The sequence below is a fragment of the Peromyscus leucopus genome, chromosome 5, assembly GCF_004664715.2.
Source record: "Peromyscus leucopus breed LL Stock chromosome 5, UCI_PerLeu_2.1, whole genome shotgun sequence".
NCBI lineage: Eukaryota > Metazoa > Chordata > Mammalia > Rodentia > Cricetidae > Peromyscus > Peromyscus leucopus.
Window position 1 is genome coordinate 145585602 of NC_051067.1, and position 72089 is coordinate 145657690.

General features: G+C 42.6%; 1 pseudogene; it reads right to left on the bottom strand.

Annotated features, from left to right (window-relative positions):
- Window positions 1–5236: 5236 nt before the first annotated feature.
- LOC114690131 lies at window positions 5237–54321 on the bottom strand (annotated as a pseudogene).
- Between the last annotated feature and the right edge of the window lie 17768 nt (window positions 54322–72089).

Sequence of the window (72089 nt, forward strand, 5' to 3'; positions counted from 1 at the left end):
GTTTCAAGGGTCTAAGTCAGGCCCAGATGGTCTCTCTTTTTCTGCTGGCTATGGATGCTGATGTAGAACTCTCAGCTCCTTCTCTAGCATCATGTCTGCCTCCATGCTCCCTGTATGATGATAATGGACTAAACCTCTGCAACTGTAAGCAAGCCCCAATTAAATGTTTTCCTTTATAAGAGTTGCCATGCTCATGGTATCTCTTCACAGAAATAGAACACTGACTAAGGCCTGGTGTTATATTATAGTAATAGAAAAATAATTAAGATAACTATTACAGTCATTTATCATTTCTTTGTGATATAAACATTGAAAATGGTCTCTTTTGAAATATATAAATTTGATCCTGATTTTAGTAAAAATATTCTGAGTTTCTCCCCATTTAAGTTGACAGGCTTGATGTAAACTGCCTTTATTATGTTGAGGTATGTCCATGTATGCCTAATCTCTCCAGGACATTTATCATGAAAGAGTGTTGCATCTTGTCAAAAGCCTTTTCTGTATCAAATGACATGATCATGTGGTTTTTTTGACTGTTTGTTTATATGGTTAATTGCATTTATTGATTTATGTATGTTGAACCATCCCTGCATCTCTGAGATTAAAGCCTTCTTGATCATGGTGGATGATCTTTTTGATGTGTTGTTGGATTCAGTTTGCAAGTATTTTATTGAGTATTTTTGTATCTATGTTCATAAGGGAAATTAATAATTGTCTTTCTTTGTTGGGTGTTTATGTGGTTTGGGTATCAGGGTAACTGTGGCTTTATAAAATGTATTAGGCAATATTCCTTCTCTTATCACCAAATGAAGCATTCGGTACCAGGACTGGGTTACATCTAATTGAGTTTTGGCCAAAGGGGCCCCACAGGGATCCCCAAACAACCAAGGCTGTTGTTTTCCACAAATAGACAGCAAGGCCTCATTGCTAAAGACACACCTACACAACTCATTGAACATGGAGAAGTCAAGCTGGTGCCTACGTAGAGTCTTCACCCTTACATTCCAGCATCTTTGGTACAGGAAGACACTATTTGCACCACAAAAAGAAACATAAACACCAAGATAGCCACAAAACCTTAATCTACAATGGTGTACTATCTGCATAATATACTAGGGCAATGGTGGCACAAAGCTTTGGGAGTAACCAACCAATAACTGATTTGGCTTACGGCCCACTCCATTAGATGGAACCCATACCCAGTACTGTGTGGGTGACCAAAAACCAGAGACTAGATAGCCCAGAGAACTAGGGTAAAACCAAATACCTCTGGTCTTAAAAAATATAGCAATAACATGACTCCTAATGACATTCTGCTATAACTATGAATCAATGCCTTGTTTACCAAGCTTCAGAGAATCTTCCTCCTGCTGCAGATGGGAATAAATATGGAGGCCTATAGCCAGACATTCCACAGAGAGTGAAAGGTCCTGGAACACTCAGCCCTAAATGGGATGTCTCCACCAAATCCCTCCCCTCAGAGTTCAGGGAACACTGAGCAAGAGGAAGCAGAAAGAGTGTAAGAGCTAGAGAAAACGAGGCCCTCTAAATCAACCGACCAAAGCTCATATGAACTCACAGAGACTGAAGCAGCATGGACAGGGCCTGCATGGGTCTGCACCAGGTACTCTGAGTATACATTGTGGCTTCCAGTTTAGTGTTTGTATGGGATTTCTGGGTGTGTGAACAAGTGGGTCTCTGATTCTTGTGCCTGCTCTTGGGCTCCTTTTCCTTCTGTTGGTTTGTCTTCTCCAACTTTGATGTTAATTTTTTTTTTTTGGTTTTTCAAGGCAGGGTTTCTCTGTGTAGCTTTGAGCCTTTCCTGGGACTCACTTGGTAGCCCAGGCTGGCCTCGAACTCACAGAGATCCACCTGCCTCTGCCTCCCGAGTGCTGGGATTAAAGGCGTGCACCACTATCGCCCAGCTGATGTGATAGTTTTTGTTTTATCTTATTATATTTTATTTTGTTATATTTAAAAAGCATGAATGAAAACCTAGCCACTAGGGTGAAGGTTAACAACTGAACTGTCCTTTATACCTGCTGGAAGATGGAAAATCAGTTTTCTTCAACAGAGTGACACTGAGTATATCAACCACTCCAGCACAGGCCTCATGTTCAGGAGCAGTTGACCAACATATAATGGACTCCACTTTTTTATGTACTTTAATTTGGTTACAGTTTGGTGGGGGTTTTTTTTGTTGTTTGTTTTTCTTTTTTGAGTATTGTTTTATTTTATTTTCTTTCCTTTATTTGTGTAACTGTGAATTATACATCTGTCTCTCAACATTCAGCAAACTATAAGTGTAATAGTATCATTATCTGGATTCATGATCTAACGTTCAAATCAGGTAAATCTCCCTGTAATAGGGAATTTCTATGATAAATTCAGATAATTTAGTTATGCATACTTTCTAATATTAGTCATAAAAGTTAAGATTTTAATTGAAAGACACAGAGAAACTTCCAAAATAAACAGCACTGTGACCCCTTGTACTGGTATAGTTCATACCCTAATGGAATCCAAGTCTTGGGGGAAAAATAGCAAACCATGACTTGAGGTTGCATTGACAATACTTTGGGCTAGATGACAGCTGGGTAGATAAGGGTTTGAATCTCTAGAACCCAAGGGCATGCAGTAGCACATGCCCATGATCCCAGCACTCTACAGAGATGGGAGGTCAAGACAGGAGAGGACCTAGAAGCTCATAAGGCAGCTAGCCTGGTGCACACAGAAGTGAACAAGAGAGACCCTGTCCCAAACAAAGTGGAGGCTGAAGATCCACACCTGAAGTTGTCCTATGACAAACCTGCTGTGGTCAATTGTTCTCTGTCTCTCTCTCTTTTTGTTGCTCTGTCTCTGTGTCTCTATGTTCCTCTCATTGTATATCTGTGTCTGTCTGCCTGTCTGTCTCTATCTTTCTCTGTCTCTGTCTCCTCTCTCTTTCTGTTTCTCTGCCTCTGTCTTTCTGCCTGTCTTTCTCAAATACACACACACACACACACACACACACACACACACACACACACACACACACAAACTCTCTCTCTCTCCCTCCCTCCCTCTCTCTCTCTGGGCCAACCTTTGTCAAGAGAGAGGGGTGGATCCCACTGGTGAGAGACACTGTCTCATTCTTCTAGGAGTCCCAGGCTGAGGCGCAGGCAGCGATCATTTCCCTTGTGGGCTCTTGTCGTCCTGGAATGGACATGTGGCAAGGGGCCAGCATGCTGGGTAGAGGGTGGTATGTAACTGTCTAGAAAAAAGTACCAGTGGCTTCTCTGGTTTCTAGTCTCACCCCCCACTGCCCCCAAAAAGACCATCAATAACTATGGAAAGATAGAGAGCCTAGAAATTGCTATTAATGTGGCATGGCTAATGAGTGATTAAAGGGACTTTGAAAGGACAAAGTGTTCTGTAACAAGATGACGTTTACATTAAAAATGACCCTGAGCTGGAGAAATTTACTAGACATGCATTTATAGAAGGAAAGAACATCCCTGCACCCGTGATACAGTCTCCACTGCTTTTTTGAAAGTAGCTCAGGTCTCTTTGATAGTACACAAATTTGATAGTGCATAAATCATCTGTCTGTCTGTATGCAGTTATTCAAAACTAAGCCTCTCTCTCTGGGCTGAGAATGAATAGATTTGTTATGTGGTGACCTGGTTGTCTTTTCCATAGCCATTCCTCAAAAATTATTTTCTTTGTCTCTGAGTTTAAAACTGCCCCCTGCTTAGATATGTCAGAGGCCATACTAAAGTTTTATAAATTATATAGCTAAAAGAGTCTTTCAGGTTAATATACATTTCTTCTAGGAAATCCTTATATAATAATTATAAAATAATATTTTATTCAAGGAGAGGCAAACTGATACAGTCTTTGTATTGTATTTTATGATATATCCTTTTTAATAAAAATATATTTTTGATTTTTATACATTTAAAGTGATTATATGTGCATGTAATATAAAATTCCTAAGACAATGAAAAACAACCATTTAGTCTTCTCTACAGTTATATAGAATTATCTCATCACTAATCCATTGTTCCAGAGCTGTTCAGTGTACATCAAGAATATAAGGTATATGTAATATACACATTTTAATGATTTATTTATTGTGTGCATGAGTATGTATGCACAGGTGCCTGGAGATGGCAGAAGAGGACATTGGATCCCTTGGTGTTGGAGTTACAGATGGTTATGAACTGCTCCATGTGAGTGCTGGGAACCAAGCCCAGGTCCTCTGAAAGAGCAACAAGTGGTCTCAACTGCTGAGCCAGCTGTCTCCCCAGACCTGTAATATAGTTTGATTATGAAGACTGACTATGCTCTTTCCCTTGACTTCATGGAATCCTTGGTGATGGTGTTAATCATCATAATCCACTAACACCTTTGCATCTCCCTTTGGCTAGGGCAGGAGGACTTCTGCAGCCCTGGCACTTCTGTGACCACATAAGTTCCTTCAACTAATGAAATGTGGTAAGAAACAACCTGTGTTATTTCTGGGTTAAAGAATCAAAGCATCCTAAAGTCTCCTTTCACTTTTCTAGCTGTGCTGGGGTTCTGAACTCTGGATGAGCCTAGGCCCCTGAATGAGGACAATATGATGTGGGGTGTATCCTGTTCCATTAATACTTGTATACTAGCAAAACAAAGTTTTACTGACTTGAGCTACTAAGGCATTGGGATTTTTTGTTATTGGAGAATAATTTGAATTATTCTGATTGAGTATAACGATGGCTCTGTGTTAATATATATATATATAGAACTACCTTGTTCTTTTTGTCAGATGCATGGAGATCTGTTATTTAGATGTCCTAGGATTTATTTATGCCCATTTTCAACTACTCAGGGATACATAGTATGTGGTTTGAATGAGATGCCCCCATAGTCTTGGCCCCTAGTTGGTAGTACTGTTTGGGAGACTTAGGAGGTGTGACTTTATGGAGTAAGTATGTTCCTGGGGAAAGATCTGAAGTTTGAAAAACCATGAACCATTCCCAGTGTGCCCCCTCTGTTTCCTGCTTATGGTGGTTCAAGATGTAAGCTCTGAGCTGTTGACATACAGTTCTGCCATGATGGTGGTGGACTCCTTTAAAAAACCAAACCAAACCAAAACTAGAACCGTAGACCCAATTATTAAGATGCAAATACTCATTTTTAAGAGGTACTTTCAAAATCCCACTCATGATTATCCACTACACATAAGCAAACTAGTAAATGGTGTAAACTATGATCAGTGGAGGAACAGCCAAAGATCCATGTGAGTCAAGACTATCCCCAGTGTATCCCATGCCTCAATCACAACCTTTTCAGTAGCAGATCCAGATGGAGTGATCATGTAGACCACACCAGTCCTCTTAGCTCTGGCTACATTATTCCCGAAAGGAAAAAGGCATTGGAGCCAATAGAAACACTACTCATCTTGTTGGCTCCTTCTTCTCTGCCTCAGTGAGTAACTCAGGGACTTCCTTGAACAAAGCTTTCCACTTCACCAGGGCTTCATGCTCACCAACAGTGCTGGTCACATGATCAATGGCATTGGAGAATTCTACTCTCTCACCCTGGTTTTAAACTTCATGGTAAGCACTCGTGGATGGTGCCAAAGTCACCAAGAGTTTGTCTTGTACAATATACAGTGTACCCAAGACTGCTGTCCTGCTCCCATGCCAATAACCTGCCCACCCTTGGCATAGCACATGGAGTTAGACTAGTGACTTGGCAGTGATAGTGGCTACAATGAGGTCTCTGAGGGCAGACTCTGACAGATCTTTATTCTTGGTGACAATATTGCTAAATAAGGACCTCGCATTCACACCATTATTTCTCTTCTGGCTCAAACCAAGGTCAAAGGGTATTTGAACTTCATTTTCATCTGGTTTATAGGACTGGTCCACCCAATTTTCTTTTTAGAAAGTGTTTTCAAGGCTGCTTCTTCATATCCTAGGGCAACAATACCATCCAACATTTCTCTAGAGATAATTTTTGCAGTAGGGATATAACAAACATCAGATAATGTAACAAAATCTCCAACTGAAGACATCCTATTGGACTCCTTTGCTCTTGTGTATGCAGTAGGTATAGGCATGAGGGTTGAATAGAAATCATAGACCTTGCAGACTCTGGTCTTGTCTTCACTGAGTGGACTCACAATAGCAGCATTTGCTGAGATGATATGCTTAAAAGAAGCCACAGCTAGAAGGCTAATTCTTCTCTGAGTTGCTTCACCAGCTGCCAGGCATTCAAAGCAACACACAGGTTTATGAATCCAGGGGTTCTGTTGAGAACTGTGATGGGAAGCTTGGACTTCAGCTTATATAGCTGGGCAGGAGTCTGATGGTGGTTCACCTCATATCTCAATGGCATCTGGGAAATTTCTGCTTCCTGAAGTAATCTGAAGTTGCTCCATCATATTGTGCACTATGAGTAAATGCCTTCAAAGCCAGCTGGTGCCTAGTCTCCAGGGAATTGTCTTTATTATCAGAGCTCTACATCTCGGCAGCTACCCTCACATAGTCCTCAGGTTTTATATGACTGTCACTCAAGCATGATTTTTTGGCTGCAGCTCTCAGTAAGGTCACCCCACAAATATCCATTTGTTCAACAGCTGCCTCAACAGTTACATCTGGAGAAGCCACAGTCTTCACAATTGGGGGCAGGTTATAGGCAATAACTCATAAGGTTGAAATCAATGGCCATGTCAGCATTATCTTCTGGAATATTGTGTGCCAAGACTGAAGCATGGATGTCAGGATGCAAAGTTTTCACATGTGCCCCCTCCCCCCAATATTCCAAGAAACCCTGTTAGCTCAGGCACATCTCTGACTGCCAGGCTAACATTGCTGAGCACTTTTCCATGCCTCTAGAAGCCACAGGACTCAGACCAAGAGACATAAGGTTTCTGGCAAATTCCATGAGGCAGGTTTTGTAAGACACTGGACAGGGCAAGCTGGCTGAGAGACAAGGCTGCTGTGCCAGATCACAGAGTAAGGAGATAGACAAGCCACATGTGTATGCAAACAGGTTGGACTGGTGGTGGACTCTAATCCTTCTAAAACCATAAGTCAAAATGAACCCCTCCTTCTATAAGTTGTCTTAGATGTGGTGTTTTATGACAATAATAGTAATTAATTTACTTAACTGTATTTCAAGCATTCTTCCATTACTAACAATGTTTGTTATCTTCTATGGAATGATCCTTTTAATTATTAATCTTTTCAAAGAGATGGGATTTTCTCAGACTAGCTCTCTGTGGGAGTTTTCTCTGTGTGTAGGCTACTGCATACCCTTAGTTACTTTATAAAAATAATTTTATAGACTTTCTTATAAAAATCTTCCAGTATAAGAAAATCACTTTTAGTCAACCTGAACGGGCTTTTTGAGAAGTGACACATTGTAGCAGGGTCCTGTGCTGTTGTTCCCTTTGGGGAAGGGGGCCAAGTAGGCACAGAGTCAACGGCACAGACTCCGGGAGAATGTCAAAACAACAAGCTCAGTTTATTCAGGAAGAGGCAAGCCTTATATACCCTCTACTCCACCTGGGGAGAGGTCTGATGAATATGCATCTGCTGGTATGACATGGCTGCCTCTCATTGGTCCAGCTCATCTCCAGATCATGTCTCAACTGCTGTTACTAAGGCCCTTAGGCAGACCCAGGTTGGCTCTCAGAAAGTATCTTTTTTACTTGTTTGTGCTGGCTGGCCCTCAAGCCTGTTAGGGATGAGTCATCCCACAACACATGCCATAGATTTCAGATCAAGCACGTGGAGTATCTTTTTCCCTTTGCTTGCTGTGCTCTGGCTATGATGTTCTGGGTAATGAGCCTTGCTTCACAGACTGGTTGCTCCTGCATGTGCAATAAGACAAGGGACTTATTGCTCATTTCACCTACTCTGTCCACCTTTGATTTTGTCTTAGTTTCTTGTCCAATTCCTGTGATAAAACACCCAAAAAAGCAACTTTGAAGAGAAAGAGTTTATTTTAGCTTGTAGTTCCAGGTTCCAGTCCTTTGCAGCAGTGAAGTAATAGCAGCAAGAGCTGGAGGGAGTCGTGTATATCACATCCAACATCAGGAGCAGAGAGTAATGGCTGTGTGCATGCCAGAGGTCAGTTTGCTGTCTTCTTTTTACCCAGTTCAAAACCCAGCTCATGAAATGGTACAACCCACACTCAGGCCACTCCATTAACTCAACTGAGAGAAAACCTTCACAGGAATGGTCCAAAGACCAACCTAACCAAGAAAATTCCCTCTCGAGACTCCCTTTCTAGTCAATTCAGTATTACACCAAGTGGATAATCAACCATCCCAGTTCTGTTGCTCTTAATCAGCAGTTACTGGTGTTTCTCTTCTGTAGGTGTTGTCTACATTGCAGGGCTTCTGACATCTGTAGTCATAAGCACTTCTTTTCAGCAACCCCCCATGCCCGTTTATCAGTTCATTCTCATAGTTTGCATTTGGGAACTGATACATGAGTTCTCATTCCATCAATGATGTAGTTTGATTTCCATGACCTACTGCCTTTTCTTTGGGGGTGGTTTTTCAACAACAAAAAAGAAAGGGATGATGCCAGCTTTATGATACTGTAAAACTACAAGTTTCTCGAAAGTCTTTAAAGATTGTTTCTTGCAGTTTTCACTAATTATTTTTAATGTGTGTACTGAATCTAAGGAAGTTCACAAAATCCCACTTGAGTTTTACTTTAGACAACATGGAATTTGCAACTTTGTAGTAAAAGATATTATATAGCTCAACCCTCTGTCCTAAGAGCCCGTTCACTGTTGAAAGAATTGGCGTCCTGTTGTACATACGGAAGGAATGGTGGCCACAGCCCTCTGTGCTTTATCTAGGTCACACCTTTGCACTGCATTTTAACTGCTAGTCTCTTATTTGATGGCTCAGGCCTGCTTCTATTTAGTGTGTCTGATGTGAAATGGGCAAATGCTTTGTATTGCAGTCACCTGAAGAGGTCTGTGGTACTGTTTCTGTATCCACAGGGGGATTCTTGACCCATGCACAAGCTACCAGAAGTAGTAGGAAGCTCATATACCTAGGAACAGCTCTCTTGTAGTCACAGAAGGGGAGCTGGTAGCTAATTTCACAGCTTCTTTAGCCCTTGATAGAAATATCCTGGGGTGAGTCTGTGAACTCTCCTGGACTTTCTTGTATTTTTGGTTGTGAGCCTAGTTTTTAACAGCTGAGTCATCTCTCTAGCCCCTCACAGACTTTCTTCTTTTTGTTTTGTTTTTATATTAGTCTTGATTATTTTATTATTTAAAACAATTTGAAATTTAAATATATTTTGATCATATTCCTCCCCTCCCCCAAGTCCTTCCAGATCCTCCCTCTCAGGGTTTTAAAACAGAGGTACCCATGGAAGAAATCAGCTCCTGGACAAAACAGAAGTACCCATGGAAGAAATCAGCTCCTGGACAAAACAGAAGTACCAATCGAAGAAATCAGCTCCTGGACAAAACAGAAGTACCCATGGAAGAAATCAGCTCCTGGACAAAACAGAAGTACCAATCGAAGAAATCAGCTCCTGGACAAAACAGAAGCACCCATGGAAGAAATCAGCTCATAGACACACTGACTTAGGCTTCTCTTCACTGCTTCCTTCCATCACTTCCTGTGATTGCTTCCCATAAATGCCTTGTGTTCATTCAGTCTGTGTCTCAGGCCCATCTTCCTGGAGATTCCAGCCTAACACTTGGTGTCAGGAATGGTTGAGGGCAACAAGTCCTTTGGATGGGATCCTGAAGTCTGGCAGAGGGCAATACGTGTGCTATTGCTGTGGTTAGTGGGCGTTGATAACACATTTGCCAGAACTGTCACCAGGGGTGACAGAGGAAGGGGAGACACTAGCCTGCGTGGCAGTCATAGTGTGGAAAGATGTGGGAAATGGCGATTAACAGGCTGTAGAAGTGGTTGACTGCTGTTAACGGCCACAGAAATCTTAAATGAAGATGACTTATTCTGACCAGCCAACTATCAGCCCCAGGCACAGTGTGAGAACAAAAGGCTTTGATGAGGCCTCGGGCCTCGCTTTCTTCAGCAGTCAGGCAGCCTCTGCTGAGCTGAGTCAGGGGGAAGCTCTCACTGAGTGACAGTGACAGAGGAGGTGAACCCGTCAAGTCTAGGAAGCCAACAAGTTCTAGACAAAGGGGAAGGGGTGGCCCCTGAGGTCTGGAGTGTGCAGGTTTGGATGTGAAACCCGAGATGCCCCCGACGGAGAGACAGGGATGAAGTGACTAGTGTGTCCAATTCCAGAGCTGCACTGACATGTTTCCACAAACTGTGTGACTTAAAACAGCTGAGAAGGTAGAAGCCGGGGACTCAGGTGTCAGCAATATGTTTCGTTCCAGAGGCCTCAGAGAAGGGGTTCTTTCTTCCTGTCCCTCCCACAGCCTCCGGTGGGTGCTGGTGCTCCTTGGCTTGGTATAGGAGTCACTCTATTCTTTGCTTCTCTTATCACGTGGCAGCATTCTGTCCTCTGTCCTGTGTATCTTCTTTTCTTATAAAAACACATGTCATATTAGGTTAGCGCCCATTCCACTCCAGAATGACCTCATATCTGTCAAGAGGCTCTTTCCAAATAAAGTCATATACAACATTTTTCTTATCTTTAACTGGTATTACTTTAATGGTATAAATTCATGGGCACAAGGGACAACATTGAATACATATGCATGGGATATAATGGTCAAATATAATGAAATATAATGATCAAATCAGAATAGTTAGCATGCCTATCTTCTTAAATATCGAAAATATTTTCTATTAAGATATAAGAATTACACATATTTATGGGGCACAGGGTACTATTTCAATAAATGTAAATAATGTGTGCTGATCAAATCAAAGTAATTGGCATTTTTACCTTATCATGACATTGTGTTTGGAGCCTTCGAGAGCCTCTAATTCACAAAATGTGGTTTATTGTGAACTGTTGTCACCCTCATGTGATACCTGTGATAGTCTGATGTATTTTGAGGAGACACAGTTCCATGTACCGTATCTGGAGACCATCAATGGGTAAGTCACAGAACGACACCTTTCTCAAAGTCTTCTGCCACTCACTGCATCTAGACCCATAGCTGGGACTGTGTTTCAGCATGGCTGAAGTGGGGACGTACCCTCCCTCCTACAAGGAGAAAAGCATAATTTATCAAAAAATGATATACAGTGACAAGGACAGAAGACTGTGTCTAGGAGTTGGTCTTGAGAGTCTGAGGAGAGGGCAGAATGTGAGACTGACATGAGACAGTGTATGGAGTGGGGGAGGATCTTCTACACTGGTGAAAGCATTTAGAGCCTGGCTTCACTTGCTTGGTGGACAGTTCCTGAAGCACTGAGATAGCACTGCCATGCAGTGTCTGAGGGAGAAGTGACAGAATCAGAAAGGAGACTGAGGACACAGCTCCGTTGGCAGAGTGCTTGCTTAGAATTCCCAAAGCTCCGGGTTCAACCCCAGCATTGCATAAAAAGTGTGTGCTGGTGTATGACTGAAATCTCCACTTAGGAGTGGAGGTAGGGGGATCATAAGTTCAAGGTCGTGTATAGCCTGGGCAACTTGAGATTCTGTCTTAGAGCTTAGAAAGCTGAGCCTATTAGAATGAGGACTGTGATGTGTTCATAGAACCTAATGGATGAAGAACAAAACAGCCTGTGACTGGACTGATGGCTCAGTGGTTAGGTGTGTTTGTGCACAGGCCTTAAAACACAAGCTTCATCCCTGGGTCTGTAGTGCCTATGTATGCATGAACGTACGTATGCATACACACATGTACACACACACACACACACACACACACACACACACACACACAAACACACACACATGCACTAACTAAATTAAGTGATTAAAAATTTAAAAATAAGACTTAAGATATAGGAAACCACTCAGAGATATATTTCTCTATATTTCATTCAAGTTTTCCTGACACCATTACCATGAAAGATTGGAGTTAATACCTAGGCCAAGTTACACTTAGAGCTGTATTTTACTTAAAGATATTTTTATGGAAGTGGCATTCTGTGCCCTGCACTCCTGCTAGGGTTCGGCTAGGGATCCATGTCCTGGGCCTGAGATCTTCAGGCCTTGTAGGTTTCAAGTCCAGGGAGAGGGTAGCCAAGTTCTTTAGCTGCCTGTCACCTTGCAGTCAGGAGAGCCATGTCTGCTTGTGCGCCATGGATTCCCAGTAAAGACTCTGCTGTGGATGATCGACTGATAAATAAAACACTGATTGGCCAGTAGCCAGGCAGGAAGTATAGGCAGGGCAAGCAGAGAGGAAAACCGAGAGAACAGGAGGGTAGAGGGAGGAGACTCCAGCCTGCCATCCAGGGAGCATCATGTAAAGGCAACAGGTAAAGCCACGGAACACGTGGCGACATATAGATTAACAGAAATGGGCTGAGTAAAACAGTAAGAGCTAGACAATGGTAGGCCTGAGCTAATGGCTGAGCAATTTAAATAATATGTTTATTTTATAAGTGGGCTATGGAACTGGTGGGGCTTGGCGGGACCCCGAGAAAAAAACTCTAGCTACAACTCTCGTCAAGAGATACCTGGTCAATCAAGCATTCAGTTGGTTGGAATGTAGGCACAAAACTCACTTTCCATGCACACGCTTCTCTGCATTGTCAAATGCCTTCCAGCTTCTTCCAACCCTGACTTGAAAGCAGCTGCTTAGCTTTTCATCACATATGCAGATGCATTTATCAAAAACTTAATTATATCCTGATCTCTATTAAGTGGTGTATTTGTAATTCACTGCAGAGAATCCTACTCTGCAGAAGTAAATGAATCCAACATAATTTTCTTCCTTTCGACTGTGACATGGAATCTTCAGTCACAGCATGGGAGGCAATTGTCCTGGCAGCAAAAACAAGCCCTGACTGTGAGAGCAAGAGGGATGCTGTGGTGACACAGCTGAGCCACCCAGATGGGAAACTCGGGGACAGCTTAACTGAACAATTGCTTCAGCAACTGGAGTTTTACATTTTCTTAACAAGACCATCAATTACCATAAAAACAGAACATACTGTGTTTCTTGCACTTGAAGCAATGCATAGCAATTAGGGGATGGGATCTATTGTGTTTGGAGCTGGGGAAACACACACACACACACACACACACACACACACACACACACACACACACACACACACACACAAATCCTGACTGCAAGTTCAGTCTACTTTCTTCCAAGGATCTTCCTTGTGAAACCAACCAATGGGTGCTCCCACCTTGCCGATTTTCTGTGATACTTAGAGAATTTGGGGTGATGCTTCTAGCTCTGACACCTCCTTGCTTAGCTCTTCTCTGTTCTAGGTGTCACATCTGTTTTGACTGTTCTTTGGGGATGTACTCCCAGAGGCTTCTAACAAAAGCTGCAGGGAGGTGTTATCTGAAGACCTCTTAGGGGCCATGCCTGAGAGGGTGTGGAGCAGGTGATGCTCCAAAAAACCATAGCAACTGATTCCTGCAGTGTTTCTCAGTCATGGGTACATAAGAATACATTCACGGGCACACATATGGTTGGTAGCTCAATTAGCACTTAGCACAAATTCTGTCAACCAGCTTTGGCTTATGTTAGCTGTACATGATTGGAGTTTATGTTAGTTGTATATGGTTGGAGTTTCTGTTAGCTGTACAGGATTGGAGTTTCTGTTAGCTGTACAGAATTGGAGTTTCTGTTAGCTGTACAGGATTGGAGTTTCTGTTAGCTGTACAGCATTGGATTAGGAAGATGCAGGCTAAACAAGTTGTCTCAAAAAGTGTCCTGTTGAACTTGAGGATGTGACATTAGGCTGTGAGTAAGAAAATGCCACCTTGCTATCATTGTTATGACAATAATGGGATCTGACCCACTTGTGTTTGAGGGCATCATCACATTCAGACAGAAACAGAAATAGTCAACAGTTGTTGAATGTTTATTGTACACTTGGTACTACATTTAATTTGATTCAGTTATACATTGCTTAATGATGGGTATATGTTCTAAGAAACACATCATTAAGTCATTTTGCCATTGTTCCCATATCACAGAACACACTTATGTTACTGGGAAAATGAAGGGTTCCCTATTTAGGCTTACTAAAAACCTTATTCTCATTAATAAAAGAATTTAGAAATATGCTCAAAAGAAAACTTGAGAATGATTTTATTGGAACTTAAGAGAAAAACAACAGGGTAGGCTAGCTGTCAGTCTGGTAGTAGCTGGGAGGAAAAAGATGGAGCAGAAGACAGCAAGTCATGCCTGTAGAATTAGGGTCCAAGAAAGCAGGGAGGCTCGGTAGTGGGAGAAATTCCAGAGTATCAGGAAAAACATGCTGAGGATTTTGGCCTTTATTCAAAAGGAAAAGAAAAGCGAAAAGTTAAGCCATATTAGAAGTTATGGCAATAGATGAGAATGTACAGTAGTTGAAAATGATTGGTTTATCAGAACAAAGTGTTTATAGTAATCTTCCTAATCTTGCTTTATTTTCCAAGATTAAGAAGATGCATGCGTCAGGTGCAATGAGATGTTTTGAAATTCATATGATCTTTATTATAACATGTTACTTAAGCAATAATTATTGCCAGATGGACTCTATGTTGCCTGTGCTGACCTCCAGCTTGAGGGCTCCAATGATCTTCCTCAGTCTCTTGAGTAGCTGGACTATGTGTGTGTACTCTCATCCATGACTTAAAATTGTTCTATTTCATTATTGTTATTGTTTAGCTATGTAATATACTATGCTTAATTTGTAAATTAAACTTCATCATGGGTATGTTTGTATTGGAAAAGAATAATACAGCCATGTTCCACTTAATGACATTTTAGCCAATTACAGACCATGTATACAATGGTAGTCCTATAAAATATTCTGGTGTTACCAGAGCAATTTCTTGAACTTATTATTGTTATTATGTATGTGTGCATGCACATGTGCTCACATGCATACTATAGTGCACATAGCACATGGTGGAGGTCAGAAAACAATTTTGTAGAGTTATTTTCCTATATCTACCTTTACGTAGGTTCTGAGAACCAAACTCAGGTCACCAGGTTTGCATAAGGCATCTCACTGACCCCATTGTTGCCATCTTAATTTGCGCTAAGTATCTATAATGTTCACATGACAGTGAAGACTACCTAATGATGAATTTCTCAGGACATGTCCCTGTCATTAAATGACACAGGGTTTGGTGCTATACTGTGTATGGTTTCTGCCATCGATTGGGGTCTTGGAACTTATTACCTATGTTATATTATCACATTTCATTCTCATTTCCAATTGTTAGGAACTATATAGATACAAGTAGATTTTAAAATAAGATAGTAAAACAGAGTGGAGGACAAGCCACTATGGGCCCTAGATGAACTTGGGTTGATAGTTCCTCTTAGAGCCTGAGGAAGATCCTTGCTAAGGTTTGGCTATGAAGTGTCCTCCAAAGGTTTAGTTCCTATTCCCTGGTACTATTGGAAGGTGGTAGACAGAAATGAGGCTGCTGGAGTAATGGTCTTAAAGGGGATCTGACTCTGGCTTCATTTTTTGCTTCCTGGTCCCATGAGTTACCTTTCACCATGCACTTCTGTCAAGATGTCCTATGCTACCGTGAGGCCCAAAGCAACAGAACCAAGTGACCACCAATATAAATCTCTGAAGCCCAGATAATTCTCTGAGCCCAAATAATTTCTCTCTTAGGGTTGTTTTTCTTATTAGTCCTTTGAGAATTTTATACAATGTGTTTTGATCACATTCACAGCTCTCAAGCTCCTTTGAGATCTACCCACTCTCCATACCTAGCCAACTTTGTCCTCTTTCGTTTTTCTAAACCCATCAGGTGCAACTTATGCTGCTCAAATGTTCTTTAGCATATGGCCTACCACTGATGGACTCAGTGGGGTTAGGGATGAGGAGAGACACTCCTAAAGAAAAGTGACTTTCATTCTTCTAGCAGCTATCAAATGCCATTAGCTCTTGGGCTAGGGAGAAGTACTTCATGCTCACCTCCCTTCTCCATATTGAGATTTGGTCTGTTCAAGTGGCCATGTCAGAGGAGCAGCAGGTGGCAATTGAAGTTTAAGGTCTCATCCCACCAGGAGGCAACTGTCTGATGGGTGAATCTCATTTAGGTAAGGCCCTGAGACCGTAGACCCTAGAATGTCTTTTGCTTCTCCGGTGCTTTTACATGTTAGCTACAGCCATCTTTCTCCAGTACCTGTAATGTAGTGTGTTTGTCTCATGGAAACATCCTGTTCTACTGGGCCTTTTCTCCTGTGGGTTATTATGAAGATGATTCCTTCCTAAGATGTACTGTCTTATTGATAATTATAATAATAATGTTAGTGTATACAGAGATTTGGTGAATAAAAATAAATACAAGGAAATGTTTCATCGCAAAGACTTATGGGTTCCACCTAAGGAGCTGCTTTAAATCATAGCTCAGGTTAATGGTTAAGGAAAACAATTGAATCCCCAGGAGCCAGGATGGCTCTAATTCTCTTAATGCTGAAAGATGGAGTCACAGGTTTCAGTGTGCACTATTAGCTGAAACAAAGCTTCAAAATAACTTCAGGTTAGACCAGATGCTTTGTTAATAGTTTTAAGATAAATAACTCCCCCAAACAACCTAAAGTTCACAAGGACACATAGCTGAGCTGTCTGTTTGTTAGGCTAATGTTGAAAATGCCAACAGCCCATTTGTTGCTAGCTGACGTACTTTCCTTGCTAGAGCTGGTTAATGATAAAAGGTGATGATTAATCCCTTATACCCATTCCTGATCTCAGTTTACAGATGTAAGAAACTATTGATGAATGGGTATGTACTCTGAAGATTCAAAGTTCAGCTGACTGACTGTTTTTTGTGTATGAAATTTTAGGTTTGCGACTCCCTTAAAATTCCTTATAAGGTTACTGTTCAAGGCAAATAATTAAGTAAAGGCAATTTGCAGCCTGTCAACAAAAAAGTTGGCTGAGAAAAAAAATGTCCATTGCCCACTCATGTTCAATTAATCTGTGACAAATTACTTTGGTGTATTGTATATGGGTTATGGAGATGACTATGTTTTTAATCATGTAAGGGAGATGAAAAACATTTTTTACCCATATTCATCATAATCATTTACTTGGAAAATGGAATGTAACCTCATTTTGACCCCTGTGTTACCTGAAAGATTTTATTGGGGTATGTAAGCTATAGATGGAGAAAGGAGGACAGAAGATCACAGGAGAACGAAGAAGGAAACCATCAAGAGTGTGTGTGTGTGTGTGTGTGTGTGTGTGTGTGCGTGTGTGTGTCTTTTTCCCTAACCCCCTGAGATTGAAAAGTCTCAGTATGTGCTGATGCTGTGGATTTCCCTTCGAGCCCTGTGCTCCTGGAGGCTGGTCCCCCAGGCTACAATCAGTCTGGTTTGAGCTTTTGCAGGCTTTGTGCAAGTTGTCATAACCTGTAATAACCACTGTGAGTTCATAGGTGCAGCTGGCCTGCTTTGTCTAGAAGATGCTGCTATTTCTTTGTAGTTATGTACCACGTCTGGCTCTTACAATCTTTCTATCTCCTTTTCTGAAATGATCCATGAGCCTTGGCAGGTGTGTGTGTGTGTGTGTGTGTGTGTGTGTGTGTGTGTGTGTGTTAAAGATGTCCCATTTAGAGATGAGCACCCCACAGTCTCTTATCCTCTGCACCTGGGGAAATTATAGGTCTCTGTTTTAATCACTAATACTACAAATAGAAGTGTCTTTGATGAGGGTTGAGAAACACCTTAATTTATGGGTATAATAAACCATTAGGAGTTGATTAATTGTATACCTATTTATAAAATGATATTAGTAGATTGTTCCTTAGGGCTGTTAAGCTACATGTTCTTGGCCTGATAATATTGCTGGGTATAGATTTCATCTTATGGAGCAGTATTTAAATCCAATCATAAAATGGTTGGTTACTTCCATGACATTTGTATCACTATTATATCAATGGGTAGATCTTGCCAGTCATTATTATAGCCTCACAGGGTTCATAGCTGGGTAAGACTGATGGTTGCTTTTCTTCTCTGGTAGCATGCATAGCACCTTCCAGCACTATGAAAACTAGCCAGTAGGGATAAAACTTATGTGTTAGTACCAGTACTTGATTTTTTTAATGTTCTATGACTCAAGTTTGTGGTATGTTCAGCAATAGGGCTTTACCATCAGATCTCATTGGTTAACAACTCCAAAAGAGGTAAACCATTCCTGGTACTTTTTTTTTTTTTTTTGGTTAGCCTGTATTATCTAGTAGGGGCATTGATGCACTGTTATAGGGTAACTACATTTTAATTCCTTTTATGGGTGTGTAAGTATATATTTTTGGAAGCTTCTATGGTAATGTTTCTTTTTTTTTCTCTCCTTTTATTTATTCTTTGTGTCTTTTACATCATGAATCTCCATCCTATTCATTTCTCCACCCCTTCATATCTACCCTCTGCCCTTGCATCCTCCCCACCAAAATAAAATAAAATTTAAGAGAAAAGGAAAGAAAAGAGAAGGAAAAAATCAGTCTCACCATGGAAGCTGTAGTGCGACATGGTGAGTCATGCAGTAAACCCTTTTATCCATACAGCTTAATTTGCAGGTGTTCATCGGGGAGAGCCATCAGTCTGGTTTGAGGCCTCTGGTTTCTGCTACACTATTGATGCTGGGCCCTCACTGGGACTCCTCTTTGTTATCCTGCTGTTGCCCTGTGTTGTGGAAACCCTGCAGCTTTGGATCTGTAGGCCTGGTCCCTTCATGTACTCCAGCAGATTACAGATAGGATGGATGTTGGAGTGGGTCATCACATAACCCTGGTTCTGGGCCTGGGTAGTTGCAGGGTTGGTCAGCCTGTTCGCTTTCCCTTGTCCTCACCACCCTGGTGAGCTCTCCTACATTGTCCTGGCAAGTTCACCCTTTGCAGTGATGAGCAAGGGGTGAGGCCAGTTCTCCTGCTTTCGTGTCCTCAGGGTCGGATCTCCCACACCTACACCTTCAGGGTTAGCTCTACTGTGTTGCCCAGGTGTAGCATAGGGGCCACTCTCCCGAGTGCTGCAGCTGATGAGGGGCAGGGCCAGCTCTCCCATCTACCTCAAGGCATTGATGGGGGGCGGAGGGTACTCTTCCCTGCCCATGCTGACACATGACAGATGAATAATGGGGACAGCTATTACATGCTCACAATTTTGGGGGTGGCTCACCCACACTTCTGCCAATTGAGTTGCTTTATTGTTCTGTCCATGCAAGATGCAGGGCCTGCTCTCCTGAGTGTTGCAGCTGGTAGCAAGCAGGAGCAGATCACCTGTCCTTGTGACCTCAAGGCCAGTTCTCCCACTTGCCTCAGGCACTGATGGGTAATGGTGGAGTGCATCTCTCCCCCACTCCTGCTGCCACACAGAAATGGTTCTATATGTCTTTTTCAAAAGAACTTTAGTATAATTCATCACTCCTAGTATTCTCTCCTCTACCTAGTCCATCTACCCTAAGCCCAATTTAAGCATTCCTGTTGGTGTTATTCCCCTGTTTTCCTTTATACCACTGCGTTCTATCTTCCCTTGAAAGCCCTGCCCCTCCATGGCCCCTTACTTGCAGGGGTTTATGCGACCCACTATGGCCAGTAGAGTAATGATCTGCATAAGGCAAGAAGGTAGTTTGATTCAACACTACTCAGTTGCCAGTGTTGGTTAAAACTTTGGGAATCTGACACTAAGTAGTTTATTTTAAGCATATTTAAGCACAGCACAATTTGGTGAAAATTTTCCTGATGATAATTAACTCAATTCCATGTGCACAATAAAGCTTAAGATATCACTACACAGAAACTTTTTGTAAAGAACCAGTGACATCTTCCATAAAGATAGGTTCCATAGATTGACTTCATGTGACACCTTCCATAAAGAGAGTTTATATAGATTGACAAGCTCATGATAAGTGTCTGGGGGAGGATCCAATGTGATATTGGCCACACAAGCCACTAGACTATTAACCACATCCCTTGCAGCCTTTTGGATGGATAACAGGTTATGCACCCATCCCTTTGAAGGGGCAATCCTGTGTGTTTAACATTTCTCCTTCCTCTAGTGCTTTTCTGTGAGCACAAGGACCTCTGTGTCTCCCACACTTACTACTTTCCTGACCTTTATGGGTATTCAAGACAAAGCACATGTCTCTGAACTTTCAATTCACAAATGATAGAAAATATGCACCATTTGAAGTTTTGGGTATGGTTACCTCATTCAGAACGATAGTTTCTAGCTCCATTCACTTATCTGGAAATTTTATAATTTTGTTTTTCATAATAGCTGAATAACATTCCATTGTGTTAATGTACCATGTTTTCATTATCCACTCATCAGTTCTTGAACATATAAGCTGTTTCCATATCCTGACCATTGTAAATAGAGAAATAATGCTGACGGATGAGCAGGTATCTCCATAGCAGGATGTGGCCCCTTCTGGGTATATACCAAGGAATGATATATTTGGATCTTATGGTAGATCTATGTGTTGGCTAGTTTTATGCCAACTTGACACAAGCTAGAGTCACTAGAGAGGAAAGAGTTTCAAATGAGAAAATGCCTCTATAAAATCAGGCTGTAGACAAGCCGGTAGGGCATTTTCTTAATTAATGATTGATGTGGGAGGGCCCAGTCCATTGTGGGTGGGGTCATCTCTGGGCTGGTGGTCCTGGGTTCTATATATAAGAAAGAAGGCTGATGATCTATGTGGCCTGCACTGCCACCAGGGGTTATGGTGTCATCTGGGCCAGGGCTCACGCCAAGGGCCATGTCTGGGTTTGTGGCCCTGCTTCATCTAGGGTCTGTGTCCATATCCATGGCTCCTGTTAACCACCAAAGGCTATGCAGATGCCAGGGGTCTTGGATTACATCTGAGGTCATTTTGGTGTCTGGGGGTCATGCTGTCACCAGGGCCATACACATGTGGGTGGCTTATGCTGCCACCCAGGACTTTGGTGATATCTGGGCCCAAGCTGCAGGTAGGGGAACCATGTCTGCCTCCGTGGCCCTGCTACAGCAAAAGTCTGTGTTGATGTCTGTTGGCTCCTGTTACTATGGAAGGCTATGTGGATGATCAGGGTCTGGACTGCCATCTGGGACCATGTTGGAGTTGGGATCATATGACACTGGGCTGAGATAAAGATCTCTGTGGCCTGTGCTGCTACATGGGGCCATGGTGTCATCTGGGCCCGAGCTTCTGCTAAGGATATATCTGGGGTCTGTGTAGATGTCAGTTGCCTGTGTTAACACAGGGAACCACGCTAACTATGTGTGTTGAAGTCTGAGGGCTGTGCTGAGCTGGTCCTGCCCCTCACTGGCCCTGGAAGAGCAGGCTCTGCCCCTCACAGAGAGAGGCCTTTAGGTGTATCATTAAATTATTCACTTACCATCTCCCCAATTTTTGATATATGCACATGGTGCTTGTCCTATTTTTTTTTTTTCAATTGGACCAAAGCTAGAGTTATCTGAGAAGAAGGAACCACACTTGAGGAAATGCCTCCATTAAACTGTAGGCAAGCCTATAGATTTTTTTCTTGATTAGTTATTAATGCAGAGGGTTCATTCCTTAGTGGGCAGTGCCACCTCTGGGCAGCTGGTCCTGGGGTTTAGAGGAAATTTGATGAGCCAGCCATGGAAAAGCAATCCAGGAAGCAGCTCTCCTCCATGTCTTCTGCCTCAATTCCTACCCCCAGTTTCCTGCCCTGCCTGAGTTTCTGTCCTGACTTCTCACTGATGGACTGGTATGTGAAACTGTGATATGAACTGTAAGTTGAAATAAATCCTTTCGTCTCCAACTTGCTTTTGGTTATGGTGTTTTATCACAGTGCTAGCGACCCTAACTAGCACAGAGCTATTAATTTTCCTCTTAGGCCCACCTCCATTGTGTCCCATAGATTTTGTTATGTTGTATTTTCATTTTCATTCAATTCTAAAAATTAAGAAAACTTTCTTTCTAGATTTCTTCCTTCACCCAGTTACCATGCAGTAATACATTGTTTAGTTTCCAAGAGTTTGTGTGCTTTCTGTGGTTTCTATTGTTGATACCTAGCTTTCATCCATTTTGGTCTGATAGAATGCAAAAAGTGAGTTCAATTTCCTATATGTGTTGATACTTGTATCTTAATATGTGGTGGATTTTGAAAAAATTCTGTGAGATATTGAGAAGAATGTGTGCTCTTTAGTGTTTTGCTCTGTAGTGGAATGCTCTGTAGATATCTGCTGGTCCGTTGATTGGTGGTGTCATTTAGTGTTTCGGTGGAATGCTCTGTCGATATCTGCTGGTCCGTTGATTGGTGGTGTCATTTAGTGTTTTTCCAGATGATTTGTTTAGTGGTGAGAGTAGGGTATGGAAATCACCCACTCTCCCTGGGTTGGGGTCAATTTGTGGCTCTAAATCTAGTAGTTTTTCCTTTATTATATTGGGTGCTCCTTTGTTCAGGGCATAGTCTTCCTTGAAAATCAACTGTTATGCTGATGGGCCTGTCTTTTATATGTGACTAGATCTTTCTGTCTTTCAGCTTCCAATATCATTGTTGTATTTAGTGTCTTGACTACTATATGCTGTGGAAAATTTCATTTCTTGTCTTGTATTTTTTTTGGGTTTTGTATTCCCCAATTGATAGCCATCTCATTCCTCAGATTAGGAAAGTTTTCTTCTAGTGTTCCAGAGTTCCTGCATATTCTGTACGTTTGGATTTGATAATTTCTTTGACTGATCCATTTCCTCTACCTTTTCTTCAAGACCTGATATTCTCTCTTTCACTTGATCCAGTCTGCAGGTGAGTCTTTTCTCTAGTTTCTTGTTTGCAGTCCTGAATTTCTCATTTTATGTTTGATTTCATTTTGGCTTCTCTTTGGAGACCCACCTCTTCATTAAATCCTGTTTTCCTATCTTGAATGATGCTCATTTTCTCACTCAACCATTTGTGTTCTTACTATCTTCATTGTGGTCCCACCTAATCCCATTTCTTTATACATCCAAAGGTGTCTCTTTAGAAAGTGAGTATCTATAATTCTTTTGTTTGGATTATGGGCATCAAGGTGTCTGTTATACCAGCTCCCTCTTGTCTTCATCATTTTCCTTCTAGGAGAGGTGGCAGAAGATCCCACGTTGTGAGAGGAGATCTCTCCCATGTTGTAGGACCCTGTTCAAAGCTACCAGAATACAATGCAGAATGGCAAGCAGAGGCCAGTGTAGCCCATGGCATTCCAGGGGGCCCCTCTAGCCCTCTGGCCCTCTAGCCTGGTCCCCAGACTGGAGCATGTAACTCTAGCTTGGTCCTGGACACATTAGGCAGAAGCTAGACTTTGGGTTTGTGTAGCACTTTCTCAGTCTCCTTTTGGCTAGTAATATTGAAAAAATGATATTTGTTGGATTTATAAAACAGGCTTCCTTATATTATTTCATTGGATCTTCTCTTTGATCCTCAGATGTCTCTATTACTTTTTTTACTGTGTAAGGGAAGAAGAAATTAGACAACAAAAGCCATGAAAGTCAATGGGAGGCAAATTTGGAGTGTTATTGAAGTTTCTTGTTGACAAATTCTTTCATCTATCAAAAAATGTATTTTCCTTACATTTTGATATTGAACTGAAATTTTAGGCCATGTTCAATTCTAGAAATAAGGCTGTTTCTGAGCACGTTTGATGCTCCACCTGTGAGCTTTATAGTTTCCCTGTTTTATATCAGTTGATCCCCCACACAAATGCTTTGAGTTATAAGCCATTATTATTATTATTATTATTATTATTATTATTATTATTATTATTTTGGAGACAGAGTCTTATTATATAGCCTGGGCTGGTCTTGAACTCACAATTCTCCCCTTATCTTCTCAGTGCTGGGGTTAAGACATGTGCCAACAGGCCTTGCTAAATTTTGCTTCAGCATTACAGACGAGATGAACAACTCGCCTCGTCCTGTGAAAGAGAAGCTCCGCCGCTAGCTAAGGCTTTCTGCTGCCTTCCTCAGAGCCAGTTTAATCTTGATGACACAGAATGTAAGACCTGAAGCCAGGAAGTGAGAAACGGGAGGGAGCTGTCCCCTGCATGGTCGGGGACACAGGAGCAGATCTGTAAGGGATTCTCATGCTCACCTGTAACTTGATCTGCTGATGCAAGAAAGTGTGGGCTGCTGTGTGCTGGGGTGAAGCCCAGGGCTTCAGAACTTCTCCTGGCCTTCACTGTTGTTTCTTTTAAAGGCAATTAGGGGAGAGAAAAGCTCTTAGGAAACTATACAGTCATGAGCTGATTTTAAAACAGCTGACATGTCTGAAAGTAGGAGGACACCTTCTAGAGCCTGTTCTTCATTAGCTGGAGTGCTAGGACAAAAGACAATAAAAAAATTTTTTTTTTTTATTTAAAAACTTAACATGTTGTTTAAAGTTATACCTGAAGCATGTGGAATTATTTTCCTAAGAGTTGACTTTTGGACCTCTGGCAGAAGCCTTCTACCCTATCAGAGGCCAGGCCAGCTTCCTAAAAACCAGGTAAACCACCACCCCAGCCAACACCCACTTGCCCCTCCCAGAATCACCCCAAATGCCCCTCCTCTTCTTTCTTTCCTGCCACACTTCTGACAAAAGCCTCCTCTTCCCACAGAGGCCAGGCCAGCATCTTAAGGCCCAGGTAAGTACCGCCCCTCCCTCTAGCCCCTCCCTCTGCTTGTGTTCCCTCACTCCCTTGCCTAGCATGACTCCAACTGCCCTTCCTTTCCTTAGCACCACATCTGCTCCCACACCTCTGCTGGAAGCCTTCCACCCCATCAGAAGCCAGGTTAGAATCCTGATCCCCAGAAGCCAGACTAGTACCCTGAACTCCAAAGACCAGGCCAACTCTCTGAGAACCAGGCAGAAGCCTTCTACACTACCAGAAGCCAGGCCAGCATCTGAACCCCAGTGGACTTCTAGCCACATCAGAGGCCAGAACTTCAGCCCTAAACTTGGGCAGCAGCTGCTAGTTAGACCAGAGTCCATCCAGGCCAACAAAAGTCCAGCCACCAACATGGGTGGAAACCTGTGCTGTGGGATGTTCTGTATGCTGTGAATATGTGTTGTTCTGATTGGTTGATAAATAAAACACTAATTGGCCAGTAACCAGGCAGGAATTATAGGTGGGATAAACAGACAAGGAGAATTCTGGGAAGGGGAAGGCTGAGTCAGGAGTCACCATTCCAGACACAGCGAAAACCAAATACAAAGGCAGAACTGAGAAAAGGTACCAAGCCACATGGCTAAACATAAATAGGAATTATGGGTTAATTTAAGTGAAAGATCAATAATAAGCCTGAGCTAATGGCCAAGCAGTTATAAATAATATAAATCTCTGTGTGTCCATTTGGGTCTCAGTGGCTGTGGGACCACTGGGCCACAGGAGCTGGGCAGGACCAGACCCTCTATTCAACTACAGGCCATGGGATCCAGAAGACCAGAGATGGAACAGAAACTAAGGAAGAAACCACCTATCCAACAAAGACAAGTCCAGAAATTGGCACCTAGACCTATATTCACTCCAAATCCAGATGTCTAAACATAAGTGTAAGAACACAATTAATAGCAGCCAGGGCAATATGTCACCTTCAGAGGCCAGTCACCTTACTACAGCATATCCTGAATATTCCAACATAGTGGAACCACAAGAAAAGGGCCTTAAAAATCAACTTTATGATGATTATAGAGGTCCTTTAAGAAGAGATAAAAAACCCCTTAAAGAAATTGAGGAAAAGACAACCAAAAAATTGGAGGAAAGCAATAAATCCCTTAAAGAATGCCAAGAAAGCCAATTAAAACAAACAGGTGAAGGAAACTATTCAAGACATTAAAATTGAAATAGAAACAATAAAGAAAACACAAATGGAGAGAATTCTGGAAATGGAAAATCTGGATAAATGAACAGGAACTATGGATGCAAACATCAGCAGAATTCAAGAGGTGGAAGAGAGAATCTCAGGCAATGAAGAAATGATAGAAGAAAATAGATTCAATGATCAAAGAATATATTAGAGCCAAAAACTCCTAACACAAAACACCCAGGAAATCTGGGACACCATGAAAAGACCAAACCTAAGAATAATAGGAATAGAAGAAGGAGAAGAATGACAGCTCAAAAACTCAGAAAATATATTTAACAAAATCATAGAAGAAAATTTTTCTAACCTAAAGAAGTGCATGCCTATAAAGGTACAAGAAGCTTACAGAACACCAAACAGATTGGATCAGAAAAGAAAGTAGCCATAACATGTAACAATAAAAACACAGAACAAAGAAAGAATGTTAATAGTTGCAAGAGAAAAAGACCAAGTAACATAAAAAGGCAGACCTATCAGAATTACACCCAACTTCTCAATGGAGACTATAAAAGCCAGAAGAGCCTGAATAGATGCCTTAAAGACTCAGAGACCATGGATGGCACCCTACACTAATATACCCAGCAAAACATTCAATCACCAAGATATTTCATGACAAAGTCAAATTTAAACAATATCTATCCACAAATCCAGCCCTACAGGAGGTCCTAAAAGGAAAACTCCAACACAAGGAAGTTAACTACACCCACAAAAACACAGGCAATAGATAATCTCACACCAACGAAGCCAAAAGAAGGGAAGCACACTTACATATGCACACACACACACACACACACACACACACACACACACACACACACACACAACTACTACTACCACCACCACCAAAAGTATAACAACAGAAACAATCACTGGTCATTAATATCTCTTAATATCAAAGGACTCAATTTGCCAATAAAAAGACACAGCCTAACTGAATGGATATGAAAATAGGACCCATCCTTTGGCTGTATACAAGAAACACACCCCAACATCAAAGGCAGACATTAACTCAGAGTAAAAGGTTAGAAAAAGATTTTCCAATCAAATGAATCTAACAAGCAAGGAGTGTAGTTATCAGAATATCTAATAAAATAGAACCCAAACCAAAATTAATCAAAAGATAGGGAAAAGGACATTTCATACTCATCAAAGGAAAAATTCACCAAGATGATATCTTAATTCGGAACATCTACACACTGGTAAAAGAAACACCACTAAAGCTTAAATCACAATCACACCCCACACATTAATAGTGGGAGACTTCAACACCCCCTCTCAGCAATGGACAGGTCATCCTGACAGAAACTAAACAGAGAAATAACAGAACTAACAGATGTTATGGACCTAACCTATCTACAGAACATTTCACTCAAACACAAAAGAATACACCTTCTTCTCAGCACCTCATGGGACCTTCTCCAAAACTGACAACATACTTTGTTATAAAGCAAATCTCAACAGATACAAGAAAACTGAGATAACCCCCTGTATCCTTTCAGACCACCATGGTTTAAAGTTGGATTTCAACAACAGAATCATCAGAAAGTCTACAAACTCATGGAAACTGAACAATTCTACTGAATGACCACTGAATCAAGGAAGAAATAAAGAAAGAAATTAAAGGCTTCCTATAATCCAATGAAAATGAATGTACAACATACCCAGACTTATGGGACACAATGATAGAGGTGCTAAGAGGAAAGTTCATAGCACTAAGTGCCTACATAAAGAAATTAGAGCATTCTCATACCATTGACTTAACAGCACACTTGAAAGATCTAGAACAAAAAGAAGCAGACATCTTCAAGAGGAGTAGATGGCAGGAAATAATCAAACTCAGGGCTAAAATCAATAAAATAGCAACAAAGAGAACAATACAAAGAATCAATGAAACCAAGAGTTGGTTCTTTGAGAAAATCATCATGATAGACAAACTCTTATCCAAACTATCTAAAAGGCAGAGAGATATATCCAAATTAACAAAATCAGAAATGAAAAGGGGGACATAACAACAGACATTGAGGAAATTCAGAGAATCAATCAGGTCATACTTCAAAAACCTGTACTCTCTAAAATTGGAAAATCTAAAAGAAATGGACAATTTTCTCACTTACCAAAGTTAGATCAAGATCATATAATCAATGTAAATGTACCTATAACCCAAAAGGTATAGAAGTAGTCATTAAAAGTCTTCCAACCAGAAAAGGTCCAGGGCCAGACAGTTTTAATGCAGAGTTCTACCTGACCTTCAAAGAAGAGATAATGCCAATACTTTTCAAGTTATTCCACAAAATAGAAACAGAAGAAGCATTGCCAAATGAGGCCACAGTCACCCTGATACCTAAACCGCATGAAACCTCAGCAAAGAAAGAGAATTACAGACCAATCTCCCTTATGAACATTGATATAAAAACAAAACAAAACAAAAAAACTCAGTAAAACACTGGCAAACCAAATCTAAGAACACATCAAAAATATCATCTACTACAATTGATTGGGCTTCATCACAGAGATACAGGGACGGTTCAACATATGTATATCTGTCAGTGTAATCTATTGTATAAACAAACTGGAAGAAAAAACCCCACATGATTACCTCATTAGATGCTGAGAAAATCTTTGACAAAATACAATACCCCTTCACCATAAAAGTCTTAGAGAGATCAGGGATACAAGGGACACACCTAAACACAATAAAGGCATTGTATTCTAAGCCCATAGCCCACAACAAATTAAATGGAGAGAAACTCAAAGCAAGTCCACTAAAATCAGGAACAAGACAAGGTTGTCCACTTTCTCTATATCTATTCAATATAGTACTCAAAGTTCTACCTAGAGCAATAAGACAACTAAAGGAGACCCAGATTATACAAATTGGAAAGGAAGAAGTCAAAGTTTCATTATTTGCAGATGATATGATAGTATACATAAGGGTTCCCAAAAATTCTACCAGGGGACTCCTATAGCCCATAAATACCTTTGGTGAAGTGACTGGATACAAGATGAACTAAAAAAAATCAGTAGCCCTCCTGTATAGAAATGGTAAATGGACTGAGAATGAAATCAGGGAAACAACAACCTTCATATTAGACACAAATGATATAAAATATCTTGGTGTAATTCTAGCCAAGCAAGTGAAAGACCTGTATAACAAAAACGTCAAATATTTGAAGAAAAAAATGGAGAAGATGGAAAGATCTCCTATGCACATGAATTGGTAAGATTAGCGTAGTAAAAATGGCTATCTTACCAAAAGCAACCTACAGATTCAATGCAATCTCCATTAAAATCCCATCACAATTCTTTATTGATCTTGAAAGAACAATACTCAACATCATATGGAAAAACAAAAAATCCAGGATAGCTAAAACAATCCTGTATAATAAAGGAACATCTGGAGGTATCACCACCCCAGATTTCAAGCTCTACTACAGGGCTATAGTAATAAAAACTACATGGTATTAGCATAAAAACAGACAGGTGGATCAATGGAATAGAATTGAAGACCCAGACATAAATCTACACACCTATGAACATCTGATTTTTGACAAAGAAACTAAAATTATACAATGGAAAAAAGACAGCATCTTCAACAAATGGTGGTGATCTAACTGGATGTTAGCATGTAGAAGAATGTAAATAAATCCGTATCTATCACCTTTCACAAAACTCAAGTCCCAGTGGGTCAAAGACCCCAACATAAATCCAGTTACACTGAACCTGATAGAAGAGAAAGTGGGGAATAGTCTTGAATGAATTGGTACAGGAGGCAGCTTCCTGAACAGGATACCAATAGCTCAGACACTAAGATTGGCAATTGGTAAATGAGACCTCATGAAACTGAAAAGCTTCTGTAAGGCAAAGGACACTGTCAATAGGACAAAATGGCAGCCTAGAGAATAGAAAAAGTTCTTCACCATCCCCATATCTGACAGATGGCTGATTTCCAAAATATATAAATAACTCAAGAAACCAGACATCAATAAACAAAATAATCCAATTAAAAACTCGAGTACAGATTTGAACAGGGAATTCTCAACAGAAGAACTTCAAATGGCTGAGGAACAGATAATTGGGAGTCAATCTACCTCAAGACCCAGTTATACCACTCTTGGGCATATACTCAAAGCATAGTCAATCATACCACAAGGACACTTGCTCAATTATGTTCATAGCAACTTTATTCATAATAGCCAGAACATGGAAACAATCTAGATGTGCCTCAACCAAAAAATGGATAAAGAAAATGTGGTTCATGTACACAATGGAATATTACTCACCTGTTAAAAACAATAACATCATGACATTCAAAAGGCAAATGGATGGTACTAGAAATAATCATTCTGGGTTAGGTAACCCAGACCCAGAAAGACAAACATGGTATGCACTCACTCATAAGTGGGCATTAGCGGTAAAGGACATCCATGCTACAATCCACAGACCCAGAGAGGCTAGGTAACAAGTAAGGCCCAAGGGGGACACTCAGATATCCCTGGGAAGGGGAAATAGAAGAGATTTTGTCGGTGTACTGGGGGTGGATGGGGGTGGAAACAGGAGGGATCAGGTGGGGGAGAGTACTGAAAGGGATTACTGGAAATGGGGGGCATTTCAGGGTCAGGTAGAAACCTGGTGCAGGAGAAATGTCCAAGAATTCACAAGGATAACCCCAGCTAAGACTTCTAGCAATAGGGGATATGTAGCCTGAAGTGTTAACTCCTGTGACCAGTCAAGACTTCCAGTGGAGGGACTGGGATACCGGCCCAGCCACATAACCTTCAACCTACAGTCTTTCCTGCCTATGGGATATGCTGGGGTAAGGGTGGCACAGAGATTGTGGGAGTGGCCAGCCAATGACTAGTCCAGCCTGAGACCCATGCCATGGGAATGAACCCCACTCCTGACACTGGCTGGAATGCCAGGACCCAGAGATTGGGTGTACCAGAGTCCTAGCATAGAACCAAAAATGATCGGAGAAAAGAAAATGTCAATGAAAAGATGCCTAACAATATTCTGCTATACTCATAGACTGGTGCCTAGCCAGTAGTCATCAAAGAGGCTTCATCCAGCAATTGATGGAAACAGATGCAGACCCACAGCCAAACATTAGGCAGAGCTTGGGGAAACCTGCTAAAAAGAGGGAGGAAGGATTATAGGAGCCAGAGGGGTTAAGGACACCACAAGAAAACCCACCCCACAGAAACAACTAACCTGTGCTCACAGGGGCTCAAAGAGGCTGAACCGACAACCAGGGAGCCTGCGTGGGACTGACCTAGGCCCTCTGCTTGTATGTGACAGTTGTGTAGCTTGGTCTACTTGTGGGACTCCTAACAGTGGGAGCAGGGGCTGTCCCTAATGCTTTGGCTGGTTTTGAGAACCTATTCCTCATACTGAGTTGCCTTGCCCAGCCTGATTACAAGGCAATGTGTTTAGTCTTACTACAACTTGATATACCATGTTTTTTTGATATCAATGGGAGGCCTGCCCTTTTCTGAATAGAGGCATAGGGGAGATTTGGGGAAGGGACTGGGAAGAGAGGAGGGAGAGGAAACTGGGGTTAGGATATGAAATAAAAAATTGATATTTCAAAAAAAAATGAGTTTGGAGCTTCAAAACTAGTGTCATTATGATAGCCTCAAAGGAGTTGAGTAGTCACTGGTTTCTTGCAGTCTTCCAGTGATGGCATTGTCTCAGGAAAACTTCTAGAGAAACTCAGTTACAGTGTACCGAGGAAAAAACATAATCTGTTTGGTTCCTGACTTGAGATGTTGAGAAAGTGTAAATTCCACGTGACTTGCTTAAGTCTTGCCTCAGCCCTCATGGATGCTCTTGTTTGAGCACGGTTGGTGCCTTGGTTGTTTTGGAGAGCAGAAGGAGGTAATAGAAAGACTTTTGCCTTAGAAAATCACAAATAGAAATCAGGCTTACAGGAGCAGGCTTAAAATCCCTGCACTTGGGAAAGCAGAGTCAGGAAGATCCGGAGTTCAAGGTCATCCTCAACTGCATAGTGAGTTTGAGGTCAACCTAGGCTGCATGAGGCCCTGTCTGCAAACAAATCATGAATACTGATTTCTGTATGAAGGGTGGTTGTGTGATTACTATGCAGACCGGAGTACTTCTGAGACTAAACGAGAACCCTACGACTAGTTATACCAGGCAGTTGTCTGGGTTGTGACACTCCAGGGGAAATGGGACATGGTGTCACCTAGCTTCCCTGAGACATATTTTGTAAGGAAGAAGTTTCTATAAACCGGTGCCGAGTGCATTATTAATTGATCCCCCTCCACACTTTGCTGAGCGTGATCTCATAGCAACCCCACTTGAGGAGTCGTTGATCTACATTGTCACCAGGGTGTCCTGGCCTGGACAGATCGCCTCTTGAACATGTGCTGCAGAGGAACAGTATTCCCTTTGACATGGTGCCTGAGTATGGGGCCCAGCAGCCCCCCACCCCGGCCCTCTGCTGACTTTGCTGATCACCAGTCATAGACCGAACCCTGTTTTCTGTCCCTTTCTGATGTGCACACTGGGGGAGCCTGCTTGGTTCTCCATTTTGTGAAGTGTGAACCATGGGGACAAGTTTTCAACCCAGATTTTGGGTTTCTTGTCAGAATCAATGAGGAGAGGCATAAGCAGTTGGCTCTGAATTAAGTATGGCCTTCCTAGTTAACCAGCAGGGGTAGTGGATACTCTTGGGCACCCCATTTCCTCATCCATGGAAAGGGTGTGTTATATCTGCTTCTTCAAGGAGTTGGAGGTGATTAAACCAGAGAATGCTTAGTATGCACAAACATGACTTGGTCCTCTTTGAAACACTGTTCCTATAATGTTGGCACACTGAATCCCAATGGATTGTTTCCTTGCTTGCTATTGAGCTCCGTTGTTTTTGTTTGAGACAGGGTTTCTCTAGTAGGCCAGGTAGGCCTAGAATTCGCTATATAGTCAAACCTGGCCTCAAACTCATAGAAATACACCTGCCTCTGCCTCCCTAGTGCTGGGGTTAAAGGTGTGGGCCACCATGTCTGGCTGAACTCTGCTGTCTTCAATGTCTCAACCTGGGCAAAAGAAAGCTGATAGGCTCCGTGGACCACAGGCAGGAGTAAGGATGCGGACTGGTGGAGGAGCTGGAAGGATTCAAGGGACGGGCTCAGGAGTGACAGACTGTGAGCCTGCCAAGAAGCAGCACAGGGAGCTCCTTCCCTCACGCTGCTAAAAATACCGCCGGGAGAGTCATTTCTCTGCTTCTATTTTAGAAACCAGAGACAGCCACCATATTCATGTTTGGATCTTGGTCAGCCTTCTGGTCTGGGTTTTAAATTTCAAGAGAGATTTTTGTGGAGGGGGCAGTTAAAATAGCCTGTAGAGTTTGAGGATTGAAATTTGAAAATAGATACGTGTTGGGTATCATTTAGGTAATTGGTAGTATTTTTTAAAAGGCTTTATTAGAAATAGTCAGGGTGCCACAATGAGAAAATGTTTTCTGCTATTGACGTGCCCATAAGTCTATGGTTGTGTGTGTGCACATGTGTCCACAGCCTTTCACTGTGGAGTTTTGCTCACTCACTTCCCCAAGCATCTGTTGAGTCATTATTACTGAAAACACTGTGTCCAGGCCTTGGACAGAAGTAGGAAAATGTAAAGACAAGTAGCAACCGATTCCTACTCTCAAGTGTTCCTACACTGTTCTGGGAGACATGAGGCTTCAAAACCAACCCAAGGAAACAGGTTGGGGTTGGAGTCTGGAGGGGAAGTCGTGTGTAGAAACAGGCTAATTACAGGCTGGAGAGGTGGCTCAGTAAGAGCCCTGGGTGCTCTTCCATAGGACACAGTCTCAGCCTCCAGCACCCACATGGTCTATAGCCATCCATAACTCCAGTTCTGGGGGACCCACTGCCCTTCTCTCTTTGCTATGAGCACCAGACACACAGTCTGCATTTACATACATGCAGAAAACCACTCATACACAGAAAATAAATACAAATACACCTTGACAACAACAAAGAAACAGTCCAGTTAACCAAACATCAACCTGTCAAATCGTTTCACCAAATGACCAATATACTAAAAGACCAAATTGGTAACAATCAACTTGCCATTGGCCCAGGGCCACTGAGTGTTGCTAGAGGAAGAACTTGCCTCTGGGGTCTACAGAGGAAACCTTTGGGTTAGCATTTGTGTCAGTTCTACTTAGTATTGTATTTGTATCTGTAAAGTGGACATTTTTAACTTCCAGCTGTGGGATATTTCCATGGCTAAGAGTCCTCTTGAGTTGGGCCATGGAAAAGCATCGTGTGTACCAAATTTCAGCAACCAGAAGTGAAGTTTACTTAAATAAATGAGACTACTTTAGGGAACTTGATGCCTCAGTTACATTTCCAGTAGGAAACATAGACCACTAAAAGAGTCCCCCTCTCACGCCCCCCAGGAATGCAAAGCTAGTTTTGTAAAGGGGAACTTTCAGAAGTGTGGGAAGCATTCGGGAAACCAACAAAGGTGGTACAGGTCCCGGGAATAGCAAGGGTGAGGAACCGTGGTGACTACATGGAAAGCATGGGATGGCGGCAGTCACCTTCCTCATCTCCTCACTAGCGGGCACTTGTCACTGCTCACAGCCAGTGATGGGCAGAGACAAAGAATTCCTAAGCAGGAGGGAGGGGGACAGAAGATTTACAGGCACTGGCCCCCAAAGAATAGGGGCATAAGACATAAGTTTAGGGTGTCTCCTGTAAGGTGGTTTTAGAGACTTCAACAGAATCTTGAGTTTGGCTTACTAAAGCCCCTATGCAGAGCTCTTGAAATGTCTGCATTAGCTGCTTGGGACTCCCCTAAAGCCCAAAAGAATTTTAGGAGAGGGTACAATATATGGCTGAGGCTAATATTCTGACTCTGGAACTGTGCCTCAGCACATCAGCCTGAAGGAAGAAAGGGTGGGCGCCACTCTTGATGTGCTGTAACTTATATGATTATTAGACCCACCCGGGACTGATGTTTAATAGCAACCCTTCACGATAGGGCTGAGGTGCGGTACTTGTTACAACTGCGTTTCTCGCTTTGAACCTGGACTTCCTTTGGATTCAGTGAATCTCTGAGGTTCTTAGATACTGAGAAGAGGGTATCCCAACATGGAGGTAGATTTCCACTAATAAAGACAGATGGAACTTCTCGGGATTTAGTAGCATAATAAATGAGATGCTTGTCTTATGGTGGTAAAGTAGTTCATACTTGGAATAAGGTACTGTTTTAATGGACAAAGGCAGAGGTTCATTAAATATCATGGACAGTGTTGTGAAAGCAGAGGCAACAATTGCAGTGAGAAAGACAAGGACAAGAATAATTTGTATTATAGCTACATGCCCTATGATTTCTCCACATTCACAGCTATCATGCTAACATTTTCCCAGCTTCCACTGGTTCTAACTGTCAAATTGGCAAATCTAGATTTACCTGGGAAGAGACTCTTAGTGAGGAATTACCTAGATCACGTTGGCTGATAGGCATGTCTGTGTGGCATTCTCTGGAAGACTCAGCCCACTGAGGGCAGCATCATTCCCTAGGTAGGGAGTCCTGAAAAGTATGAGTAAGGAGAAACCAAGCAGACGGTAGACAAGCAAGGAGGTCTCCGGGCCTTTACTTCTCTCTGCTCCTGCCTGTGGATGTGATGTGACTGGCTGCTTTTACTTCTTCCCAGGGATGGACTTTACCCTGGAGCTGTAAGCAGAATAAACCTGTTCTTGCTGCTGTTGCTTTTTGGCTGGTTGTTTTTTATCACAGCAACAGAAAGAAAACTAGAACATAGGCCTAGAGAGAGGATGAGGGAAAATGCAAAAATACCGAACTGTGTTTTCCTAGGGCAAAAAAGGGATCAAGTCAAATCAGAACTTGTAATGAGAAAGTAAAATGGAATTCCATGAAGTTCTACTGATATTTTCTGCACGTCTGTCTTGTCCATCAACTTTAAGTCCTGGAAAGGAGATGTAAAGGAGAGTGTAGATTTGAGTGTCTTTAAGAGATGGAATGTTGGCAGTATGAACTTGTTGGGGTACAGTGGGTCTTTTTGCTGGTCACTGTTTTTTTTTTTTTCTTGTAGCAGAACAATTTAAAAAAACTCTTGGATATAGTGAAGATTTGATAACTTCTTAGTTATTTCCAGTTACTCACACTCAGGGAAGACTAATCTTTTTATTTCTTTTCTGAATTCTGTACCTTGGAGTTGAATGGGGGAGCCAGTGTTGTGCTTCTGGAGCCTTTCTGTCTCTTCCAGACTGTGGCTGCTCCCACGTGCTGGGGTGCAGAAATGCATGATTTGCCCTCTGCCCCAGGAAGCTTGTCTGAGGGGAAAGGCTGCCCCTGTTCTAGCACGGTGCCCATGCCCTGCTGTAGCTTTATTTTCAGAGAGGTCTCTGATAAGTTTATGGTTACCTAGCCTTCCCTGATGCTCAGAGCCTAGCTCTGCCCTCTTCGGCTCTTTACCAGAATCGTGAAGTGAGGATGGGCCCAGGTTACCCTAACAAGTTAGACTGAGCCACCCATCCTCAACAGACCAACTGAAGAGACAAAGTGTTCATGAAAAGCAGAGAAAGGAGATGTGTTTAATGTGGCCACTTTGGGAAGAGGAACAAATAGAGATCCAGCGGCCCCTCCAAGCTCATCTTCAGGGTTCTGATATGAAGTGTCAATTTAAATAGAGGGCAAGAAGCATGCAGAACAAAACAACTTCTGGGGGTCCACTGTTTCAAGAGTCCAGCAGCTAAAGAGGAGAGGAAGCGTCTCTTTAGGGTATCTTCACTCCGTACTCCAGTGAGTGTATGGGCAACACAAAGTGGACTTGGTGTATTTTGGGGGAGGGGAAGGAGGGTGCAAGGGTTGGAGGATGAACTTGGGAGGAATGTGAATCAAGTGTGATTGGGGTGCATTGTATAAAATTCCCAAGTAATTAATAAAAATATTATATCGGGCAAAAAGAAAACAATGAGAATATCTTCATTCTTTCTGTGATGGTTAGAACAGTGGTCTACATTTTAAGTATCTTCCTGGGGGGGCTGTTGCCTTCATCCATGTTGATCTGGACTGCTGATGTTCTTTTAAGGACTACAGAGGTCTGGGACCGAATGGAGATTACTTTGTTTCCCTACTTTCTCCAGACTTGAGAAACTTGCCATCATTTCATTCTATCCCAGTGTTGCAGAAAGTCTTCCAAACAAACAGCTCGAGATAAAAAGCTGATTTGGTGCTCTAAGCCTGGTTATGCTTCTAAATACAAGGGCCACGTGTGAAGCTCCCTCCCAGTTCACGATGCTCTGTTTTTCTCCAACGGCAGCATTAGCTTCTCCCGACTTTTCAGCTCAGCTGAGGCTCACCTAGAGGATGAACAGATACCAGTATAGCTTTACAGGACATTTCCCTGGACCTCTTCTTGCTCAGGGATGCAGAAGGGTGGGAGGCAGAGAGGATGACCTTGGCTCTGGATTGAGAAGTCCCAGAGAAAGTCTGATGATGTGTGTTTGAGGAATTAAGAACCATGCTAAAGAAAATTTGTCTAAAGCAGGAGAAGTTCAAGTAGGCCCCAGGCCACTGGGCTGACACTAGTGTTCCAGGTACTGGAGGGAAAGAGAGATTTTGAGCATATCAGTGACATCCCTTCACCCAAAGGACTGTGTCCCAATTCCTGTGTGGGGGTGGGGAGACCGTAGAACAAAAGAAAGAGCTGTTTTCCCACAGTCTGTCTCTGAAATAACAGGAGTACAAGGCAGCATTGTCCTGAGAGTCATGCCACAGAGCAACACGAAAGGGGGAGAGTGGGACCCTGTGGCCCTGGGAAATGCACAGTGACCTGTGTGGAGCGAGGCTGTGGCTCTCTGGTGGCTCCTGCATGCCAGTAATATCTTCAGCCCGGCCGGCTGCACAGTTGACTCCTTCTGAAGTGGAAAAGGTAGAAAGGAGCTGAGGAGAGGATAGTAGATGAGGAGGCCTCATCAGTAGCAAGAGGCAGGTGGAAGGCTCTAGACGTGATAGAAATGGTGTCCTTGGCATGGGTACCCACCATTTCCCCTTAAGGAAGCAGCTCCAGAGTCCATGTTGTGCTGTCCTGCTATAAAGGCTTAAGGTACATCCCAGCAGCATTGACCATAGGTCAGCAGGTACCTACAACAGGAGCACAGTGCCCACAGAGGGGCTGTCCCAGGTCTGGCTCACAACTCACACCACCAGGCAGATGGCACAGTGCTGCCTGAGCAGGGAAGTAGAGAGAGGGCTCTGGTCATTCCTGAGAGCTCAAGACATGGAAATAATGGGGAAGGGAACTTTGCTGGGAATCTAAACACTTGGGTTCAAGGGTCACATTTAGGGTAATAGTGGCTTGGAGCAGAAGTTACGCTTGCAGGTGAGGATGATGGATGCATATGTCACATCTGTATGTGTTTGCTTATAATTTATCGGAAGAGGAGGAGACAGTGAGATAGAGGAGAAAACCTCCCACAAGGACAAGTTTCAAAGGATCCTTCATGAGCTTTGATCCACACAGCAGGAAGGGGCAGCCGGGCAGCCTGTGTTCTGAACTGCTAAGGGCAGGGACCAGCAGAGTGACACCCATAGGGCACCCCTCAGCATCCCAGCCACTCTCTGAAATGATGAGGAACTGTGAAGAGGCAGGACACGAGAAAGTTTTCAATTGTTACCTTAATTTGGACACATTTCAAAGAGACCACGAGTGTTCAATTACCTGAAGGGATTCATAGATAAGACTCACTTCCTTTAGTGCCTGGGATCACCGCAGTAGATGGTCCAGCCTTGCATTTCACCATGCTGAAAGGCCTAGTCTGTTTTTCTCAGTGTGACCTTCCTGAGTGTCTGCCTGTCTCCTGGACATAGCTCCCTTGACATCTGTCGTTCTAGTTCATGTTCAAACTTTAAGACTCAACACACACACTAACTTTGTCTCCCACTTCCCCTTTTCTGGCCCTTGGTGAGAAAAGGGAATCCTCTAATTTCTTGCCTTTGTCTGCTCCAGGCCACAGTGTCTTCCGTCCCTGCTCTGTGGTCCTTCCTGAAGTCTTCAGTGAGCAACTAAGCTTCATCCATCTCTTGGGTATCCTCACCCTGAAAGCTGCACTACCCTGGATCCCTTTGTCTAAGTTCAGAAAATTTAGTGTTTCAGAGAGCATTTTCAATGAGGATATGAAGGTTAATATTTTTTAAAGGGTTAGCTTTGTTGATTTAGATTTTTTCAAGGGAATTCAATCACTTATTGATTACATATAATAATGGATGATATACACGCTTCATTCCCACCTATTATTATTTTTATCTATATCATTGTTTACTTGTGATATTGAATAGGGTATGTCATCAATCATTTATAACCAAATCGTGACTTTGCTTGGATGACCCTTTCAATGGTAATACTCATTAGTCACAACAGTAACTGGCAGTTTAACTGCAACAAGGTTTCTGAAGACAATGGCTTCTCTATCCAAGCAATCATAAATAAATTCCACATGGAACCTGGCACCATCCTGAAAGAATTCTAATTTCACACTGTTGGGGAAGTTGACCAAGATGGCTTCAGAATAGACTAACTTTACACAGCACATTAAAAAAGGACACTTTCATTCAGCACCAGGATCATACTATTATATTTATTAGTCAACAGCATGGGTGAAAAAAGTTCTAGAATAAACCCTTTGTTGGAATTCCTTCTACTTCCCACAGAACAGAAACTATAACCTGTTACACAGTAAGCCACAAATATGGTGTTTTGCCTATACACACAAGTATTGTCTAAAACCATAGAATAAATTAAAACAAATTGTCTTCTGTGTAGTGGCCAGGCCCTGCCACCACTGTGCTTGGCTGAGTTCACAAATCTGTTACAACTTGCAGCTCCCCTGTCCTCCTCTGGCTCTCCTGCCCTGCTAGCTTCATTCCCTGGCAATAAGTAGAACCTCCTACCACCACCTAGCTGCAGCTGCTGTGGGAACCACCATAACCACCTTGGTGTTGTGGTTCAACAAAATACCGGCCTCCACCTCCATTAGGGCCAGAGCTTCTGCCTCCAAAGATTCTTCCCTTCATTGGTCCAAACTTTGAAGACTTTTGTCATTATTGTCAAAATCATTGTAGCTTCCAACCACCCACAAAAATTGCTTCCATCATTACCACATCCATGACCGTCATCACCCCTGCCGACATAGCTGCCACTACTGTGGCTGCCACCAAAGCCACCGTGACCAATTACATTTCTTCCTCCACTAAAGTTGTCATTGCCACCAAAACCACCTCTACAACTGCCACCAAAGTTTCCAGAACCACTTCATCCCTTTTGGCTGGATGAAACACTAGCCATCTCTGGCTTCCATAGGGCTTTTTTTTTTTTTTTTACTTCATAGTTGTAGCCATCCACAGTATGGCATTTTATCTAGAGTCAAGGTTATTAAAGGTTAAAAAACAAAAACAAAAAACGCAAAGCCCCTCTGTCAGTCATGATTTCAATCACTTCAATTTTCCCATACTGTTTGAAATAACCTCACAGGTGATGCTTTTCAGTGTCTTTTTTAATATAACCAACAAAGATCTGTTTCACAGTTAAGTGGGCACCTGGTCTCTGAGTATCTTCTCTTGATACAACTCTCTTTGGTTCCACAACTCCTCTCCCATCCACCTCATGTGGTCTTGCATTCATAGCCACACCTACTTCCTCGGCAATGGCATACTCGACAAATCCAAAGCCCCTGGATCGCTTGGTGTTTGGATCTCTTCTCACCCCGTAGTCGGTGAGCGTTCCACATGTTCTAAGTGGCTCCTTAGCCTCTCCTTGGTTTTTTTGAAGCTTGGCCTCCCATGAAGAGCTTCATCTGCTGTCCTGGCTCCTTGGGAGACTCTGGCTTAGACACGATGGCTGGGAGACTAGAGCCTTCAGAAATGCTTCCTCAGCAGAATGGACAGGCAGAAAGCACTGCTTTAGATTGGGATTCTGGCTTAGTCAAGGTTTGCTTGGTCAGCACAGTTTTAGGGCACTTCTTCCCGGAGCCTGAGTACTTGTTTTTATTCCCTGTAGGTTTTCGGGGACCTGCTGCTGATCCATCTTTAACTCACTGTTGTTTAGTTCCTCAGCTTAGTCAACAGCTTGACTCTGTTGTCTGTGGTTCTTAATGTCTATCCACTTCTTTCTAGAAACAAAATAAACAATAACCCATACTTTACTTACTCTAAGCCACATACTTTGCTGTATGGTACGGTACATAAAAAAGAAAGACAAGCAACTTTCTGGATTAGTTCATTGCTTATGAAGCATGAGGAGTAATACTCAAATAATTGCAGTAGAATGGCATATGAACATTTGGTAAAGCTCCACACCTGTAATCCTATCGCTCAGGTGTGCGGGAGGCTGAGACAGGAGTTAGAAAATTCATGAACCTGGGCTGTACAGCAAAACCCTGTTTCAAAGACCTACCAAACAAAGGGACTACCCCATATAGAAGACCATTTTATTCTTGAGAATTTGTCAGAGATTGCAAGTAAGTGCTGGACAGGACTTTCCTTCATTTCACATAAACTACAGGGATTCTTTGATGTTCTGGGAATAACACACATGAGCTTTCTCAGCCAATTTAATGCTCTTGTCTGTAGTTCTGAATCTAGATTGTAAGAAAGTAGCTAAACTGGACTCCTGGTGTGGTGATATATTGTGTACCCCAATAAACCTTATTTGGGGATCAGAGGACAGAGCCAGCCACTAAATTAGACATATAGGTCAGGCAGTGGAGGCACACACCTTTAATCCTATCACTCGGGATGCAGAAATCCATCTGGATCTCTGTGAGTTCAAGGCCACACTTGGCTACAAGAGAGAAACAGAACCAGGCAGTGGTGACACATGCCTTTAATCCCAGGAAGTAATATTGCAGGACACATAAAGATATATAAGGTGTGAGGAAACAGGAACTCGCTCTCTTGAGGCTGAGGATTTCATAGAGGTAAGCTAGATCTGCTTTTCTGATCTTTCAGCTTTCACCCCAATATCTGGCTCTGGGTTTTATATTATAAGACCTTTTAAGATTCATGTTACATCCTGAAGCTGAGCCTGGTGCTTGGTTGTGGATCTCTGTGTCTGCTTCCATCAGTTACTGGATGAAGGCTCTATGATGACAGTTAGGGTATTCACCAATCTGATTACTAGGGTAGGGCAGTTCAGGCACCCTTACCACTATTGCTAGTAGTCAAATCTGGAGTCGTCCTTGTGGATTCCTGGGAATTTCCCTAGCACCAGGTTTCTCCTTTACCCCATAATGTCTCCCTCTCTCAAGATATCTCTTTCATTGTTCTCCCACTCCATCCCTCCCCCAGTTGAAGAAAGGGAAGAGGGATTATATGAGCATGGGAGTTCAAGATTATGATGGGGAAATCTGCAGAGACAACTGAACCAAGCTCACAGGAACTCACGAACTTCAGACCAACAGCTGTGGAACCTGCATGGGACCAAAGTAGGCCCTTTGCATATGGGAGACAGTTGTGTAGCTGGGCCTGTTTGAGGGGCCCCTGGCAGTGTGATCAGGATCTATCCCTGGTGCATGAGCTGGCTTTCTGGATCCCATTACCTAGACACCTTGCTCACCCTTGATGCAAGGGGGAGGGACTTGGTCCCGCCTCAACTGAATGTACCAGGCTTAGCTGTCCCCCGCCCCATGGGAGAACTTACCATTTTGAAGGAAGGGATGAGGGGTGGGTCAGGCAGGGGTCAGAGGAGTGGGAGGAGGGATGAGAGGGGGATCTGTGGTTGGCATGTAAAATGAATAAAAATTTTTTTAAAAAGTATTTAAACAAGGGATATTGAGAAATATTATAAAGACTGTGTCATCAGTACTGAGTCTAAAAGATATATTTGTGTGTATGTATGTGTATGCATGTGCGTGTGCGTGTGCGTGTGCGTGTGCGTGTGCGTGTGTGTGTGTGTGTGTGTGTGTGTGTGTATGTGTGCGCGCGTGCACTCATGCATGCATTTTGTTTGAAATTGAGAACTTTGATATAGGAGTTATTAAGTGAGAGACAACAGACCCCTGTTGTGGGATACTCATACACTGTGTGAAGATGTGTCATTGTGACTGGTTTAATAAAAAAGCTGAATGGCCATAGCTAGGCAGGAGAAGTTAGGCAGGACTTCCAGGCAGAGAGAGAAACTCAGGGGCATGAATTTAGGCATGGGGAGAAGCCAGTGAGACACAGAGCAAGTCAGAGGCATGGTACCGAGGAGAGGTAACAAGCCATGTGGCAAAATGTAGATCAATAGAAATGGGTTACTTTAAGTTATAAGAGCTAGTTGTGAACAAGCCTAAGCTAAGGCAGAGCTTTCATAATTAATAAGTCTCTGTGTTGTTATTTGGGAACTGGCAGCTCAAAAGGAAAGTCCAGCTATGGATCCCCAGGGAGATGGATAAAACTAAAGCTGGGAGCAGAGCAGTGAAGGTTCTGTTAGTATTTCCTGTGGGATTCTGACAACCCTTGACATAAGTGGGGAACTGCCCATGCCACCCAAGAAGTGCCCACTGAAGTATTGGGAGGAGAGAGACCTTTGCTGTCAGAGCCTCTGCTGGAGTGCATGGGCAGTAAACAGATGAAATAGGAGAAAATACATACTCAGAAGTGTGGTCACTTGCATATTGCATGAATGAAGTCTGGACATAGACCCTTTTCATGGGGTGAGGATGTAACAATTTAGGAGCATTAATTGACTATGATGAATGAATGCACCCAGTGATTAGATAATAGTTAATATGATTCTCTTTGGGAAGCATAAGGGCCAAGGACATGGACCATCATTTATGATTTATCATCATTTACCATCTGTCCAGGTATGGTAAATTTTTAACCATCCTTCCTGCTCAGTTGATCATAAGTCAAAGAAGGGACCAATGAGAAGTGTGTCTTTGGAGGGTCTGGTCTGTGGGTAGAGCATGGAGATTTAGACTAAGCTGTTTCTCCTATCTGCCACTCTCCAAGAATCTTTAAAAAAAAAATCAGAAATCCAGCATGTCATATTTTGGGGTGAGTTTCCCCACATTTCTTCAAAGGAAATGCAGTGTGAAAGCATAAGAAATTCAAGGTTAGTGGGTGAGATTAAAAACAACAACAACAACAGAAAACCTAAAAGAGAAGACGATGGAAGCAAATTTCTACATTCTCAGCTCAGGCAGCAGTCACAGCTTCTTGACTCAATGGCCTTACTAAAACCAGCCAACCACCATCACATGCTGAATGATGGAGGTAGCCCAAGCCAAATCCAAAGTTTATGACAGCTGCTGAATTGCAATAGCAGTGAAAGCATTGTAGCATCTCTTATGAGATGGCTTTCAAGTGTTTTTGTCTGTGACCATGCAAGAATAACATTTTATAACCTGGTCCAGCCTGTGCATCCCTTGACGCAACTGAAACATGGGTCATGGGAAAACATTCGCCCTTACTATAAAGCATTTTTATCTCCTTATTCTCTGTTATGTAAAACTTCTGCTTGCACATAATGAATTCATCAGGAAAGCCCAGGTTTCAAGAATATTTAAAATGAAATATAGGAAGGAACCGGTGGACTGGGAAAGGCAGCCCCATTTCCTACTTATGGGTATGGTGGTATTCTATTTGTACTGAAATGTGATTTTAATTGTATGTTAATAAATAAAGTTGCCCCAGGGGTCAGAGCTATTAGAACCATAGCAAGAGCGTGGCGGTGGTGGCGGTGGCTCCGCACGCCTTTAATCCCAGTGCTTGGTAGAAGAGCTAGGTAGATCTCTGTGTGTTCAGGGATACAGCCAGCATTGGAGACACACACCTTTAAGACCTGGAGGGCTGTTCTTACAGGCAGTGATGAGGCAGTCACATGTTTGGGTTTACAACCAATGAGAAGGCAGAACAGAAAGACTATATTAAAGACAAACACACAGGAAGTAGGTCTCTTTTTGGAGAGGTAGGACCACCGCAGGAGCAAGGGTAAGGTTTTAGCTCTTAGCTCTGACCTCTTGGCTTTCTCTTTTACATTGATTCTGTGTTTCTTATTTAATAAGAGAGTTAGTTACATCTACATATGGGAATGAACTTATTCTTGTTTGAAGGCTGTGCAGCCCTATTGCTGTGTGTAGCCAGCTTCTCTTGGTCTCAGTTCTGCCATATGAAGTCCTTCATTGCCACCTGTTTTGGTTTTAAAACCTGTGCCCAGTGTGGAGCCAAGAGGAAGAATCTGCCATGGCCAAGGATTGTAGACGTCAGTTCACTTAGACCATTGCATTCTGGAAAGTAGATGAGGGTATAACCAAGGAGTGAGGAATCTAATTTTTATTCAGACAATTTGTTGACAAAGATGGGCTTAACAGTTCTCCTGGAACCAGTCTACTTTCAGCAGTTGAGAATCAGACTAATTTTTGATTTGATTAAAGGAAAAAAAAAAAAACCCCTGGCTTTAACAGTAGCTTGCATCAAGTAAAACTGATGTGCTAAAATATTTTGAAAAAGGAAGAATTTAAAGAGCTAGGAAGGCTTATCATGTTTAAAGCTAATTGTGTATTCTTCTCTGCTCCAGGAAGGTACAGAAGACCCTCCCTTTGAGAACTACATTGAGGAAGGGATCATTGAAAAGCTTTCACAGCCAGGAGGGCTAAGGGACATTCTGCTAGGGAAATTGCATCTTTGATTTCAATGTCAGGTCAAGATGAGGAGTTTGAAGAGGCTCCAGAGAGACCTTTAAGCCCTGCAAGCAAAGCGTACATGCTTGAGCACGTACTGTAAGGCAGCTGTTGTCCTGTGTGGCCTGATTGCAGAGAAAAAGAAACACAGCTGACATTTGACATCTTTTTAGTGTGCCTGTGTCTCCAGCAGTCCATTAAGCAGGTGCTCTTAGGAGGTTTACTTTATGGATGAGCAAAATAAAGCTAGAGAGATTAAGAAATTTGTCCAACAAAGTGGACGAATGTGTAGAACCCGAGGACAGTGTGTTAAGTAAAAAAAACCACATCCACTCATATGTCGATGCTAAAGAAGGATGACTTATATGGAAGGCCTGCATTTTTCTGAAGGAAAGGCAGAAGGAGTAGATAGGGGAATGGGGGGAACTGGGGAGAGGGACTGGGAGGAAAGGAGGGGGGAGTGGAACTGTGATTGGGCTGAAAAAATAATTCACTGATTAATTAATATAAATTAAAATAAAAAGAAGAGAAAAAAGGTTGATCACAAAGCAGAGAGAATAGAATTGGAGGGTGGGAAATGGAGCGGAAAGATGGAGGTAGGTTATATACTAGGTATCAAAATACAGTCTAATAGAATAACAAAACTCTATATTCTGCAGTATCACAGGGTAAGTGTAGTTTATAACAGTCTATTATTTACTTAAAAAACAGAAGAGTCATCTGAAGGCTTTAAACATAAATAATAATATATCAGGATATAGAAGTGTTAATTATCCCCATTTGATTGCTACCCATACACATAAGTACATGTAGAATTATATTGTATCTCATAAATAAATACATATATATAAAATTCTGTTCCAATTAAATATAATAAACACATAAATGTAAAGAAGCCCCCATTTCATTACAGAATTCAGTTTATTGCTTCAGGCATGGTTTTGTCTGTGGGTAATCCTACCACTAGGGAGGTGGGAGGAGGAGGATCAGGAATTCAAGACTAGCCTGGGCTTCATAGGAAGCTGGAGGTTAGCCTGGGCTACATAAGACCTTGCCTCAAAGAATAAAAAAAAACAATGCTTCTCCCCAAGAATTTATTTCATATTTAATAGTTGTCCAAGATTTCACAGTTATTAAGTTCTAGGCCGAAGAGTCTAACCTTGGGCAGTTGGCACTTGGGTCCAGGCTTTCCTGCACAGTGCTTGATGTTAGGGGTGAACTCTGTCTAGAAGTGGATTTGCCATGAAGCTTAAGTCCCTTCCCAAGGCCCTGTACTCATGCAGTCATATATTTTCATAAAATTCATAAAAAGATATTTAAAATGCAACTCTGTGTACTTTGATTTCCTGGTAGAATTTTCCACGTTGCTTTGGAAAGAACTGTGGACATCTGGGTATCTGGCAAGGTGCAGAAGAAGTTGGGAATGCATTCAGCTTTCGCGGCGGGCGCGTAGTGACTTACCCGTGTTGTAATACTCACGTCAGATCACGGTTGTACATCAGGCCACAGGTTCTGCTCACGTGGACTGTTGTCATGCCTGATAAAGGCAACATATGGTTTGTGGAGGGAAATGAGGTTTGAAGTGGAGCCAGAAGCTCCTCTATGAAAACGTCTTCCCACATCCAATGTGTGTAATTAGATGTAAAAGGTTCTGTTTTCATAGATACATAGTAAAAAATCAAAGTTCTCTCTGTCAAAAACATTCTCGATAATACAACAATGTAGTTACTGTTGATTTTTGTTTTGTTTTGTTTTGTTTACAAGTGCATGTTTTTGAGAAGAGCAAACTATTGTTTACCAGAATCCCTATGTTTCAAGGGCACAATTTGAGGTAATCATATATGATAAAATCTATGCTCAAGCAGAATTTTCTCCCAGAGATGAGTGAGTGGAGAGGATTTATTGACCATTTAGCCTGTGACTTTATTATTGCCACAGTTTAGTATAAAGCAGATGCTTGAACAAATTCCCTCAGTAGCTACCCAGCTGAGCCTGAAGCAAGCCACATTGAGTGACTGTGCTCTTGGGGTACTCCAAGCAAGAGCAGAAAGAACAAGTGTTAGGACAAGAGGATGCATAGTGAGGTATGAGAAAATTCCTGCGCAATGGTCAACGAGTGGCGTTGATTTAGGGATCACTGAACTAGTCTCTACTCCTCCATACACTCTGACATCTCATTGTTCAAACAGGAAAGAAAAAGGTTATTTTTTACCTTTTGAGTCAAGTTCTCACACTATGTTCAGTGGGCTTTCACCTAGGGATTTTATATATGCACCAACCACTCCTCATGAGGAAGTAAAATTTGGCGGAAGTTTTACTGAATGTTTCTGCAATAATAAACTCAAACAAACAAACGAACAAACAAACAGAACAAAACCCTCCTCTGAATTGTGTTTCAGTGCTCATATTGATTGTTTACTATAATAAAATACCTGTGATGGACTAATGGGGGGAAAAGAAGGTTATTTAGTTCACAAATTTGGAGGCTGAGTATTCAAGAACAGACAGTTCTATTTAGTATCTGGCAAATTCCTTGTGGCAGATGGTAACCCAATGGTGAGTCTGCAAGACAGATTTGGTGGAGTCGTGGTATGAATGAAAATGGCCCCCATAGGCTCATATGTTTGAATATTTGGTCCCCAGTTGCTGGAACTGTTTGGGAAGGACTAGGTATGGCCTTGTTGGAGGAGGTGTGACACTGGGGTGGGCTTTGAAGTTTCAAAAGCCCATGCTGGATCCAGTTAGCTCTCTTTGCTTCTTGCTTGCGGATCAAGATGTAAGCTCTCAGCTCCTGCTCCAGCTCCATGTCTACCTGCCCGCTGCCATGTTTCCACCATGGACTCTAGCCTTCTCTTATTGCCTTAGTCATGGTATATTGTCACAGCAATTGAAAAGTAACTAAGATGGGGCAAGGGTGACTTTCTATGGCCTTACTAAACCACACAAACTAAAACAAATCCTCTTATTTCCTGAACCTGAATGGTTGAGGTAGTTCAACCTCAAATGCAAAGTTTATGTTAGTGTTTTAGCCACCTGCTCTCACAGTAACTACCAGAGTCCTGAAAGAACTGCATCAATGCCTTCTGAGGATAGTGTTCCCAATGATGGGTCACCTTCCAGTACTCCCTACATTGCCTTTCACCTCCATCATACAGGGAACAATCCTTTAGCCTGCAGCAACCTTTGAGGGACACATGGAAACTACATCCAAGATACATAATAGATCACAGCAACTATCAGTAATTTGCAAAGATCTTTGACCAACCATGTTTAAAAAGAAGTATCTTTCTATTTTTGGTATGGAAAACTGTCATGGACAAGTGTTTAGCCTGTGATGAATCCCATTAACTTGTATAATTAGTATGTATTACTAATTATAATTTTAAAAAGATGGTATGTAGCAAAGCATGGTGAAAATATTATAGAGATGCGTCAGGCATTACTAAAATAATTGTTTGGATTTTTCTGATGTTTATAGTATTACCAACTTTCTGAAAAGCAATTATAATTTGTTTTAACTTTTATAATATTCTTATTATATTAGTGTGTTCTCTTCTTCTTCCTCCTCCCCCTCATTCCCCTCTCTTTTCAAATTTTCTAAGCTCAGGCTCCACAAAATTCAGGCCTGTCCTTGCGTGTATCTCCTTTGGGAGGGCTGACCTACTACACACTTTGGCCAAGAGGGTGATTTCTGGCTGATAGAAGCAGAGGTGTAAAAATCTGGACTGGTGAGCAGTGTTCACGGCTCTGCATATCCAGGGCTGTGTCACTGAGAAAATTACACTATTGATTAGTTGAATTTTTTCTTTTTCTTTTTTCTCTTTTTCTTTTTCTTTTTTTCTTTTTCTTTTTTTTTTTGCCTCAGCACCTGAGATTCTGCCAACATAGTAAAGGTTGACTTTGGGTAGACCAGATGAAAATCTGTCCATTATTTTAATGTTACCTTCCCCACCCCTCTCCCTCCATCCCCCAAGTACATGTACTTTGAATTTTCCTCAAATCATAAACAGAGCTTTGCAACACAGGTTATTTGTCCTGGACTGTGTGTAGGTTCATGAACACCCCCACCACACACATATGCGCACACACACACACACACACACACACACACACACACACACACAGATATTTCCATGTGTAAGCTTGTTGGGCTTTGCTTTTTACTTTGCATGTACATTTCTACTTAGTATAAGGTACATCATAGACCCTTAGGAAGCAACTTTGTCTTTGATAACCTGATGGGTCAAAATATATATATTTATTTTCCAGTTACCCAACATTTATAATGTAACTTCTTTAATTTGTGTCATTGATTATGAATTTCTACTTTGATTCACTTAATTCTATGCTTGTTTGGAGATTACTTTGCAAAAATTTATCCCACAGAGAAAAAAATAGAGCATGTTCAAATTGTTACGTTTTTCTTAAAATCTATTGCTCTGAGTGATACACACACACACACACACACACACACACACACACACACACATTGCAAAATGCGGGCAAAAGCTGACCATGCTTTCCTATTAGATGACTTCTCTCCTGGCCTTTAAGTTGAAGTATCATCTTTTGAAATTAGTGTATTATTTTTAGAGGTTTATTTTTACAGCTCCAAAGAAGCAAACTATCTTTTAATTAGAACGCAAATAGAATTAAACATACATGACTTAATAATTATACATGTTGAAGGAGCAGTGTTTGGCTTTTCAAAGCATATCTTTGATAGATGTGGGCAAGTTGTGAAGACATTTCTTTCTTAGTAGTTTTCAGAAATGAAAAGGGCCATGCCACAAGTGTATTTCTTTGCCAAAGTGTGATACCAGAATCTCATTTTAAGAGATCATTTGTGTAGACATAATCTTGGTTTGACTAGGTAGTTTGCTAGATAGATCAGGAGTTGCAAGATTTTTCTATAAAAGGCCAGATGATTAATATTTTAGGCTTTGCTGGCCACCTATGGTGTGTTCCTCCCTTCCTATCCCACCTATGGTGTGTTCCTCCCCTTCCTCCTTCCCAACCTATGGTGTGTTCCTCCCTCCCTCCCTCCTTCCCCACCTATGGTGTGTTCCTCCCCTTCCTCCTGCCCCACCTATGGTGTGTTCCTCCCCTCCCTCCTGCCCCACCTATGGTGTGTTCCTCCCTCCCTCCCTCCTTCCCCACCTATGGTGTGTTCCTCCCCTCCCTCCTGCCCCACCTATGGTGTGTTCCTCCCTCCCTCCCTCCTTCCCCACCTATGGTGTGTTCCTCCCCTCCCTCCTTCCCCACCTATGGTGTGTTCCTCCCTCTCTCCCTCCTTCCCCACCTATGGTGTGTTCCTCCCCTCACTCCTTCCCCACCTATGGTGTGTTCCTCCTCCCTCCCTCCTTCCCCACCTATGGTGTGTTCCTCCCCTCCCTCCTTCCCCACCTATGGTGTGTTCCTCCCTCCCTCCTGCCCCACCTATGGTGTGTTCCTCCCTCCCTCCTTCCCAACCTATGGTGTGTTCCTCCCTCCCTCCCTCCTTCCCCACCTATGGTGTGTTCCTCCCCTCCCTCCTTCCCCATCTATGGTGTGTTCCTCCCCTCCTTCCCCACCTATGGTGTGTTCCTCCCTCCCTCCCTCCTTCCCCACCTATGGTGTGTTCCTCCCTCCCTCCCTCCTTCCCCACCTATGGTGTGTTCCTCCCTCCTCCCTCCTTCCCCACCTATGGTGTGTTCCTCCCCTCCCTCCTCCCTCCCTCCTTCCCCACCTATGGTGTGTTCCTCCCCTCCCTCCTTCCCCACCTATGGTGTGTTCCTCCCTCCCTCCCTCCTTCCCCACCTATGGTGTGTTCCTCCCTCTCTCCCTCCTTCCCCACCTATGGTGTGTTCCTCCCCTCACTCCTTCCCCACCTATGGTGTGTTCCTCCCTCCCTCCCTCCTTCCCCACCTATGGTGTGTTCCTCCCCTCCCTCCTTCCCCACCTATGGTGTGTTCCTCCCTCCCTCCTGCCCCACCTATGGTGTGTTCCTCCCTCCCTCCTTCCCAACCTATGGTGTGTTCCTCCCTCCCTCCCTCCTTCCCCACCTATGGTGTGTTCCTCCCTCCCTCCTTCCCCATCTATGGTGTGTTCCTCCCCTCCTTCCCCACCTATGGTGTGTTCCTCCCTCCCTCCCTCCTTCCCCACCTATGGTGTGTTCCTCCCTCCCTCCCTCCTTCCCCACCTATGGTGTGTTCCTCCCTCCCTCCCTCCTTCCCCACCTATGGTGTGTTCCTCCCTCCCTCCTCCTCCTCCTCCCCACCTATGGTGTGTTCCTCCCCTCCCTCCTTCCCCACCTATGGTGTGTTCCTCCCTCCCTCCCTCCTTCCCCACCTATGGTGTGTTCCTCCCCTCCCTCCCTCCTTCCCCACCTATGGTGTGTTCCTCCCTCCCTCCCTCCTTCCCCACCTATGGTGTGTTCCTCCCCTCCCTCTCTCCTCCTTCACCACCTATGGTGTGTTCCTCCCCTCCCTCTCTCCCTCCTTCACCACCTATGGTGTGTTCCTCCCCTCCCTCTCTCCCTCCTTCACCACCTATGGTGTGTTCCTCCCTCCCTCTCTCCCTCCTTCCCCACCTATGGTGTGTTCCTCCCTCCCTCCCTCCTTCCCACCTATGGTGTGTTCCTCCCCTCCCTCCTTCCCCATCTATGGTGTGTTCCTCCCTCCCTCCCTCCTTCCCCACCTATGGTGTGTTCCTCCCTCCCTCCTTCCCCACCTATGGTGTGTTCCTCCCTCCCTCCCTCCTTCCTCACCTATGGTGTGTTCCTCCCTCCCTCCCTCCTTCCTCACCTATGGTGTGTTCTTCCCCTCACTCCTTCTTTCCCCACCTATGGTGTGTTCTTCCTCTCACTCCCAATTCCTCCTCTCATCCCCTTCCCTATCCTCCCCCTTTTTCCTTTCTCCCTCCTTGCTCCTCCACTTCTTACTTCTCCCTTCACCTCCTCCCTCCTCTTCTTCATTGAAGGGTATAAACCAATTTTTCATCAAAAGAAGTCTGTAGGATGAATTTGATCTATGAGATGTAATTTGCTAACCTCTTGTACAGATGAGTCTGTCAGTCAGGGTAATGTGGTGTGTGCTGCAATTACAAGTCTGCTATTTGAAGATAACCTTGCTCCCACACAGATTATTTAATTTACTCTTGCCAGGTCAGGTGACTCCCATCCGTTTCAAGCTCTTGGTTCAAGGGAGCTGTCTTTGGTGTTCCCATCAGTCAAGTCAAACCACTGCTGCAGGCCCAGTGCTAAGGCAGGCCCTCGCTGTCAGGTCCCTGCAAGTCTGTCTTTGCAGTGAAGCGGAGAGCTGTGGGGTCAGGTGGACTTTTTTTTTTTAAGGTTTTACTTTTCAGAACCATCTTAATTACAGAAGAACTGAGATGAGTGTAGAGTTCCCACAGACCCTGCACCCAGTGTCCTTCGTTATTACGTCTTGTATTAGTGAACACTTTTCCTGCTGCTGTGACCAAATACAGGACAAGAAGCACCTTCAGGGAGGAGGGTTTGTTTTGGTTCTCAGTGTGGGGGTCGTTCCCAGGTAGCAGGCAGAGGAAGCTCTGAGTGAGTGAAGTCCTTAGTTAATGTGTGTTTTGATGGCAAAGCCATTTCCCACATGGCCCAGGTTCAAGGGAAATGGCCAAGCTTTTCAGAGTCAGATCAGTACAAAGACTAGTAACTACAGCTTCCTCCTCCCAGATGTTTACAGCCTGAGACTGCTGCCTTCAGAGACCTCCTACTGAGACCAGAGAACAACACCCTGGCTCCACTGTACCTAATAAGCACTCTGATGTAGCAAACTCCCAACTGATGTAAACTTTGCTATCTGTGTGTCTGTGGCAAACTCCCAACTGATCCAAACTTTGCTGTCTGTGTGTCTGTGGCTCTGTCCTTCCTTCATTCTCTTGCCACCCCTAGCCAGGGTTCCCAGACTTGAAGGTTTTGGTAGTTCACCGGTGATGCTGGCATGGTGGCAGGGAAATGAGGGAACTGATCACATTGCATCTGCAGGTTTGAAGCAGAGAGAGACCAACACTGTTCCTTAGGCCACTCTCTCCTTTTTATGCAGTGGAGAATGCTAGCCTAGGGGATGGTGCTGCCCACATTCAGTGTGAGTCTCCCTCCCCAGGTGAACGTTTTTAGAAATGTCTGTATACACAAATTCACTGGTGATCCTGAGTCCTATCAAGCTGACAGTCAAGCCCAACCATCACCATAGTATGCTTGGCTTATTACAATCAATCAAGCAGTTTGATACATTACTGAAGTCTATATTTAGACTTTCTTGGTGTTTTAAACCAGAACCCTCATGTACATCCCCATCCCCACCCCGCTCTCTGTGACAGAGTCTCGTGTAGCTCAGGCTACTCTTGAACTCACTGTGTAGTTCAGACTGACCCTCTTACCTCAAGATGGCTGGGATTACGTGTGATGTGTGTGTTCCTATGTCCAGTTCAGCATCCTTTTTTGATTTCAGGATATATATTCATGTAGCCAACATGTCTCCTTGGCTCCTTATGACTGTGAGAATTTCTCAGAGTTTCCTTGTGTTGAAAATGACCTGGACAGCATCTGAGCCTAGGTTATGGCCAAAGGCCATGTCTCAGTCCATGGCCCTGCCACAGCCAGGATGAGAGTTGATATCGATGGCTCCTGTTACCATCAAAGGCTGTGCATGGGCCACCACCAAGGGTCATGTTGGAGTCTGAGACCGTGCTACTGCTGGGCTCCCAATATGAGAGGCCTGCACTGCCATCCAGGGCCATGGTGATAACCTGGCCCAAGATGCTGCTGATGGCCATGTCTGGGTTCATGGTCCAGATGCAGCTGGGGTCTGTATTGATGTTCATTGTGTGTGTCACCACAGTGGCCAATGTGAATCATGTGAAGTACAGGGCTGTGCTGAGCTGGCTCTACCCCTCCCTGGCCAGGGGAAAGCTGGCTCCTCCACCCTCACTGGAAAGCTGAGTCTGCTCTCCGTTGGACTCATCCTACACAGGAGAGCTGCCCCCTCCACTTGGGAAAGCTGGCTCCACCCTCACCACAGCTGTGGGAGAGCTGGCTCTGTCACTCACCTGAGGGGCATGGTCCCAGCAGCCCAAATTCAACCCAGCTACCACCTAGGCACTCATCCAGGACTCTGAGTCGGCACTCCCCATCATCTGCCCCATCTATGACCTGCTGGTGTGCATAAAGGGACTGGTCCTGAAGAAGACCCATAGCCACAGGATCTCCATGACTCGAGGCAGCAGCAGGACACCCGAGAGATTTGGTGAGGGTCCAGTATTGATGGCATACCCGAAGCCAGAGACCTTAAACCTGACCGACAACACACTACACAACAAACATTTGCAAATTAAGTTGTTTGGTCAAAAGCGTATGTATGCTTCATGATACACAGCAGGTCCCAATGCCACTAAGGGGAATGAAGAGTCAGTGGAGAGGTGGGAGAGACAGAAGATTGAAGTTTTTTTTGTCGTTGTTGTTCTTATTTGTTTGTTTTGTTTTTGCTTTTGTTTTTTTAAATTAGTGTTCTTATATGTATTTTTATTTTTAAAATTTTTATTTTATTTTTATTATTTCTTTTTAAGTTTTCCTTGTGGGGGGATGCTACAAGGGTGATGGGAAGCTACAGAGGGAATGGGAGATGGATGGGATTGGGATGCTTGATGTGAAATTCTCAAAGAATCAATAAAAAATTATGTAATTTTTTTAAAAAAGAAAATGATCTGAATACTTTAGAGAAGTCTCATGAGGTGGTTTGTAGAATGTTCTTCCATTAGAATTTGGTGTTTTTTTCTTAGTTACTATTTTTATATTTGGGAAGATGAAGACTATGGAGGCAAGGTGCCATTTTTATCACATTGTATCAAGTCTGTGCTCTATGAACACTATTTGCCATGCTGAGCTTGACCATTCACTTGAAAAAGCATTTGTTAAACACCTTCCCCCATACTAGACTATTTGGAAAGAGTCACTGTGAAAGTTAATGTTAAATGTTCCCTTGAAAAAAGAAATATCTAGCAACCCGATGAAGCATTGTTTGGGGGTGTGTTGGTGAGAGTGTGTGTCTGAGGGGACCAGGTGTGGAAGGGCCCTCTTCACAGCATGTAGGCATCATCTAATTGACGAGGACCTGTAGAGAACAGAAGTAGGAAAGACCCCATTTCTGTATTATGAAGTCCCCCCACCTCTCCTCTCTTTGGACATCAGAACCCCATACTCTCCAGACTTTGAACTTCAGACCTTACACTACCGGTCACCTGGGTTCTTAGGTCTGAGGGTTAAACCACTGGCCTCTCTGGGCTGAGACACACTACCACCATTCTAGGCACCCAAGCTTGCAGACAGTCTCTTCTCGGCTGTTGTGATCATGTGAGCCAATTCTCCTAACAAATCTCTCATCTATCTTCGTATCTTTGTTTAGTTTCTGGTTGCTGTGGTAACATGCCCTGACTAAAGAGATGTAAAGGAGACGGCTTTATTTGGCTCATCATCCCAGGTTACAGCCCATCATTGTCAGGATGTCAAGACAGCAGGAAAATCAAGTGACTGGTCACATGTCATCCACAGTCAAGAGCAAAGGGCAATGAATTAGTGCATACATGCTAGGGCCCAGCTCCTGTTTGCCTGTCTGATCTAACCTAGGATACCTTGCCCAGGGAATGATGTTACATACAGTGGCTGGATCTTCCCACTTCAATAATTAAGATAATCCTTCATAAACACATCCACAGGTCAACCTAATCTAGATAGATAGTCTTTCACTGAGAATGCCTTTCCAAGTGGTTCAAGACTGAATCAAATTGACACTTAAAAGTGACCACTACAACTCTATTATCTGTCAACTTGACACCCCAAAACATGACTTTAAGCCATAACCTTCTATTCATTGTTTTCAAAATTTGATATTTTTCTCAAAATGTGAGTACCTATAAAATAAAAATGTACATTCTTCCAAAATACAACAGCACGGACTACATTTTTATTCCAAAAGGACAAGATTAGGATATAAAGCAATCAATCACACTAAAGCAAAAACAAAATCGAAAAGGGTGAACACCAAATTCTACCCTATCTAGGGCTCACTTTGCTCCAAAAGGGAAGGTTATCCCTATTCCTCCAGCCTTGCCACTTGCCCCAAGCTTCTCTCTTAGGCTTGGACCAGATCCACTCCACATCTGTGGTTTTCATTGACAGCTATCCCATGCTCCTAGCATCTCCAATATCTTGGGGTCTACACTGCAACTGAGGCTTTATTTTCCTAACTTCTCACAATGGCCTCTCAGGTCCTCTCTTTAGGCACTCTTATCTTGTCACAAATTGCCTGGCTGTAGCTGTTTTCCATGACTTCTTATTTTTGCATCTTTTATGACTTCAAAACCAGTACCATATGGTTGATGCTCAAGATGTAGTCCAACTCTTTTGTAATACTGCTGTATCATTTGCTTTTAAATGAATTTAAATCTTCAGAGGATGGAGTCTTCTTTGAGGGGTGAAACTTTGTCCCTAGGATACTTCCCCATCGACCCAGTGATGAACAGGAGGTTTCTCTACAATGGTGCTGATGTTTTTATCAAATAAAGCTGCTGCTTTAGTGGCTTTTTATTAAGTCAAACCCGAATACTTTCCTGCCTTGGAATTTCCTCTGCCAAAAAAGTCAATCCATTATCTTTAGATTCTATACACGGGTTCTTAGGAAACTAGATTCTTAGCAAAGCATCATACAAATGATCCCTAAACTAGTTCCTGGTAGTCCCTGCTCTCTCTCACCTGAAACCTTGTGAGCCGAGCCTCCACTGTTCATATTTCTCTTAGCATTCTTCTCTTCCAAGTTCTCAGCAGACTGGTCCATTAAGTTCTATCCATAGTGCTCAATGGCTTTTTCAGCTCAAAGTTCCAAACCCTCCCACAAAATAGTTTCTAACTGTCTAAAAGCAACATGTTGCACAGCAATGATCCTACTCCTGGTTACGGACTTCTGTCTTAGCTAAATGTCCTTTGCTGTGATAAAACATTCTGACAATGGCAATTTAAGAGAGAAAGAATTTATTTGACTTACAAATTCTAGGTTACAGTTCATTATTGTGGGAAGTCAAAGTCCTAGGAAATTACAACAGCTCGTCACATTATATCCAGTTAAGAGCAGATAACAATGAATCAATACACACATACTGGTGCTGTTTCTTTTCTCCACTCTTACATAACCCAGGGATTAGTGCCTTGCACAGTGGGTGATGTCAATTAAGGTAATCAAGATAATCCCCCTCCCCACATGCCCACAACCAAACTAAACAATTTAACAATCTTATATTGAGAATCCCTTCCAGCAGGTCATGGTAACATACATCTTTAATCCCATCACTCTGGAGTCAGAGGCAGTAAGAGTTTGAGGCCTCAAACTGTAGCTGGTCTACAGAGTGAGTTCCAGGATAGTCAGGGCTATGTAAGGAGATTCTGGAGAGAGAGAGAGAGAGAGAGAGAGAGAGAGAGAGAGAGAGAGAGAGAGAGAGAGATTGAGGCCAGCCTGGTCCATAGAGTGAGTAGTTGTCTATCCAGGACAGCCAGGGCTATATAGAAAAACACTAATCTCTCTCTCTCTCTCTCTCTCTCTCTCTCTCTCTCTCTCTCTCTCTCTGTCATATTTATATATCATCTTTGGATTTATCTGTCTTCTACACTCTAATTAGTTCTGCTTCTCTGGGGAACCCTGACTAATAGTCACTAAATGCAGCTTGGTTGTCCTTTGTGGAGGGTCCATACATAAATATTTGACATTCTTTTTCAATGACATGCTTATCTTTTCTAATTATTGATCTACTTATATTAGCATGGGCTTAGATATCTTATATTTGGAGTTTTAGGTCAGTACTTCTTTATTCTGTGGCTTGAAGTATTCAAATTTGGTCACCAGGATTCCTCCAGTTGGTTGCTGTATTTCTTTGGCATAAGTAAGCACCTCTTGACTTTTTGTACAATATGATTCTCCAGACTCATGTTTTATGTTCCAATACTAGAATAAAACATTTCTCTAAGGAGTCCTGACTCCTCTGTTGGAGAATAGTGTTAGACAGTGTCATCCTGAGTTTTCTCATTGTTCTTGGGACATTATTGTTTCTATATGGGGCGTCTTTAAAGGGCTACATGTAAGCTTCAAAGTGTGGTCCACAGATTCGAAGTATTGTCCTTCATCATGGGAATAGGAAGAAGCAGGGTGCTGGGGAGGTTCTCAGGAATCCATAAGGATGACCCCACCTTGAAGTGCTGACAATGGTCTAGAGGGTGCCTGGACTGGTCTACTCTGGTCATCATAGAACCTTTGTCCAGTGACTGATGGAGGCAGATACAGAGATCCATGGCCAGGTGCCAGGCTGAGCTTCGGGAATCCAATCGATGAGGAAGAGGAGGGATTGTACAGGTAGGGGACATCGAGATCACGATGTGAGGACATGCAGAGATGACTGGCCACACTAGTGGAAGCCCATGAACTGTAGACTACTAGCCATGGAGCCCCCATGGGACTGGACTGGGCCCTCTGGATACGGAAGATGGTTGTTTGGCTCAGACTGTTTGGGGGACACCCAGGCAGAAGGATTAGGATCCGTCCCTGGTCTATGGGCAGGTTTTGGGAGCCCGGTGCCTGTGGTGTGACACCTTGTGCAGCCTTGGTACAGTGGGAAGGGGCTTGGACCTGCCTAAGCTCAGTGTGCCAGACTCTGCTGACTCCCCATGGGAGACCTTGATTTGGGGGATGTGGGGATGTGGGGTGGCTTGGGAGGGAGGGCTAGAGGGTGGGAGGATGGAGGAGGTGGGATCTGTGGGTGGAATGTAGAGTGAGTAGAAAATTTCTTAATAAAGAAAAAAGAAAAGAAAAGAAAAAAAAGTACTGTCCTTTGACAAATGGTTAGAAATAGGTATTCACTGTTCTGAGACTTTTGGAATCTAGATCTATATTTTAGCAAGATTTCCAGGCTAATTGTATTCAAGTTTAGGAAACATTGGCCGGAACTTGGTCCCTTAGCCTCAGCTGCAGGGGAAGCCGGTCACAGTGCTCATTCATGCAGGAGAAATAACAAGGGTAGAGTATACTGTTCTTGCCATAGCCATGGATCCATGTATTTGCTCAGAGTTGCTATTTTTATCTGGATAATTTATGCTTATGGTACCTATTTTACTTTTATTCCTGCTCTTCCATTATAGTATTTTACTTAAAACATTTGTTTGTTCAAATGATTATTTATCAAGTAAATTCTGTGTTCCTGTGACCATTGTGAGTACTAAGGACACAGTGGTGAACAGAGATAAATATTCCCACACAGAGCTCACAGTTCATGGTTGGGGGAGCGGGCACAGCATGTTCCATGTTGTCTTAGTCCATTTTATTTTGTGATAACTGAATACCTGAGGTTACAAAGAAAGAATTTTATTTCTTACAATTATTGAATCTGAGAAGTTCTTGGTTATAAGGCAGGGTCTGATGAGGAGGGCCTTTATATGGGTCAGAAGTCTACAGAGTCCCAAGGTGGTGTAGAGCCTCCCATGTTGAGTGGCTCATGAGAGACAGTCAAACTGATACTGCAGATCAGTTTTTAAAACCACTTTTTAAAATTTCTGATGCTAATCCATGGATGGATTACCCCACCAATGTGGGAAGAGCTCCTGTGACTCAATCAATCACTTAGTAAAGGCCTCATCTCCAAATGCCATGTACACATGACATGGAATTCTGAGGGATAAACATTCAAACCACAGCAAATGTGGTAATCATTGAAAAGAAGGAAGCAGAGGGTATAGTTAGGCACAGGTGGGACTGGGAGGTACTGAGGTAGGATGCCAGGGAAGGCACCTTTGATCAGACGACGTGTTAGAGTTTGGATCTGGAATGCCTCCCGCAGGCCTACTTATAAAGGCTTGCTTCTCAGCTTTGCACTATCAGGAGGGTGGAGACTGTCCAGAGCGCTCCTGTTTGAGGGGTCGGGTCACCGGGGATAGACCTTCCCAAAGGATTGTGGGATGCTGGTCTCTTGCTCACTTACTCTTCTTGCCTCCTTGCGACCCTAAAATGGCAACTTGTGCCACTACTTTCTCCTCTTAGATGCCGTCTCCCCAAAGCAAGGGGGGTGCAAACAAACTGAGGACTGGAGCCTCAAAAGAAACACAAAGGCCAAATGAATCTCTCCCCCCCCCTTTATTTTGCACCAATGTATGCATGTGATGACCTTGTAGGTTTTGTTACAGTGATGGGAATCCCACGGACACATCTGCCAGGTAGGAATGTGAGGTTAGCAAATGCATCTTGTGCTAGTTTGAGGGGCTTACAAACTGAACAGCAGTTTGTTTACAGCCCACAGATTTGCATATAATCATCGAAGTGCTTTCATACGTAAATCAAAAGTTTCCCATCTGAGTTCCAAAGCCAAATGTCATATTCAGGCATCAAAAATGTTTGCATCCTATGTCTTTTCCACCTGGGGTTTTGACGACACATAGAGCTTGTCTTGCTGCAGCAGTCACACTTCCCATTGTAGTCAACACAGTGTGGCTCATTTTATAGACGCAAGAGACTCTGCATTTGACCTGCTGCACTGCCACGCAGCATCTGAAAACAAAAAACTACCTCACATATTATGATAAAAAGAGTAGAAATGGCAAATAACAGTTCAGCATTATTACAAAAACAGTTTTTGACTTCCTAGGCTCCCTTAGGGATCCCAGGCATCCCCAAGGGTCTGAAGTACATCGAGAACATGTCTCTTCTTACATCCCAGCTTTAACATCGTGGAAGAGTGCTCTTCATCTTGAAAAGGAGAGGAACAATACTTCCTTCCTAGGGTTGCTGTGAAGGTCCCATCTCTGCTCACAGGAGCCTGAAGAGCCAAGCCTGGCACAGAAAAAACTCTGTTTTTTCTGTGATTTGTAAATAAACACCAATGTTAATTAACAGCCTTTTCTTACCTGTGATGGAGTGTAACTCATGCATTATTTAAATTTTGGGGTTTCATTTCCCTGCTCAGGAATGTATCTTCCACTTTCAATCTGGATCCAGAAAAATGAAAGACAGTAGCAAGAAGTAACAAAAATATCATCTGCTCTTCTCTTGAATAAGAATTCTTTCACTATATTGTAAGCTCAGTTGAAAATGTCATAGTAACAATTTCTTTGTGCTTAGAACTGGGGAAAGCATATTGCCCAATCGCCGAGACAACAGTTCTCTAAACATAGATGTCATTTGCTATTTACTATCACATCAATCTGAGCTTTAGAGAAGTCCACAAATGACAGTTCATGAAGTCCATCACTGTAGAATTTCCTTAGAATCATTGCCTGTCCAAGTTTCTTTCATCTGCAGCCATTTTTGAATATTTGATTTAGGTGTCATAAATATATTATGCATTAAAATCATCAATCAAGAACAAGAAAATGGAATGCCTATTTTTGTTCCATGTTCAAATTGGGAGGACAGGGATTTTCTTTTAACTCAGGAATATGTTATTCACATTCTTTTGTTTAGTTTTACCACGTTAGTTAACATGGAAGCACTTCACATCACTTAAGTAACAGATGGGCCGTCTATGCAAAGTTCTGCAGTCTTGAGATAACTATCTTAAATATAAAAGAACTTCAAATGATAATAACTCTAGGTTAATCCAGGAAGCATTAACAGTCTCCTCTCCATCCACTCTGCAAAGGGAAGCATTTATGTAACTAATTAGTTTACCATAGTAAATAATCCACTGACATTTATAAGAAACATTCCAATTGGAGCCTGGAGTAAATATTATGTTACACATTAAACTATAAATAGTGGTTCCAAGCTCAATTTTAAAATGCTATGGAAAATAAGTGAGCTGTCTGGGTAAAATGGGTGTTACATGTCCTCTGCATAGAAGCCCTCAGCTGCCCGGCTCAGGTTTCCCTGTAGCTGCTTCGGAAACTTGATGATTCATCTCAGTTTCCAGCAAGACTCCTCTCGAAAAAACTCAGGCACCCTTTCTCTTGGGGGCAAAAGAAAACAAAATTTGCAACTGACTGAGATGTGGGGGTTCCTTTAAGTTTTAAGTGAACGGAGAACACTGTGTTTTCTGGAGGATGGAATTTAAAGTTTCTGCTTAGATGATTTGAAGAATTGAGATAATGAAAGCTTTTGTGGTTCTACAAGGGTAATCTCCACCTCCAAAGTCTACAAGTTTAGTAACTTTCTTCAAGACTGCAAAACCGAGTGACTCGTTAATAATTTTTTTTATAAATAGCTGGGATGACAGGATTTTGAATATTTATTTATGGTAAAATAATTATGCATGGTTGAGGTCATCAATATGCTGACTCCTCAGGTTTGATCACTGCACATTATGTCTGTCTGTCTGTCTGTCTGTCTCTCTGTATAGACACATCACATTCTAATGCATAAATGTTTAAAATAATGACATATCAGTTAAAAACTGATCATCAAGTAAAGAAGTAGACCCCAGGGAGGATTAAACAATGAAAGGGAATCTCTACATGGAGGAAATTTCTTCAACCCAAAGATTTGGGTCAAGCATGACCCAATTAAAGTCTAATTGGAGCAGGGAGAGGCTTGGAAAGGAGAAGGAGCAGGTTTTGGGCTCATCCAGACAGTCAAGGAGGCAGCTGCTTTCCAGGGACATAACAGGGGCCCACAGAAACTTATTTGCTCCATTCCTCAAATTCCCACCACGAGCCACATTTAATTAGGTTCCTTCCATCGCACGACGCTATTTCAGTGTGTGACTGGCTACTTGTCTACCATTTGTTCATCGATTAAATATTGAGATGACCTATAGCTTGGCCTGTAACCGTGTAAAAATTTGATATTCCCTGTCTCAACAAGTTGACCATCCATCAGTGGACTTTTAGTGTGGTAGGAACTCTGATGGAGGCAATTACCTGTAAGTGTAAGGGTCCAAGGAATGGGGACTAATCCAGGGAGGAGTATGGTTGGCATAGACTCAGGAAATCTGAGCTGTAAGGATGGGAAGGTGGGGGTTGAGTCTCGAACACGGATGAGTGGCTTTGCACAGACACGTGTCTTCTAAGTTCTGTAAAAAGCAGTCTTTACTCCGGTTCCCATCAGTGATGCTACTGAGGATACTGTCACTCAGTGTGGGTGTCCAGCGAGTCCACGTGCATCCACAAGGCATGTGCTGTAGAGTACCTGCTGTGCGAAGATGCTGAAGTCATGACCGCGAGTGAGGCAAAGCCTGAATCTTGTCCTCATGGAGCTGACATTTGTTTAGAGAATGAAGGACAATGAGCCACTAGAATGAGTTTAATTTCTTCTTAAGTCTGTTTTACTAAAGTTGTACATCAAATGAAAATTGGACACAATTAAAAGATAACCATGTTTCTCTCTAGAAACCTTGAGACATTTATATTAAATTTATGTATTTCTATATGCTTTAACCTTGCACATGTTATTACCTTTATATTTATAAAAATAAATGCATGAAGAATAAGTATGCATAATTTGTGTAACAAATGATATCACAATGATTTCTGCAAAGATAGAAAGTATCACTTATGTTTTCTGGGGAAGTGTGAGTTTTTCATCTGTTCACTGACTTCTGATGTTTGGGTCAAAATTCTTTCCCAAATAGTTTTAAAGCACAGAATGTCTTGGGACTTTCTTTCCCTTTGATTTGTTCTTAGAATAGTTAGTAGATACGACTGAACTACCTATATCCTATTGAAAAAAATCTTTCTCCACACAGGACTTTTCTAGTTAAGAGGATGGGTTAAACCATGTTTGCTCATGTCATGGCTTCTTCAATGTAAGTGCTAATTTGTCCCTCCATCTTCTATCCATCCATTCACTCACTGATCTGTGCTGTCTGCTTTATGGTGTCTAAACAGAGATAAGATCAAGCCAATGCAGGACCAGGTCATCAGAGCAATGTTAGAGAAATATAGAGTGCCATGGGAGCATGCTCTACAAGGGATTGTCTAAATGGAAGCCATTCAAACCTAACAAAATAGAAATAATGGAATTTAAAAATATTGATCATATATAGTAGGTTAAAATTTGAAATTTCTATTTAAAATTGAAGCCATTTTCTAATTTGCTGGGTCACAGATTCTGTTGTCAATATGGACCCATACTTTGAGGATAGTCTTTAGAATTTCATGCTGGATAAGACAAAAGCAGAAAGCTGTAGAATATTTTGCAAAGAATTAAAGTGAAATGGTTACTTTTGACTTGAATGAAGCCCTTGGAGCTGAGTAGGAAATAAAATCAGAAACCCAATCCAAGACATAATTCAAGGAGCAAAAATATTCCAAAGCTGTTGGCTGACCACATCACATTAGTCCTAAGGTTCCCAATCTTCTTAGTGTGTACAAAGATAGTCACTGTGAACATCTCCAGGGAGAATCTTCCTTTCCAACTGAATTTTCCTTGTCCCTGAAGTCATGGAAGGGAAGCCATAGAAGCTACTGATGACCCTAGTTGACATTTCCATACTGCCAATAGTCAGAAGAAAGATGATTGAGGGTGACAGCAAAATCATGATAAATGACCCTTTGTTGGAGGATTGGCTTCCCAACTTTTTGGAGATCTTACATATCCGCTTGGCCGAGTCTACCTTGTAGCCTGCTGTTTCCATCACCTGGAATCTTCCTGGGATGAGGAGGAGGATAGCTGTGGTCAGCTGCAGAGCTCCATGCAGAATGCCCTTGGGAATCCCTTTATGCTGGAGTCAGTGTCTATTATTAACAACTACCTACATTAGAAGGGCCTCAGGATGGGCAGGGTTGGTGCTCACACCCGCTGAACCTTTGCCTCTGACCACAGGCTCAGCCTTTAAGTCTCTGAGGCCACATTGGGACATAGCTCGTCTCTGAGGCTATTCAAGGTTGTGGGTACTGCAGAGTTCCATTCCTTTTTTGGTTCCTGTTGTCTAACTCCATCTGTCTGGATAGGGAGGTTGGGCCAAGATTCAGACTTCCAAGCAGGAATGCTGAGGGTTATTCTACACGTGGTGGTTCTTATGAATGCCACACCCTCCCAAGGCTAGGGATGTGATGACTGAAACAGTGGCAGGTGAGGCCACCGAGAATTCTCTATGGGTTTGACCTGGCCCACCACTGTTTGGCTAATCTGCTCTGCTACCTTGCTAGGCTCTCTCCAGGCTATGAAGGGGCACTATTTTCTGGGGACTAAACCTAGTCACCTCACTGTTTGAGATGACTGAAGGAGAGCACTTTTTGCCTCTCAAGGGTTCCCATCACTTCGAATGAAAACCAGATTTCTTGCCACGGTCCTGATTGCTATAGTCTCTGACTCTTCTCCTGTCATGCTGGCCTCGTAACTGTCCCCGAGTGTGCTAGTGGAACCCTGCATTTGGGGCTTGTCATTCCCTCTGTCTGGGACTGTGTTCACATCTTTCCCACTCAAGGGCTTCAAGTGTCTCCTCAAATGTTGTCTTCTCAGAGAGCACTCTACCTAAATGCTGTCCTCTCCGTACCTCCCTCTCGGCCCTCATCTGGCTGTTATGGTTTAAATAGTAAGTGCTTCCCAAATCCCTGTGTTGACGGCTTGCTCTCCACACTTACCAGTGTGTAGGAAAATGGAGCCTTTAAGAGGTGAGCCTAGCCGGGTAGTGGTGGCGCACGCCTTTAATCCCAGCACTCAGGAGGCAGAGCTGCTGCACAGCTCTGGATGTCTGTGAGTTCAAGGCCAGCCTGTTCTACAGAGTGAGATCCAGGACAGGGACCAAAACTACACAGAGAAACCCTGTCTTGAATTTTTTTTTCTCACTGTGTGCGCTTACTTGTTATGTGCAGGTCCTGGCCATTTCCTCCCATGCACCGTAAGGTGAGCAGCTTTGCTCCTCCCTCTGCTTCTCACTGTGATGCTCGGTTTTGCCAAAGCCCCAAATGAGTCCCAGTACACGTGACCCCTGGGACCATGAGCATGAATATTTCCTTCTTTTAAATTGAGTTTTTCAGGGGCTCTGTCAGATAACAATGGAAACCTGACTGGCTGTGCAGCAGGAAGATGACCTTGAACTCCTGATTCTCCCCCTCCTGCACCCCGAGAGAGCTGGGATTTCAGATGTCTACCACCGTCTTTGCTCAGTGCTCCCTGTACGCTAGGTAAGTACTTTACCCACAGGGTACATTTTCTTTCCTCAGCATTTCCTATGAACTGACAATACACTGTGTGTCTCTCATCATCCTTAGTTGATCTTCTATGAGCAGCAACTTGATATTTTAAGCAGTATGTTGTACCTCATGGATATGGCCTCAAGCACCAAGAGATGTTTGTTGATGGTAAAGGTAATTTTCTCAAAAAATAAAGCACCCTATTTTCACTCTGCTTGCTCACCTGATATTCATTTTGTGACTGCTTTTGGCTGGGCTATGGCTTCTTAAGCTTATTTAGTTCTTTTCAGTTTCTATTTTGACTTGACGCTTCTAATGTAGTTTATGTATGGGAAGGTATTATGGTTCATGGAGCCTGAGAGGTCTGCCTTTGAATCCTATTTCACCACTTAGAAGCCGTGTGATCCTGCATAAGCTATTTCACCTTTACTGGCCACGGTTAAGTCTGAAATCTACTACTTCACTCATGGGAATTCTCCAGGAGTATTCACTGAGGAGACATTTAAAATTCTCACTATAGGGCTGAAATGAGGATAGCATCAAAATTCAACAAATGTCCACTCTGTATTCTCCTTTCTTCTTCTTCTTCTTCTTCTTCTTCTTCTTCTTCTTCTTCTTCTTCTTCTTCTTCTTCTTCTTCTTCTTCTTCTTCTTCTTCTTCTCCTCCTCCTCCTCCTCCTCCTCCTCCTCCTCCTCCTCCTCCTCCTCCTTCTTCTCTTCTCCTCCTCCTCCTTCTTCTCTTCTCCTCCTCCTCCTTCTTCTCCTTCTCTCCCTTCCCTCCTCCTCTTCCTCCTCCTCCTTCCTCTTCTATCTTCTTCACTTTTCCTACTATATCTAGTCACTTCTTGTTTAATCTTTGTGTATGTATGTGTATATATGTATTTGTGCATGCACATGATATGTATATATGTATGTATGCACATGCTTGCATGCTTATGGAGATCAGAGGACCACCTTGGGTGTCAGTCATCACCTTTTACATTGTTTTGAGACAGACTCCCTTGTTTGCTTCTGTATACACCAGGCTAGCTGGCCTGAGAGCTTCCAGATTCTCCTATCTCTTCCCCCCACGTTGCCACAGGAATGCTGAGATTACGGACTTGTGCTATTGCTTCTGGCTCTACACAGGTTCTGGGGATCCTAACTTTGGCTCTCCTGACCCCGAGGCCAGTGTTTTACACATGGAACTACCTTGCAGCCCTTCCCTTTTTATCTGCCCTGCCAAGCCCTTGCCCTATCGTTATTTGTTCCTTCTGTCCCCAGCTTTTGCTCTGGTTTTCTGTTTGTGTGTGCTTCCTGGGTTAACTCGTTCAGACTTGGTGAAAGCTACCAACTTCCAACCATCTGACAGTCCAGGCTCATACCAGCTCTTTCTCCTCGGACCCCAACTCATTCCCCACCACCTACTGGCGTCTCCATGCTCATGTCCCATTGACTGTCCAACTGTGTCCCAACTCAGCTCAATACGTCCTATGCAATCCCTATCTCATTGAGATTCTTCCTCTTCACGCGAAATCTCTAAGTTTTTATTGTTTTCTCTCTTATATCCCACATAATTCAGTCTAAAAATTGCCAATTTCTGAAGATACTTTAAACATTTCACTCAATTCCATTAATTCAGTCTATAATTCTTTCTCACTCACTTGACTACCATTCCTTTAAACCATTCTCATTCTTCTAAATAATCTTCTGGAGTGAACTTTCTAACATGGAAATATGACCTCATCACTCCCATTTAAAAATAAAATTACTTAATAATTACCTGTCATCTTCAGGATCAGATTCAAACTCTTATGCATGACAGGCATGACTTTCTGTGAATTGGTCCCCTTCCCAGCTACAAATGAAGTCCCCTGTTACGTTGTGCAATTACAAGCCCCCTGCCTTTGACCAAGCTCTTCCCAGTGCTTGGATCTCTTCTTTCTCCATCTCATCTGCTTGGCAATATCCACATAAGCCTTGAAGCACTCGGCTTCAATATCACCTTCCCTTTGAAGCTCTGTTGACCTTTTCAAACTGGGGCCAGCACCTTCCCTGGGAGTTCCCTGACTCACTAATGCCCTCTCCTATTAAGACTTACCACACACTGCGGTAAATGACTCAGTTTCCTGTGTCTTGTGCAGTCACACGGGCTGGCAAGTCACAGATGCTTTCACCTGTGGTCCCTAGGATTTTGTGTCACCTGGCCCTCAGTGAATAGCAGTTGCCAGAATGAATAGCAGGATTAGTGTTTGTTTAAGAAGAGAACATTGGCAGTGGCCTAACTCATCTTTGAAAGCATGGAAGCTGTTGAAAAGTTTCTCTCTGAGACTGCACCTTCCATTACATATTTCTGGTGAGTTGGTTGGAGCCTTGATGTAACTTCATTCTTTTGTTTGTTACTGTCGTTTCTTTTTAGAAGCAGCTCACAGCCCTGCCATTGGGCAGCCTTGGCTTCTTGAACAAGTCACTTAGCCTCTTTGATCTTTAGTTTTTGTTTTTGTAAAATGGAGGAAACATTCTTCTAAATATTCTTGGATAATTAGAAGCACATGAAAGCAATAGACACAAAGCAGTATCTTTGGGGTGTTACAGCACACACCTCTACATCTCATACCATCTTTTTAAAAAAATTTAAAATAGATTTTTTTCATACAATATATTCTGATTCTGATTTCCCTCTCCCAAGTACTCCCAGATTCTCTCCACCTCCCCATCTACCCAAATCCACATCCTTTCTTGCTCTCTCTTGTTAGAAAATCAAGACATCTAAAATGGAAAGATAAAGAATAAAATGAAATAGATACAATAAAAACAAAAACAAAAAACCCGAATAAGACAAACAAACGAACAAGGAAAAAAAAAAGCACGTGAAACACAGATGCACACACACATTCACATATACAGGAAGTCCATACAAACATAAAATTAGAAATCTTAATATAAAAGCAAAAACCCATAAAGGAAAAAACTAAAACAAACAAACAAATCACCCCCAAATCTCCAAAAATAAGTTTCTTTTGTGTTGGCTATCTGCTTCTCGGCATGAGGCCTACCCTTAAGTGTGGTTTATGGACCCAGTGAAACTCCATTGGAGAAAATTAATTTCCTTTATCGGCAGTTATCGAGTGGAGACAGTTTCTGGGTTGGGGATGGGGGCTTGTGTCCACTTCCATTCTCAGCACTGGGACCCCATCTGGTTTAGACATGGGCAGGCCCCATGCACACTGCCACAGTCTCTGGGAGTCCTGCTGCTGCATCTAGAGAAGGCCTTGTTTTCTTGGTGCCCTCCATCCTGTGGGGGACGTTGTGAAGAGCAGGAGAACACCTGCCTGGTTGGATCTGTGAGTTTGTGCTGGATGAGTTTGCAATGCCCTGGAGCTCTGCCTGCTGATGTCCTCTTCTGAGACCACTGACAGTCACGGATGATGCTGCACTGCCGGGACTTAGAACTCCAGGAATCCCCTGAAGAATGTTCCAAACACAGAGACCCAGAAACTGCCCTGCTCAAAGACTCTGAAAGGAAAGTGGCCAAGAGAACAGGGCCGGGCATGCTTATCTGTAGCCTGACGAGTTTATGTGAGAAGACATAGTGAGCTACTGGTGTGTGTCAGGTTCACTGTCAATTTATAGAAACATAAAAATGAATACTAAGAAAGGGTTTCCTATAGTTGTGGAGATTGGCAGGCTTTTCTACTACCATAGGAAAGGCAGCCTTTCTTTCAGAAACTGAACACCATTGTCTTAGACAGTGTCCTTTTGCTATGAAGAGGTGCCATGACCACAGCAACTATTATAATAGGAAGCATTTAGATGGGGCTTGCCTATAGTTTCAGAATACTATGACAGCTATTCTTGTCGAGATAGTCAACTCGACTACACCTGGAATTAACTAAAATCCAAAAATGGAGGGCACACCCATGAGGGAATTTTGCTTAAATTTAGGAAGATCCACATCTAATCTGGATCTTTGAGGTGTGAAGACACACCTTTAATAGTTGCAAAAATTACTTATAAATGTAATTTAAGAAAATATCACACAGAATGATCATTTTCATCCCGGGAGTACAAGGATGGTTCAACAGACACAAATCAATATATGTCATACAGCACATAAATAGATCCAGGAAAAGAAATTGCATGGTCATTTCAATGGCTACAGGAAGGCCTTTGACAAGGTTCAACATCCCTCTATGATGAAGTCCTGAAGAGACTATGAATAAAAGGGCCATGCCTCAACACGATAAAAGCTATATATAGCAAATCGAGAGACATCAGTAAAAAATCAGGGTGTCCACTCTCTTAATTTTTATTCAATATAGTGATTAGCATCCTAGCTGGAACAATAAAGCAAGAAGAACTAAAAGAGAAAAAATAGGAAAGGAAGAAGCATAATTATCCCCATTTGCCTATGATTTGACTCTCTACTTAAAAGATTCTAAAAATTTGACCAGAGAACTCATAGATCTGATAAATTTCAAGCAAAGCAGTAGAATATACAATAAACATAAAAATTAATAACTGATTAAGATACCTCTAACACTTGGTGATAAAAGAAACTAGGAAAACATTCTATTTATAGTAGCTTCAAAAAATGCCCATAAATTAACCTAATCCAGGAGGTAAAGGACTTCTACTACTTTAAGACACTGAAAAATAGACATTGCAGAAGACATGAGAAGGTGTGAGGCCTTCCCATGCTCATGGATTGGCTGAATTAGTGTTGTGAACTGGATAGATGACTGAAAGTTATCTAACTTTCAAAGCAGTCTCCATCACTATTCCAACGACATCTTCAGAACTAGAAACACAATCTTATAGTTTATAAGAGTGCAAAAGATCCCAGGCAGCCAAAGCAACCCAAATCTGAAAGAATAATGATATTAGGATCAGAATAGAACATCCGATTACAAATTACGCAGCAAAGCCATAGTAACACTGTTATGCAGGCACACAGACAAACACACAGAGCAATGGAATGGACCCAGAAGTAAACTCATACAATAAAAACCATCTAAACATTTTAAGACAGAAATATAGCCTCTTCAACAAATGGTCCTGGGTAAACTTGATATCCATACATAGAAGAATGAAACTAGATCTGTATCTCTTACTCTCTACAAAAATCAATTCAAAGTAGAGCAAAGACCTTAATTTAAGACCTCAGACTAAAAATGCTAAGGGGGAAATGCTTTAAGACACAGGCTTAGTCAAGGGCTTTTTGAAAAGGGTCTGATAGCTCAGGGAAAAATTGACAAGTGGGATTGCATGAAACTGAAAACAAACTTCTGCAGAGTAAGGGAAAGTCAGAGGGAAGAGGCAGTGTGCAGAAGGAAAGTGGGTCTTATGCATCTAACAGTGCATTAATATACAGAGTGCATAAAGATCTAAAAACATTCCCAAACCTGCAAATCATCCGAACAGTAAATGAATTGAACAGACTATTATACATGACCAGAAATCTATGAAAAAGTTCAATTTT